The sequence below is a fragment of the Haematobia irritans genome, chromosome 1 (genome assembly GCF_050003625.1).
Source record: "Haematobia irritans isolate KBUSLIRL chromosome 1, ASM5000362v1, whole genome shotgun sequence".
Classification (NCBI taxonomy): domain Eukaryota; kingdom Metazoa; phylum Arthropoda; class Insecta; order Diptera; family Muscidae; genus Haematobia; species Haematobia irritans.
In genome coordinates this window covers 245,345,529-245,417,617 of record NC_134397.1, presented here as the reverse complement: position 1 = coordinate 245,417,617, position 72,089 = coordinate 245,345,529, and the positions used below count along the sequence as shown (strand labels likewise).

Here is a 72,089-nt window from a genome sequence, read left to right as displayed (position 1 = left end):
ATAAGCAATTTCAATTGATTATTAAAAAATTTCCACATTTTTGTATTTCTTCCACGAACTTTGTTGTCCAAAGTAGTATTGAAAACCATCCCAATAAACACAGGATGAGCGTTTTTCAAATGCAACACCTCTTCAGTTTGAGGGTAAATATCATTTTCAACATAAATTCAACTTGACTTGAAAAAGCTCATCTTCAATTCATCTTCAAATTGTTTACGAATTACAACCAATTTGGCAAAATGTTGACGAAAACTTTGAAAATGTGTTGAAGATAATTGGAGAAAACTTTGACAAAACACTACCCTGAAATGCAACGAAAAAACCACATGGTTTTCAATACTACTTTGGACAACAAAGTTCGTGGAAGAAATACAAAAATGTGGAAATTTTTTAATAATCAATTGAAATTGCTTATAATAATTGGTAAGTAAAACTAAAACACGAAATGAAAACTTTAAGGAAGTCACTAAACTCAAATCTCTTTGCAGACAACTAAAATATTTGGATGCTGATTCTTGGACACATTAAGAGGCTGGCCGATGAAAAATGGTAGTGGCTTATCGAGAAGAGAAAGTTTCCATAAATCAAAGTGCAACCAAAAAACTTGGTATTTATGCTTTTCCTTATCAACAACTACTGGATGATAATTCGCATCACATCGATAGTTTAATTTATATCGCATCATCGGTTTAATTTGTTATTTTGTGAATTGAAATTGCTGGAAATTTATTCCAATTATCTGGCCATCAAGTTCCTGAAAATTGCCAGTATTTTAATAACAACAATTTTGTAATACCAACGTTCTTGAGGAAATCACGAAGTACCTGGTCAGTTGGAAGAAATACAAATTGGTAAGTCAAAATAAAAAGTGAAATGAAAACATAATGGAAATCACAAAACTCGATTGTTTTGCAGAAAACTAAAATCATTGAATGGTATATTCTTGGAAGATGTTGGCCGATGAAAAACCGATGAAGGAAACAACAAAGACAAGTTTTCAGAAAACTTACAAAGTGCAACCAACTAAAACAAAGTGCAACAATTCCTATATCAAGAACTTCTGGATGAAAATGTGCATCATCGGTTTAATTTGTTATTTTGTGAATTGAAATTGCTGGAAATTTATTCCAATTATCTGGTCATCAAGTTCCTGAAAATTGCCAGTATTTTAATAACAACAATTTTGTAACACCAACGTTCTTGAGGAAATCACGAAGTACGTGGTCAGTTGGAAGAAATACAAATTGGTAAGTCAAAATAAAAAGTGAAATGAAAACATAATGGAAATCACAAAACTCGATTGTTTTGCAGAAAACTAAAATCATTGAATGGTATATTCTTGGAAGATGTTGGCCGATGAAAAACCGATGAAGGAAACAACAAAGAAAAGTTTTCAGAAAACTTACAAAGTGCAACCAATTAAAACAAAGTGCAACAATTCCTATATCAAGAACTTCTGGATGAAAATGTGCATTACATCAATTTACATCCCGTCATCAGTTTGATATTTTGTGATTTCCTCTTGCTGGAATCTATTCTAACACACAAGCCAGCAAGTTCCTCGATAGTAATTATTTCAAATTGCCAGCATATTAATGACACCAACATTATGGAGGAAATGGAATTCATAGTTTTATTTATTAATACGTTTAATAAGATAATTACATTTTGATTGGTATAATATTATTATTTTCATATATTATTAATGTTATTTTTAAGATTATTATATTTGTTAACGAAAAAATAATAAAATTTACAAAATCCCTAGAAATTTAGTATTGACTTTCAGTTAGAACTAGGATTGACTTTCATACAAATTGTGGTTTGAAAGTATTCGCAACAATGCTAGTTTTTTATTTTTCTCACATTGAAAACTGTTTGAGAAATTATTGAGTAGCGATGCATTTCAATTTGAGGATTACAATTGAGAAATTATTGCTATTGTGTTGAATTTTACTGTTGAGGGTAATGTCTGTTTTTTGTTGAGAACGCGATTTTCTCAACAATATCTCAACTTGAATATTACCCTAATCCTTTGAAAAAATGTTTGAAAAATTATTGAATTTTAGTATTTTTCAAACGTTTGTGTTTATTGGGATGTGGTTTTTTCGTTGCATTTCAGGGTAGTGTTTTGTCAAAGTTTTCTCCAATTATCTTCAACACATTTTCAAAGTTTTCGTCAACATTTTGCCAAATTGGTTGTAATTCGTAAACAATTTGAAGATGAATTGAAGATGAGCTTTTTCAAGTCAAGTTGAATTTATGTTGAAAATGATATTTACCCTCAAACTGAAGAGGTGTTGCATTTGAAAAACGCTCATCCTGTGTTTATTGGGCAATGATACCCGTTTTTTATGAAATCCCCTAGGTCTAAACGTACCATGACATTTTTTTGAGAAGTGGCAACTCTTAATGCTACTTGTTTCTCAGTGATGCCAATTTTGTGCTTTTAGCACTAAATGTAGTGCTTTTTGATTTCTAAAAAGCACCAAATTGCCTTTTTGGTGCCTTTTTAAAAAAATCTCCAAATAATTTCTGGCATTTTCATTTAGTGCTTTTGGGGCTTTTTCGTTTTGAATTGTATAACGTTTAATTAGTACAAAAATTAGGATTAGACTTTCAGGAGCTTAAGAAACTGAACTTTATTGTCAAATATAGAATTTGATTGTTATGAAGGTGGTATGGATTATTTTTAATTAATATTGTTATTGAGAGTATTCTGTAGAAATGAATTTTGGAACTTGATAAAGATGTCATTAAAAACCTTTGTATTAAATCCACAAAAGCACAAACAACTGAAATAAGCAATAGACTCCTTCCATATATTAATATTTTGAAAGACATTACTGATCAAACTGAATTGGATGAAAGCGTTAAAACTGATCATGGGGTATACTTGAATAGCGGTTCATAACTTCATAAAATTACAACTTCAATACACAAACGTTCTATAATACATCTTCGGAAGTTTTGTTTGTTTTGTTTTGTTTTTTTTTTTTTTTTTGAGTAGAGCATTTAATTTTCGATTTTGGTTGGAGGTGGTATGTTAGAATATATACAATATATTTATGGTGTGTTTCGGCCTTGGGGAGTTGGCAACACTGTTGTTTCTGGTGATTTACAAGAATTTACCGTTCGTTCTATGAAGCATTTCAATAAATGCTGGCGTCGTCGTTAAAGGTGTGATTTGCAAAATTGTCTCAAATTACAATGTCTGATTGGGAAGATGATAATGACCAGCCATGTGGTTCAAAGGCACAAAGTTACAGTTCCAATTCCCGGGGAGGTGATCATGAACGCAAACATTCATCATCGTCCTCTCGTAGGTATGATTTCCAAAATACTATCGATTTACCGGACAGATATGTAGGACGCATCATTGGGAGAGGTGGAAGCAACATACAAAAACTAGAGTCAGATTACAATGTACGCGTAGAACTTGACAAGCGGAAGGGAACAGTGACTGTGTCGGGCAACAAAAATGCAGATGTCGAGGATGCCATAGATCAGATTAAAAGTAAAATGTCTGATTCTGATAATCGCGGTGGAGGTGGTAGTGAAAGAGATCGTGATGGTTATCACAGACGAAACAATGACAGTTCACGAAGGAACAACGATTACAATGATGGTTCCAGGAGAAATAATGGCTATGAAAGTTCCAGAAGAAATAATGACTATGACGGTTCAAGAAGAAATAATGACTATGACGGTTCAAGAAGAAATAATGACTACAACGGAGGATCATCGAAAAGAAATAATGATTTCCACGAAGGATCTCGTAAAGACAATGACTTCTATGGTGGAAATAGTAATAAGTACTCCAGCCCAGCAGTAAAAAATGATACCTATGATAGTGACTCTGGAGTAAATAATGACAGTGTCATTGATTGGGATATGTTAAACAAAAAAGCGGAAATTGAACGAAAAAAGAGGTGGGCCAAGTGTCCACCATTGAAGAAGGATTTTTACGACGAACCGCCAGAAATCGCAAATATGCCTGCGGATGAAGCGGAAAGAATTCGCCAAATGAATAATAACACAACTGTAAGCAGAGTATTCGCCAAGGAAGGTAACGATGACATTCCAAATCCAGTTACAAAATTTGAACATTGTTTTGCACCATATCCGGATCTATTGGCTGAAATACAAAAGCAAGATTTCCAAAAGCCATCGCCCATACAGGCCCAAGCATGGCCAGTTTTATTAAAAGGGGAAGATCTCATTGGTATAGCCCAAACGGGAACTGGTAAAACATTAGCCTTTTTATTACCCGCTATGATACATACGGAGTATCAAAGTATACCTCGGTCACAGCGTGGTGGCCCTAATGTACTTGTCATGGCACCCACGCGAGAATTGGCATTGCAAATTGAAAAAGAAGTCAACAAATATTCGTTTAGGAATATGAGAGCGTGAGTATATCGTTGCCATTGCTAAATATGTATTAAATTGTTTCCATTATCTAAAATAGGGTTTGTATTTATGGAGGAGGCAATCGCCGAGAACAGATTGGATGTGTTGAAGGTGGTGTTGAAATTATTATCTGCACACCTGGTCGTTTGAATGATCTTATACAGGCGAATGTTATTGATGTAGCAACGATTACTTATCTAGTTTTAGATGAAGGTAAGCAATTATTAGGTTTAACTAAACAAAATATCTATAACCAATTCTCCTTAGCTGATCGTATGTTGGATATGGGGTTTGAACCCCAAATTCGTAAGATATTGTTGGATATACGACCCGATAGGCAAACTGTAATGACAAGTGCCACTTGGCCTCCCGGAGTTCGACGTTTGGCCGAAAGTTATATGAACAATCCCATACAGGTGTGTGTTGGATCATTGGATTTGGCGGCAACACATACGGTCGAACAAAAAATCGAAATCGTCGAAGAAGATGAGAAATTCTATTTGGTAAGCAATGAATAAGTCAATTTTTTCTTTATATGCTTAAGACGCTTTTTATGTTCAATCTCCGGCCATGATAAATCCTGTGTATAAAACACTTGAACACATTCAGGATTACAAAAAGGAATTAAAAAATTGAATTTGCCATTATTACAAAGTCAACATTTTGGAGTCGGTTCTTAACCACGGTTGCCACAGTTGGTAGATTGGCAGAATTCTTCATGCTTAGGTAGATTTTGCAAAATATTCATCTGAAAAAATTTTTAATAAAATTTTGAATTTCCTAAAGAAATAGTTTTGGCAAAATTTTCTATAGAAATAAAATTTTGGCAAAATTTTCTATAGAAATAAAATGTTGGCAAAATTTTCTATAGAAATAAAATGTTGGCAATATTTTCTATAGAAATAAATTTTGGACAAATTTTGACAAAATTTTCTATACAAATAAAATTTTGACAAAATTTTCTATAGAAATAAAATTTTGACAAAATTTTCTATAGAAATAAAATTTTGACAAAATTTTCTATAGAAATAAAATTTTTACAAAATTTTCTATAGAAATAAAATTTTGACAAAATTTTCTATAGAAATAAAATTTTCTATAGAAATAAAATTTTGACAAAATTTTCTATAGAAATAAAATTTTGACAAAATTTTCTATAGAAATAAAATTTTGACAAAATTTTCTATAGATATAAAATTTTGACAAAATTTTCTATAGAAATAAAATTTTGACAAAATTTTCTATAGAAATAAAATTTTGGCAAAATTTTCTATAGAAATAAAATTTTGGCAAAATTTTCTATAGAAATAAAATTTCTACAAATATTTCTAAATATTCAATATATTTAAACATTTTAATTTTCGTATTGATCCATTCGACAAAGTCCATCTGGAGTATGTTCTCCCTTTTTGAAGATGTATTAACTTTCTCTTGTTGGTGCAAGCTAAATCGTTAAAACATTTAATATTCAACACATTTATAATTCAAAGAATATTTATACACACAAAAAAATTATTGATAATTGGAGAAATCATATACATATGCAATATTATAGCAAATACTGAAATAAATTTCTAGAATAAAATAATAAAACATTTCATTTTTAGATGGGGAAAAAAATATTCAGTTTGATAAAAATCTTCAAAATATGTTTTTTTTTTAATTTGCTAGATTTTTGGTAAAATTTTCTTCAAATTTTGGTAGACTATATGTGTTACGAATGTCAACCGTGATACCAATCAAATTCTCTATACCATCAGCCCCTTATCTGATTCAGATTTTATATTCTCCATCGCGTTCTCCACTTTGAACTATAGAGTTTTGCGAGTAGTCGCAAGAACCCATATCGGGCGACTAATGTGGTTGTGAAACGACATTGCAACCAATGTCGTTCCACAAATTTCCCTAGTTTGGTAAACACAAGCATAGATATGAAATTTGTCCCAGAACCACGTAGAAATAAAAAGCTAGCTAAGTAATATTTAATTTTAAAATTCACTTTACATTTTACCCACAGTTGTAAGTTTGAGCCAATTTTGTAAGTTATCGAAAGTCGGAACTGAAGAGTGCAGATAATCGAATAAAAAATTCGTCTTATTTTTCAAAAAAAAAAAAAAATATTTATCAAGAAGACCCAAACAAAGTATTGAAAAATAAATGAAATGAAAAAGGCGATTTTCGTATACAGAAATGTTAATATTAGAACTTTGGGATACCAGACCTCTAAAGTATTAATTGGGTACTGGCGAGTTGTTGCAAACAGCTGACGTAACGGAGCTTCACTGAAAATAAAATAAAATTTTAAAACTAAATATGATTGTATTTTTTTTTCTGTTTATAGGTAAAGAATTTCGTTAAACATATGGAATATGATGAAAAAGTCATCATATTTTGTGGCAAGAAAGTTCGAGCTGACGATTTGTCTAGTGACTTAACATTAGATGGTTTTCGTTGCCAATGTATTCATGGATCTCGTGATCAGGTAAACTATATTAGAAATAAATAAAGTTATTCTTATCTTAATTGAATTATGTTATACTTTTTAGTCTGATCGAGAACAGGCCATTGCTGATATAATATCTGGTGAGGTAAAAATTCTTATAGCAACTGACATTGCCTCACGTGGTCTAGACATTGAAGATATAACGTAAGAAATCAATCGTATACTACCAATGGATTCAAACATTACATTATGCTTTGTTTTCTTCTAAATTCCTCTATTTAGTCATGTCATCAATTTCGATTTTCCCAGAAATATCGAAGAATATGTTCATCGAGTTGGTCGTACAGGACGCGCTGGTCGCACAGGCACATCAATTAGTTATATAACTCGATCCGATTGGGCCATGGCATCGGAATTGATTCCCATCCTTGAAGAGGCTGGCCAGAAGATACCTTCTGAACTCCGGACCATGGCTGAACGTTTTGCCAAAGCCAAAGAACGGCGTGCTGACGAAGCACATAAATTTAATCGAATGAAAGGTGGTAGAGGCGGTGATAGTTATGGCGGACGTGGAGGTGGGGGTCGCCGTGATCGTTACTGATAATCGTAGATAGTATAAAATACTATGAAAACATTTATTTAAAAAACATGGAAAATTCAATTCCAAACGACTTTATGAATTGACTCAAATATTTTTATTAATTTGTTTTTTGTTGGATTTCATAATAGAAAAAATCTATTCCATATTCATTAGTCACACTGAAAGTGATTTTTATTAAAAAAAATATGTATGTAATAACACATTTCGCTGTTGATAGTTTTAGATTTGTATAAACAAATTTAAAGAAAATCATCTTCCATGCGATTTTATGAATTAAAACTAAACAACATTTTTATTTTACTTTTGTTTTAAAATTGCATTTAATTGGATTAAATAAAACAATATTCCATATTCATTAATTTCATCAAAAAAACAGATTCTGTTTTTTTATTTTAAATATGAGATAGATGTCTTTCAATGGTAAAGTTTAATACATCAGTGCATGGTGTGCAATTTTCACCTATAAGGCACACAGTTGCCACAGTTGGAAGATATCTAACAAAAATGGTAGATTTTTTACTGTTTGTTCGATTGGTAGAATTCTTAAGGTTTTGGTAGATTTTGCAAAATATTCCTCTCCAACTAACGCCCATTTTCATGAAACCCCGTTAGTGCTCCGTCAGCTAACGAACTTTTAAACCGTACTACGGACATATCTGACATCTTGCTTATATATTCCATATGTCAGTTAGGATCTTAACCGCTGAAAAATTCTCAGTTAAAGTTAACCGGAGAGAAGATATTTCGATTTTACTTTCTGTTAACTGGGAGTTAAAACCTAACAGAGCTACATGAAATTGGCCGTAAGAGGTACTTCAATTTTGTATAGAAATAACATTTTGAGAAAGTTTTCTATATAAATTTTTTTTATATCTACAATTTTGAAAAATTTTCTATAAAAATAAAAGTTACTCAAAATTTTCTATAAAAATAAAAGTTACTCAAAATTGTCTGTAAAAATAATATGTTTGCAAAATTTTGTATAGAAATACAATTTTTGCAAAATTTGCAAAAATTTTTTTATAGAAATAAAATTTTGGCAATTTTTTATAGAAATAGATTTGGGCAAAATTTTCTATAGAAATAAAATTTTGGCAAAATTGTCTATAGAAGTAAAATTTTTGCAATATTTTCTATAGAAATAAAATTTTGACAAACTTTTCTAGATAAATAAAGTTTTGGATAAATTTTCTAGAGGTCTAAAATTGTGGCAAAATTGTCTTTTGAAATAAAATTTGGACTAAATTTCGCTGTTGATAGTTTTAGATTTGTATAAACAAATTTAAAGAAAATCATTTTCCATGCGATTTTATGAATTTAAACTAAACAACATTTTTATTTTACTTTTGTTTTAAAATTGCATTTAATTGGATTAAATAAAACAATAAGCTACTCAAAATTTTCTGTAAAAATAAAATGTTTGCAAAATTTTGTATAGAAATACAATTTTTGCAAAATTTGCAAAAATTTTTTTATAGAAATACAATTTTGGCAATTTTTTATAGAAATAGATTTTGCCAAAATTTTCTATAGAAATAAAATTTTGGCAAAATTGTCTATAGAAGTAAAATTTTGGCAATATTTTCTATAGAAATAAAATTTTGACAAAATTTTCTAGATAAATAAAGTTTTGGATAAATTTTCTAGAGGTCTAAAATTGTGGCAAAATTGTCTTTTGAAATAAAATTTGGACTAAACTTTCTAGAGAACACATTGTAATTCGTTAAATTTGTCTCTTAAAGGCTTAGAATTGTTTAAATAAATGGAGATCAAATAAAATCTGGACAAAATTTTCTGGAGAAATAAAATTTTACCAAATTTTATAGAAAATCGAATTTTGATAAAGAAATAAGATTTTTTTAATTTGGTAGATTCATCTTCAATTTTGTATAGAAAAAATTTGAGAAAGTTTTCTGTAGATATGAAATTTTGAAAATTTTTTATATTTCTACAACTTTGGAAAATTTTCAATAAAAATTAATGTTTTCAAATTTTTCTATAAAAATAAACGTTTTGCAAAATTTTCTGTAAAAATACAATTTTTGCAAAATTTTGTATAAAAATACAATTTTTGCAAAATTTGCAAATTTTTTTATAGAAGTAAAATTTTGGCAAAATTGACTATAGAAGTAAAATTTAGGCAACATTTTGTATAGAAATAAAATTTTGCCAAATGTTGGAAAAATTTGGCAAAATTGTCTATAGAAATAAAATTTTGACTAAATTTTCTAGAGAAGTATTTACATTGTAATTCGTTAAATTGGTCTTTTTAAAGGCTTTGAATTGCTTAAAAAAATGGAGATACAATAAAATAAATAAAATCTGGACAAAATTTTCTAGAGAAATAAAATTTTGCCAAATTTTATAGAAAGTCGAATTTTGATAAAAAAAATAAGATTTTTTTAATTTGGTGGATTCATCTTCAATTTTGTATAGAAAAAATGTTGAGAAAGTTTTCTATAGATATGAAATTTTGAAAATTTTTTATATTTCTACAATTTTGGAAAATTTTCAATAAAAATTAATGTTTTGCAAATTTTTCTATAAAAATAAACTTTTTGCAAAATTTTCTGTAAAAATAAAATTTTTACAAAATTGTATAGAAATACAATTTTTGCAAAATGTGCAATTTTTTTAGAAATAAAATTTAGGCAAAATTGTCTATAGAAGTAAAATTTTGGCAACATTTTCTATAGAAATAAAATTTTGACAAAATTTTCTAGATAAATAAAATTTTGGAAAAATTTTCTAGAGTTCTAAAATTGTGGCAAAATTTTCTATAGAAATAAAATTTGGACTAAATTTTCTAGAGAAGTATTTACATTGTAATTCGTTAAATTGGTCTTTTAAAGGCTTTGAATTGCTTAAATAAATGGAGATAAAATAAAATAAATAAAATCTGGACAAAATTTTCTAGAGAAATAAAATTTTGCCAAATTTTATAGAAAATCGAATTTTGATAAAAAAATAAGATTTTTTTAATTTGGTAGATTCATCTTCAATTTTGTATAGAAAAAATGTTGAGAAGGTTTTCTATAGATATGAAATTTTGAAAATTGTTTATATTTCTACAATTTTGGAAAATTTTCAATAAAAATTAATGTTTTGCAAAATTTTCTGTAAAAATAAAATTTTTGCAAAATTTTGTATAGAATAATTATCACAATGGACTGAATAGTCTAAGTGAGCCTGAATCTTAATCGGGCTGCCACTTTAACCTAACATTTTGGCAACATTTTCTATAGAAATAAAATTTTGACAAAATTTTCTAGATAAATAAAATTTTGGAAAAATTTTCTAGAGTTCTAAAATTGTGGCAAAATTGTCTATAGAAATAAAATTTGGACAAAATTTTCTAGAGAAGTATTTACATTGTAATTCGTTAAATTGGTCTTTTAAAGGCTTTGAATTGCTTAAATAAATGGAGATAAAATAAAATAAATAAAATCTGGACAAAATTTTCTAGAGAAATTTGCCAAATTTTATAGAAAATCGAATTTTGATAAAAAAATAAGATAAGAAGAAAAATTTTCTAGAGATCTAAAATTATGGCAAATTTTATAGACAATCAAATTTTGATGAAAAATAAATAAGATTTTTTTATAATTTGGTAGATTCATCTACCAAATTAAATAAAAATTAATGTTTTGCAAATTTTTCTATAAAAATAAAAGTTCTGCAAAATTTTCTGTAAAAATAAAATGTAAAATGTTAAAAATTTCTCTATTACTCCTTTTACATTTAAAAGGAATTTGTTAAATTATTTATCTACTCTATAATGCAAATATTTATCATCTCACTGACAATTTCAAACTCAATGCGTTTTAATTTCTTGTTTGCTATGTATAAAGGGTTGTGCGTTAGGATTTTAATTTTAAGTTTTTTTTTAGTTTCGTTTTAATTATAAGGTTAAGTTTTTATTTGGAATACTAGAGCTCTATTGATTGAAATTCTATCAACATGTTGCCCAGAAGGGCGTTGGTTGATTAAATAAATAAATAAAATGTTTGCAAAATATTCTATAAAAATACAATTTTTGTAAAATTTTGCATAAAAATAAAATTTTGGCAAATTTTTTTATAGAAATAAAAATTAGCCAAAATTTTTTATAGAAATAAAATTTTGGCAAATTTGTTTATAGAAATAGATTTGGACAAAATTTTCTATAGAAATAAAATTTTGGCAAAATTGTCTATAGAAGAATTTTCTAGAGAAGTACATCGTAATTCGTTAAATTGGTCTTTTAAAGGCTTTGAATTGCTTAAATAAATGGAGATAAAATAAAATAAATAAAAGAAATTTGGACAAAATTTTCTAGAGAAATAAAATTTTGCCAAATTTTGTAGAAAATCAAATTTTGATAAAAAAATAAGATTTTGTTAAATTTGATTGATATTTATTTGGTAGAATTTTCTTCAAATTTTGGCTATTTATCAATTTTTTGGCACGAGTGCAAACCGTGATAAGGAAGAAAACATTGTCCTGCCAAATCGAAGAATTAACAACAAAATACAAAAGTTTATGATTGGTTGATAGTTAAAGGCCAGTATTAAGTTGGAATTATGGCCTGAATTGTCAATTTTCAGGTTACTTTTCTTTAATAATTCATTTCACCAAAATTAACATTTTCAATTTTATGTATTGGATCATTCCCCATCAAGTTATAATAAAATTTGCAACAAGAAGATATAATTTTATAGTGTTTTTGCAGATTTAATTTTAGCGGATATAAACTCGAACTTAGTACCCACCTTAAACGTTCTATTTGTTGCGTTGAGTTTTTTAAAGAACAGATTTATATTAATAATTTATTGTAATACACAATTCTTATAATTAAAAAGAGCCTATTGGAAATATTAACAATCAATGGCGGTTAAATCAAGATCATCTTCCCATCCAACATCAGTTTTCGATGACGACGCTTTTTGTGTATTATCGAACGACTTTTGTGTGGCCTCGGCTATATTCCACAATTCATCATCATCGTCAGCATTCATATATATTGTATTATCTTGGGTCGGCTGGCTACTCTTCACATGTTTACGCTGCACGGCAGTAGATTTCTTCTCCGTGCGATTACCCATAACCTCTTGACTTTGTAGGTAATAGTGATTGGGATGATTTATAGCAACCTCCTGTGAAGAATCATGGGTAACTTGAAAATATTTCGCACAAGCCAATTGGTAGTGATGTTTTCCTGCCAAACCAGCAATTTCTTGTATATGAGCCGTTCCTAGGCCGCATGCGGCAAGCTTTTGCTTTAAGGTCGATTGATCGTAATATTTGTAGGGACAACCATTTGAGCTACCCTGAACCACATTCTCTTGTATGATTTTGGCACAAGAAAAAGGAGCATAATCTTTTAAGGACCCCTTTTTACCATAGTTATGTTCAATGTTGTATTGATAACTTTTAACGAATTTTTCTGGGTCCATTTTTTTGGTGAACTCCTCACGCCAAAATCGTATAGCATCCTCCAGTGTGACTCCAATACCCTTAAGAAAAAGCCCATATTGCATACGACCATCGTATTTGAGATGGTGTTGGCTACGCAAATGTTCATGACACATGCGCATACAAAGCGGAAATGATTTCTTGGATAATTGATCTATAGACTCAATTGGTACTTTAACATCTTTACCAACCGTGTAATCCTTGCCCGTGTATGAAGTATGCAAGGACTTGAGAAGTGCAAAGAGTCTTTCATCAGTTTCAACTTCACGAATCAGACGTTGGGCAGATTTAAGGCCATGTTCAATCTCCTCCAACTGTTTGGTTCCAACAATTGAAATGAAATCATGAGTGTTAACATATGCCTGACCATGTTTCATGTAACAACGACGAGATTTTACCAAGTCCAAGACCTGGGTAAATGGAACTTTGTAGAAATCCAACATTTCGATTTTCGCCACACTTTGACCCACAGTACTTTCGATTAGGCCATCCTTAACGGCATTCTTCTGTTCGGGCGTTAACGGTACATAATTTAAATTGTGTAGATCCAGAAAATGTTTTATTTCCGAAGGAGTCATGGCGGAGAATTTGTATTTGAACAGTTCCATTTCCCTTGCTATAAACCAACTATAATAGAAGACAAAAAAATTGAACACAAGTCTAACGGAGAACATTCAAATTACCTCACCTCTTTAATTCCTGTGTCCGACAATAGGCCAGTCGCAATATAAAATGAGATATATAATCGCGTCGACGAGCTTGCAATTCAAATTCATGCTTACTAATGTTGTTGGTGGCCGTGTTGCCTCCACTCGTACATAGACGTAAATAGCCTTTGAGTCCTTCCCGAGACAATTCATCGTGTACGTATTCCTTCCAATCGTCAGACAGAAATCGCAAACCCTTAGTTTGTGCCTGTTCCATTATCCTTAATACTTTCAAGCGCTCCAATGCAAGATCTTCAAATTCCTGAATTTTTATATCTTCCGTCGGTGGGAGACGATATAATAGTACATTGTGTTTATAATTGTGTTCCAAATTTTCATATTCTGGTTTGCGTTCTACGCGTGCTTTAGATTTTCTTCTAAAATCCATGATGAATTTATTGAACAATCTCTTAAAAATTTGCAAATACAGCGTTTTGTTTACTGGCGGGAAAGTATACGGATGAGTTGCCAATCCAAATAAATATCAGCTGTAAATGTTTTTTTTTTGTTAGGTGGTTACTCATATAACGTAGAGTAATTGATGTACTCATATAACGTATAGTAATTAACGTTACCAACTGTGATAATATGCTGCATAAACAGAGAGAATAAAAATATAAGAGGTCGAAAAGTTCTCTTCTGCGAAGAAAACAACCCAATAAACACAAACGTTTGAAAAATGCTAAATATCAACAATTTTTCAAACATTTTTTCAAACGATTAGGGTAATATTCAAGTTGAGAAATTGTTGAGAAAATCGCGTTCTCAACAAAAAACAGACATTACCATCAACCCTGCCAACATTTTTTGAATTTGGGGACTCTTTTGAGAATCCCCACTACGTCGAAAACAATCATATACGACATCAAAAACACGTCGGAAAAGCGCCGTCACTATTGAGAAGTTGTACCACGCCAAGTTACTACAAAAATGTTTCGCATGAGTGCAATTATTAGGTGCCTTTATAGATCAATTTAGAACGACGCCAATAAGGGACCCTCCAAACAATCAGAAAAAGTGCATTTTAAGATAGTTATAAAAGAATCATTGTGGTCGAGTAAAACACGTTTGTTTAGATATTTATTAATTTGATTAAACATTTACAAATTCTTAAAAATATAACATTTATACCACTATCACATTACATTTAACATAATTTTTGGCATTAATGATGATGTTGAGTTACAAGTAGCGAGTTACATGTTGCTGCGTCTATCAACCAGTGTTTTTATTCCATGGAGGCAGCGTGTCTGTAAAATATCTGAAAAACAATCACTTTATTCCATTTGGAAAATCACCAAATTGTTCACCAATATACCTTTCACAATTTTAAGCGTATAATCTATGTTTTCAGAACTTTATTTTCGTTTTTATTTAATTAAAATATAACAAGCTGGTTGCGCTTGGCGTTTCACAAAAAAAAAATGGCTTTTTTTACAGTAGGGATGGCAAATTACTTGCATGTACTTTTTGATGTACCTTTTCATGATGATTGAAGTGACATTTACGAGTCTGTGGTAACGATGAGGTTGAAATGAAACTTTGAAATGCTGGCAGGGAAGAGTGAAATTCAACACATTAGCAATAATATCTCAAGTGTTATCCTCAAATTGAAATGCATCGCTGTTCAATAATTTGTCAAACAATTTTCGATGCGAGTCAAATTCAAAATTAAAATTTTTGCAAATACTTTTCAACCTAAATTTGTATGAATGATATCCCCACTTCAAAGCCAAAATTCTATGAATTTTATATAATTTATTCATTTTCATCAAAATAAAATATATAATAATACACTACACTACATAATACACTACAATACCAATTGATAAATAATAATCTTATTAAACATATCAACAAATAAGAACAAAAAAAATTAAAATATCTTAAACATTATTAGTAAACACTGTTGCATTGATAATTCGATTTCCTTCCTTTTGGTGTCATAAAACAGCATTGAAATTTATTAACCTGCGGGCAATTTGAAATTAGGAACGTACTGGACCGCGTGTTAGAATTGATTTCCAGCAGAAGGAATTCACAAAATATCAATTTTAAACTGCTAATAGCATATGAATTAAACTGACGATGTGATGCACATTTTCATCCAGAAGTTGTTGATTTCAACAATTTGTTGTTTTTAACAATTTTAATTGGTTGCACTTGTAATGTTTCTGGAAATTTAGTGACTTCTCTAAAGTGTTGATTTAATTTTTCATATTGACGTACCAATTATTATAAACTATTTGAAGCAGTTCCAGTTAACTGTCCACAATTTTTTCATTGGTCAGCTTTTTAATGTTTTCAAGAACGTAGAATCCATAATGTTAGTTTTCTGCAAAGAGATATACATTTAGTGACTTCCTTAAAGTTTTATTTCATTTTTTTTTTTCACTTACCTATTTTTATAAACTATTTGGTTATTTGTCTAAAATTTTCCATTTTTTTAATTTCTTGCAATTGACCACGAACTTCGTTGCAAAAATAAGTATTGAAAACCACATGGTTTTTTCGTTGCATTTTAGGGTAGTGTTTTGTCAAAGTTTTCTCATATTATATCCAACACCTTTTCAAAGATTTCGTCAACATTTTGGCAAATTGGAAGTAATTCGCAAACAATTTGAAGATGTATTGAAGATGAGCTATTTCAAGTCAAGTTGAATTTATGTTGAAAATTATATTTACTCTCAAACTGAAAAGTTGTTGCATTTGAAAAACGCTCATCCTGTGTTTATTGGGAAGTGTCAACTGCAGCTTTGATATTACCCATAGACCTTATAATACATAGATGATCCACTTCTCTTTAAAAAAATGTGTCAGTTCCAAAAATTAATTTACTGACATTTCGTTTTGATTTTTTCGTAAAGAGTCAGTCCCAAACATTAATTTTCGCGCATTTGTTTTTTACATAAAGAGCAATGCTGCTCAAAATTAAATTTCGTATTTCGCGGTTTTGGTCACAATTTTTTGTTCAAATATGAACTTTTAATATATTAATTTATTTATGAAAGTTTATAAATCATCATAAACGTTCTAATTTTGTGTAAAATTGGCAAACTACAAAAATGAAAACGAATGAGATTGTAAGCGTGCTCTTATTTTTCTCGTTTATTCTTAATCTTCGGAACTGTCAAACATAGTTTGACACCCATGGCTCATCTATGTATTATAAGGTCTATGATATTACCGATATCGCCACTAATTTGCTGGTTTTGGGTAAAGAACTGGCGAACATTACGAGAAATTGCTGCATCTGAGTTGAAATGCCCTGTTCGGAATTTTCACCGGCGCTATTTCCAGTAACTGTTCTACAGGTGGACTTGAAAGACAAAATATATTTACACATTGAAATGTTTTTCAATCATTATACGAACCGCTGACGCTTCTAAAATATTGATTATAACCAATATCGTAGTAAGTTTTCAAATGTTGGTACATTTCATTGTGGAAGTTGGGTGACCTACTACTAACCCAGTGGGAAATCTGTCTACGAAGAATTTGTCTTCAAAGAAAATATTGTAAATAATATACCTTCTGTATATATATCGACATGGTCTTAATGTTGTCTAGAATACATTTGTTTGTCGACATTAGGGGTGTTTTCTTTCTCATCAGTGCAAGTCGCGCCGATCTTGCCAGATTGTGTTTTGATAAAGTGACGCTTCATCGAATCACAATAGCACTTTATTGTGACTAATTTATGGAAAAACATGTAATTCAAAGTGGCATAGTGTCATAAATAATCGCATCAGTAAATATTTATTACTAATTGGAGCATTTCATACATTAAAAATGCAAGATTTCACTTCTTTTCTGTGATTGTTTTTAAACAGCTGATGACAGTGTTGCATATTTTTGGAGATGTCCTGGATAAACGAGTACTCTGTTTTCTTTTAGTCCTTCACGGCTTAGGGTATCCAGTGCTAAAAGAAAACAGCGAAAATGTCGCTATCGACATGTTCACTGCCAATGTCTTGCGTAGTTTCCTACACAACAGAATTTAAGGTGGCTATATATTTCAGATGCAGAATGGAAACACGGAAAGAATTTGACCTTGTAAACATCTGGTGTAAAGTTTCATTGTTGTAACGAAAATATTTATATTGATTTCTATTAAAATAAAAACAATATGTATAAAAAGTAAAAACTATATTCATTGATCTTAAAATACTTTATTTTGTGTAATTAAGTCAACTACATCATCAAAAAACTAAAGCGGGAAAAAATGCCTTATGTAGTCGTCAAGGACGAAATGCTAGAAATTGTCGTTACTATTGTCATCGACGAGAATTTCTGTCTCCTACTAAGTCATCAACGAAAATGTCTATGACCGTGTCTTCGACGAAATCGTGGAATACTGTGTCTCACAGCTTATCATTAACGACAAAGTAGACGAAACTGTAAGCGATATTGTCGTCATTGACATGATCGTTCACATTGTCGCTTAGAATTTCATGCTGGAATTTTGCAACATTTGTGTGAAAATGTCGTCAACGATTTGTGTGAAGTGTCCACAATATGTCTTCAAGGATTTAAAACGGTCGTTCACGATTCGTTGAGGATATCTTGTAGACAAACACCTCTGGGTAAATGATCATGGTGATTGCGGTGGTACGAATTGTAATTGTGTTGACCAAAATAGCTATTAATTTCTATAGGAAATTTTGTCAACATTTAATTTCTATAGAAAATTTTAACAAAATTTTATATAGAAAATTTTATCAAATTTTTATTTCTATAGAAAATTTTAACAAAATTTTTAATCGAAAATTCTGTCAAAATGTTATTTCCACAGAAAATTTTGTTAAAAATTTATTTCTATGAGGAATTTTGTCAAAATATTATTTCTATGGAAAATTTTGTCAAAATTGTATTTCTATGGAAAATTTTGTCAAAATTTTATTTCTATAGAAAATTTTGTAAATATTTTATTTCTATAGAAAATGTTGTAAAAATTTTATTTCTATAGAAAATTTTGTAAAAATTGTATTTCTACAGGAAGTTTTGTCAAAATTTTATTTCTATAGGAAGTTTTGTTAAAATTTTATTTCTATAGGAAGTTTTGTTAAAATTTTATTTCTATAGAAAATTTTGTCAAAATTTTATTTCTATAGAAAATTTTGTCAAAATTTTATTTCTATAGAAAATTTTGTCAGAATTTTATTTCTATAGAAAATTTTGTCAAAATTTTATTTCTATAGAAAATTTTGTCAAAATTTTATTTCTATAGAAAATTTTGTCAAAATTTTATTTCTATTTCGATTTTGTCAAAATTTTATTTCTATGGGAAATTTTGTCAAATTTTTTTTTATGGAAAATTTTGTCGAAATTGTATTTCTATAGAAAATTTTGTCAAAATTTTATTTCTATCAAACAATTTTGTCAACATTTTATTTCTATAGAAAATTTTTGTCAAAATGTTATTTCTATAGAAAATTTTGTCGCAATGTTGTTATTTCTATAGAAAATTTTGTCAAAATTTTATTTATATCAAAAAATTTGGCAAAATTTTATTTGTATAGAAAATTTTGTCAAAATGTTATTTCTATCAAAATTTTATTTATATGTAAACATTTTGTCAAAATTTTATTTCTATCAAAAAATTTTGTCAAAATTTTATTTGTATAGAAAATTTTGTCAAAATGTTATTTCTATCAAAATTTTATTTATATGTAAACATTTTGTCAAAATTTTATTTATATCAAAAAATTTTGTCAAAATTTTATTTCTATCAAAAAATTTTTGTCAAAATTTTATTTCTATAGAAGATTTTTTCCAAATTTTATTTCTATAGACACCTTTTTTCCAAATTTTATTTCTATAGACATTTTTTTCCACTTTTTATTTCAATAGAAAATTTTGTCAAAATTTTATTTCTATAGAAAATTTGGTCAAAATGTTATTTCTATAGAAAATTTTGTCAAAATGTTATTTCTATAGAAAATTTTGTCAAAATTTTATTTATATCAAAAAATTTTGTCAAAATTTAATTTCTATCAAAAAATTTTGTCAAAATTTTATTTGTAGTTTAGTCTATGTATGGTTTTAAGCTGAAATAAAAAACAACAACAAAATTTTATTTGTATAGAAAATTTTTTCAAAATTTTATTTCTATAGAAAATTTTGTAAAAATTTTATTTCTATAGAAAATTTTGTCAAAATTTTATTTCTATAGAAAATTTTGTCAAAATTTTATTTCTATAGAAAATTTTGTCAACATTTTATTTCTATCAAACAATTTTGTCAACATTTTATTTCTATAGAAAATTTTTGTCAAAATGTTATTTCTATAGAAAATTTTGTCACAATGTTATTTCTATAGAAAATTTTGTCAAAATTTTATTTATATCAAAAAATTTTGTCAAAATTTTATTTGTATAGAAAATTTTGTCAAAATGTTATTTCTACAGAAAATTTTGTCAAAAATTTATTTCTATCAAAAACTTTTGTCAAAATTTTATTTCTATCAAAAAAGTTTGTCAAAACTTTATTTATATCAAAAAATTTTGTCAAAGTTTTATTTCTATCAAAAAATTTTGTCAAAATTTTATTTGTATAGAAAATTTTGTCAAAATGTTATTTCTATAGAAGATTTTTTCCAAATTTTATTTCTATAGATATTTTTTTCCACTTTTTATTTCAATAGAAAATTTTGTCAAAATTTTATTTCTATAGAAATTTTTTATCCAAATTTTATTTCTATAGAATTTTTTTTTCCAAATTTTATTTCTATAGAAAATTTAGTCAAAATTTTATTTCTATAGAAAATTTAACAAAATTTTATTTCTATAGAAAATATTCTCAAAATTTTATTTCTATAGCAAGTTTTGTCAAAATTTTATTTCTATAGCAAATTTTGTCAAAATTTTATTTCTATAGAAAATATTCTCAAAATTTTATTTCTATAGAAAATTTTGTCAAAATTCTATTTCTTTAGACGGTGTCAAAATTTTATTTCTCTAGAAAATTTGTGAAAATTTTATTTCAATAGAAAATTTTATCAAAATATTATTTCTATAGAAAATTTTGTCAAAATTTTATTTCTATAAAATTTTTTTTCTATATATTATTTCTATAGAAAATTTTGTCAACATTTTTATTCTATAGAAAATCTTATCAAAATTTCATGGGCCTTGAGGGTTTCATTAGTATTGGTTAAAAAAAAAACAATTTTCCATAAATGTAAACAAAACAAAATTTTGTCAAAATTTTATTTGTATAGAAAATTTTGTCAAAATGTTATTTCTATAGAAGATTTTTTCCAAATTTTATTTCTATAGATATTTTTTTCCACTTTTTATTTCAATAGAAAATTTTGTCAAAATTTTATTTCTATAGAAATTTTTTATCCAAATTTTATTTCTATAGAATTTTTTTTTTCCAAATTTTATTTCTATAGAAAATTTAGTCAAAATTTTATTTCTATAGAAAATTTAACAAAATTTTATTTCTATAGAAAATATTCTCAAAATTTTATTTCTATAGCAAGTTTTGTCAAAATTTTATTTCTATAGCAAATTTTGTCAAAATTTTATTTCTATAGAAAATATTCTCAAAATTTTATTTCTATAGAAAATTTTGTCAAAATTCTATTTCTTTAGACGGTGTCAAAATTTTATTTCTCTAGAAAATTTGTGAAAGTTTTATTTCAATAGAAAATTTTATCAAAATATTATTTCTATAGAAAATTTTGTCAAAATTTTATTTCTATAAAATTTTTTTTCTATATATTATTTCTATAGAAAATTTTGTCAAAATTTTTATTCTATAGAAAATCTTATCAAAATTTCATGGGCCTTGAGGGTTTCATTAGTATTGGTTAAAAAAAAAAACAATTTTCCATAAATGTAAACAAAACACAGTAACAATTTTTTTGGGTGTATTATATAGTTTGTATTTCAAGTCAATTTCTTATTTTTTTCTCATTTTATATTCATTCCAATATATATATATATGTACACATACATATGTACATGCATATATATATATATACACAAAGGTGTCACTCAATATTTATGTAAATAAATGACTTAAGGACTAAAAAATTGATTTGAATTTCTTTACATTTCAATTAAAATAACTACATTCTAATATAAATTGTTTCACAAATATCGCTGCTTCTCGAATATGTGTTGTTAAAATTGGTTTGTTGTTATTGTTTTGTTTATTTGTATTGTTTTGCAAAGTATTTATTAATAAATATATACTAATTATATATATCCACACATATTTCTATTTACATACAGAATTATTGACCTTACAGTTCAATATATACACATAAAATATCTATATAAAAGATATGTGGAGCTGGTAATTGATCCATCTATATTTTTTTTTTTTTTAAGATTTTGTGATGGAGGATTCTTTGTGGTTCTTAAATATTTTTTTTTGGTACGCCACACATAATATTTAGATAGATGTAAGTATATTCTATGTATGTTTATGTAAAGGTCATAGGGAGGGAGGGGGAGTTTGTAGGGGAGTAGGGTCTGATAAATTAGTCATAGCTATAAACTAACAATTAAAATAAATAAAACGAATTCGGTTTCTCCGGTTTGTTTAGATTTGTTGGAATCCATACCTTTTCTTTTCTGTTATTTTTTTCTCTGAAATTTTCTATCTCAACTTTACCAAAACTATTTAGGGTATTAACAAATTTTCGTCGGTGCTAGTGATGTGTGTTGATTTCTAAATGAAATTCACATGTACCAGTTACGTTATTTTTTTATTTAGTTTAGGGGTACATGGTCTTTGTTTTGATTGTTGTTATTGTACATATTTAAATCAGTTTAAAACTTAAAACAGTTTTGTCTATAAAATGACATACACAATGGATAGCATAATTGAATCTTCCCTCCCATTTGATATAATTGGGTGTGCTGCTTCTCATTAGTCCGCTTCTGTGATCTAACATTTCAAAGGTTCAATTTGGGGGGGGGGGGGGGGGGCTTATATACAATTTTCTTTTCAAATTGACAACGTAAGCGATTTCAATTTAAGGAAGTAATAGCCAAAAGTGTTTTTATGCTTAACGAACATATCTCAAAATTCTGAATACGAAAGTTGATAACACTTTTTGAAAAAAAAAAGCAAAAAACAATAAAAACCAAAACAATTTGATACGCTTGGGGTTTTGTGTTGTCTTATCACCTAAACCCATATGTAGTTTCATATGCATATGTGGTCGGTTGATTTGTGGTGGTGTTGACGGCGGCGGTGTGTGTGTGTCTGTTAATTGTATCCCTTGTTTTCAATTCAGCAAAATGTCATTGCAGTAATTTCTAATTCTTGTTGTTGTTGCGTTGCGTTGCGTTTATAAAAACAGGAACTGCTGCTTGGTAATTACAATGATAGCTGTAATAAAAAGCTTGTCATTTCAATCAGAGCGAGTGTTGCCATTACTACTACTGGTGCTGCTACTGGTATATTGGCTCATATTGGCCACTTCACATGATGGCGTTGCAGGTGCATCCTTACATATGGGACTAATACCTGCACTGTGTATTGACATACATGATAGAGATTTGGGTATGGGAGCATAGGTTGATTGTAAATTAAGCCTCAATTTCGCCGGTGAATTACGTTTGAAACGTGCTGGGCGGGTTGCAGATAGTAACGATGATGATGATGATGATGTTGTTGACGACAATGATGATGATGGTGGTGGTGACAACAACATCGATGATGATGCCGATGTAGAAGCGGCTGATGCGGAGGTGGATGGTGTTTCATCTTCGGGCGTTATGGGAGGCGATGTTAGCCTGGATGAACAGTTACTACTGCCACCACTACTATGACCACTATCACATTCATCCATTTCTATGCATTGACTATCATCGTCACATTTCGCCACTACTGTTGTTGTTGTTGAGGATGATGATGAAGATGATGCATCACATACTTCACTTTGACTAGAAGTTAGTGTTGTTGTTGGTGGTAGTGGAGGTGCCAATGAGCCTACACAAGCCGGCGATGAGATGGGCTCCAAAACACCACTCATCCTTAAACTTTGTTCCAATTCCAAAAGTTGCCCCATAAAATTTAAATTGGGCGAAATTATGGGTCTGGCTACTTTGACCAGTTTGTAGGCTTCCAATAATGATAGGGATTTGTAACGCATAACATAAGCAATGGCAATTGTGGCACTGCGAGATATACCCGCATGACAATGTAGTAAAACTCTTGAACCAGTTTTACGGGCATCTTCTGCAAGAGACAAAAAGACAACAAACATTTTATTAGAAAATTATGAATAAAAAATAAATGAAAATATTATTTTTTTTTATATTTATAAATGGGATTTAAACCATTAAAATGTTGATTAAAAAAATTGGTAATATTTTTTCTGTGTACTAATTTCCTTAGAAAATATGTAGATTTTTGCTATGGAAATGAAGTGATGAAAAAATCGAATCAATAGTAAATTATGCATATTTTTTGGAATGCGGCTCACATATTAGCCTTTGGAATGGACCATATATCGACTCAATCTCCAGCGAGTCTGGAACTAAAGAGTTAAAGTTTTGAGTAGACCTCGGTTTCTATTTCCATTCCATGATGGCTTGGTCAGACCATATATTTCCAGTTGGAAGATAATTGGAGGTTTCATATCACAAAATCGACAATATATCGACTCTCCAGCGGGTCCGAACGTTTGTGTTTTTGAGTAGATCTCAGTTTCTACTGGTGGTTTAGTCAGAATTTTATTTCTATAGAAAATTTGGTTAAAATTGTATTTCCATAGAAAATTTTGTCAAAATTTTATTTCTATAACATTTTTTCTCAAATTTTATTTAAATAGAAAATTTTGTCAAATTTTTATTTCTATAGAAAATTTTGTTAAAATTTTATTTCCATAGAAAATTTTGTCAAAATTTTATTTCTAAAGAAACTTTTGTCAAATTTATTTTTTCTATTTTATTTCTATAGAAATTTTATTTCTATAGAAAATTTTGTCAAAATTTTATTTCTATTGAAAATTTTGTTAAAATTTTATTTCTATTGAAAATTTTGTCAAAATTTTATTTCTACTGAAAATTTTGTAAAAATTTTATTCTATAGAAAATTTTGTAAAAATTTCATTTCTATTGAAAATTTTGTAAAAATTGTATTCTATAGAAAATTTTGTCAAAATTTCATTTCTATAGAAAATTTTGTAAAAATTTTATTTTCATAGACAATTTTGTCTACATTTTATTTCTATAGAAAATTTTGTAAAAATTTTATTTCTTAGAAAATTTTGTCAAAATTTTTGTTTCGATAGAAAATTTTGTCAAAATTGTGTTTCTTAGAAAATTTTGTTAAAATTGTATTTCTATAGAAAATTTTGTCAAAATTTTATTTCTATAGAAAATTTTGTCAAAATTTTATTTCTATTGAAAATTTTGTCCAAATTTTATTTCTAAAGAAAATTTTGTTAAAATTTTATTTATATTGAAAATTTTGTCAAAATTTTATTTCTACTGAAAATTTTGTAAAAATTTTATTCTATAGAAAATTTTGTAAAAATTTCAGTTCTATTGAAAATTTTGTAAAAATTGTATTCTATAGAAAATTTTGTCAAAATTTCATTTCTATAGAAAATTTTGTTAAAATTTTATTTTCATAGACAATTTTGTCTACATTTTATTTCTATAGAAAATTTTGTAAAAATTTTAGTTCTATAGAAAATTTTGTTAAAATTTTATTTTCATAGAAAATTTTGTCTACATATTATTTCTATAGAAAATTTTGTCAAAATTTTATTTCTATAACATTTTCTTCTTCAAAATTTTATTTAAATAGAAAATTTTGTCAAATTTTTATTTCAATAGATTTTGTTTTTGAAATTTTATTTCTATAGACAGTTTTGTCAAAATTTTTGTTTCGATAGAAAATTTTGTCACAATTTTATTTATATAGAAAATTTTGTCAAAATTTTATTTTTGACAAAATTTGCGTCCATCCAACCATCTTGCAGTCTATAGGGCTTTGCCCAAATAAATTTGACAAACATTCTTTTCCTCTGTTGGTTAAGCTACTCTTGTAGTTTAGTCAATGTATGGTTTTAAGCTGAAATAAAAAAACAACAACAATGCTTAAAGAACAAAACCAACAATAACAAAACAAAACAAATTTTATTTTTATTGAAAATTTTGTCAAAATTTTATCAAAATTTTATTTCTATAACATTTTTTCTCAAAATTTTATTTAAATAGAAAATTTTGTCAAATTTTTATTTCTATAGAAAATTTTGTTAAAATTTTATTTCCATAGAAAATTTTCTTAAAAATTTATTTCCATAGAAAATTTTGTCAAAATTTTATTTCTAAAGAAACTTTTGTCAAAATTTTATTTCTATAACATTTTTTTTTAATTTTATTTAAATAGAAAATTTTGTCAAAATTTTTATTTCAATAGATTTTGTTTTTGATATTTTATTTCTATAGGCATTTTTGTCAAAATTTTATTTCTATCGAAAATTTTGTCAAAATTATATTTCTATAGAAAATTTTGTCAAAATTTTATTTTTTAGAAAATTTTGTTAAAATTTTATTTCTATAGAAAATTTTGTCAAAATTTTTGTTTCGATAGAAAATTTTGTCAAAATTTTTGTTTCGATAGAAAATTTTGTCAAAATTTTATTTATATAGAAAATTTTGTTAAAATTTTATTTCTATAGAAAATTTTGTCAAAATTTTTGTTTCGATAGAAAATTTTGTCAAAATTTTATTTTTATAGAAAATTTTGTTAAAATTTTATTTCTATAACATTTTGTTAAAATTTTATTTCCATAGAAAATATTGTCAAAACTTTATTTCTATAGAATATTTTGTCAAAATTTTATTTCTATTGAAAAAAAATTGAGTTGGTGAGAATATTTTGCAAAATCTACCAAAACATCAAGGATTCTAACAAACAGTAAAAAAACGACCACTTTTTGGTAGAATTCTACCAACTGTGGCAACCGTGATTAAAAACGGAATAGGTCCCGATATATTCTATTGGGGTGGGTATAAAAACTCTTTTGTAAATAATGCGCCACATCATTTGACACGCAATTTGAACGATGCTATATAGAAAGATATCGCTTTAGATATCAAGAATATTTGTTTTTAGAAAAAAAAAAAATTGCCGTGTTTTTGCCATCTTTAAATGGATGATTAAACGAAGGAAGGAAAGATATACAGACACCTTGTCAAATTATATGAAGCCACCACACCACCACCACAAATACGAATACACTGAAATACATTACAATAGTATAGTGTGCGTATTCGTAAGTACTTTTGTAATTAAAATGCTTTAATAAAAAATGTTATTTAAACGCCATACAAAAAAAAAAAAAACAGTCATAGAAAAATATGTACTAGCGATATTAGATAAGGTTTTTTGTTTGTCATTCATTCAATTTGTCAGTAGTACTCTTATCAGTTTAGAACCTACATAAATATATAAAGGCCACCACATACAAACACTACATAGACGATATTGGCTCTCCTCTCTCTCTACAGCTATGGTCGAACAACCCCACATTAACCAACCAACAATAAAAAAGAGACAATATGCCAATTTGAAAAAAAAAAATCCCGTTTTAATCACTATCCTCACCGAAAATCACATACTCCGCATGCAGCAGCAGCAGCAGCAGCAGACGCAGCAACATAAATATACAGCAGAATCAAAGATCTAAAGTGAAATCGTAAGCGAATGGACGAAGAACTTTTGCTTCTTAGACTATGATGAATCATTACACATTTTACACGGACCCAGCCAGACAAATGGACAGCAAATACAATGTGATGACGAAGAATACGACGATGATGACTCGAGACTATGAGGTCGTCGTGATGTGAAGCAAAGATATGCTTTATTCGTTTGGTGCTACTGTTTATCATTGTCTGTCTGCCTGTCGGTTGGACGATTTGTTGGTTGGCCCAAAATACAATGTCCCTCTCGAGTATGAGAACTTCGCACGCATGCACATAAAAAGAATTCAAATTCAACGCAGAAGAAAGAAGCAGGTGCCAGAAATGTATGATCTTAATAATGATGAAGATGTGTGTGATGTGGCCTTTTTGTTTAGGGGGAGGGGGACGGCGGTGGTGGTGTCATTGTGACGAAAAAGCCATTATACTCAAATATGTTTTTATAAATAGCCTGACTTGGTCACAGGATGGTGATGGTAATGGCTATGATGATGATGATGAGACAAGAAATTGCCATTCGAATGTATGACTCATCTATAATAAACAATACCCAGCCAGAGCCTGCACAAACCATACAAACAAAATTCAATAACCAAACGACGAATGGCCAAAATGAAACAACCAACCAAGCAACCAACGAATAAACTGACAGACGTTCGAACGGACAAAATACAATAAATTGCGCTTGTTTCATACTCTTGTTGTGTTATTGTTGCTTTTATTTCATTTTTACTTTTTTCGAATGTACGTAAAAATAGCAACAACAGAAGAGGGGGCAACAAAGCAAAAAAAAAAAAGGCTGTAAACAAAAATAATATTTATGTATGTGAACGAGCAAATATTTTACTTCTATATTAACGACCTTCAACTTGCGAGCACTGAAATCTTTTAGGAAGCATCTTACGAGTATATAATCATCATCAATTGTAACATATTTATAGGAAAATTAATCATAACGGGTCATGCCATCATACACAAGGACATAGAAATATAATTTTCTATAGAAACAAAAATTTTGACAAAATTTTCTATATAAATAAAATTTTGACAAAATTTTCTATAGAAATAAAATTTTGGCAAAATTTTCTATAGAAATAAACTTTTGACAAAATTTTCTATAGAAACCAAAATTTTGACAAAATTTTCTATAGAAATAAAATTTGGAGAAACATTTCTATAAAAATACAATTTTGACAAAATTTTTTATTGAATCAAAAATTTTGACAAAATTTTCCATAGAAATAAAATTTTGAAAAAATTTCCTATAGAAACAAAAATTTTAACAAAATTTTCTATAGAAACAAAATTTTTTATAGCAAAAAAATTTTTGATAAAATTTTCTACAAAAATACGATTTCAACAGAATTTTCTATAGAAACAAAAATGTTGACAAAATTTTCTATAGAAACAAACATTTTGACAAAATTTTTTATAGAAATAAAATTTACCACTCCAAATAAGAGGTATATAGAAATACAATTTTGACCGACTTTTTTATAAAATCAAAAAAAAAAAAAAAAATTGCAAAATGTTCAATAGATATAAATTTTTGACAAAATTTTCATTTTATTCATAAATGTTAACAAATTTTAGAAATAATATTTTCACAGAATTTTCTATAGAAATAAAAATTTAGACAAAATTTTCTATAGAAACAAAAATGTTGACAAAATTTTCTATAGAAATAAAAATTTAGACAAAATTTTCTATATAAATAAAATTTTGGCAAAATTTTCTATAGAAATAAAAATTTTGACAAAATTTTCTGTAGAAACAAATTTGGCAAAAATTTCTATATAATTAAAATTTTGACAAAATTTTCTGTAGAAACAAATTTGGCAAAATTTTCTATAGAAATAAAAATTTAGACAAAATTTTCTATAGAAATAAAAATTGTGACAAAATTTTCTATAGAAATAAAAATTTTGACAAAATTTTCTATATAAATAAAATTTTGACAAAATTTTCTGTAGAAACAAATTTGGCAAAATTTTCTATAGAAATAAAAATTTAGACAAAATTTTCTATAGAAATAAAAATTGTGACAACATTTTTTATAGAAATAAAATTTTGACAAAATTTTCTATAGAAACCAAAATTTTGACAAAATTTTCTATAAAAATAACATTTGGAGAAACATTTCTATAAAAATACAATTTTGACAAAATTTTCTATAGAATCAAAAATTTTGACAAAATTTTCTATAGAATCAAAAATTTTAACAAAATTTCCTATAGAAACAAAAATTTTGACAAATTTTCTATAGAAAAAAAATTTTGACAAAATTTTTTATAGCAAAAAAAAATTTGATAAAATTTTCTACAAAAAATACAATTTCAACAAAATTTTCTATAGAAACAAAAATGTTGACAAAATTTTCTATAGAAATAAAATGTTGACAAAATTTTCTTTAGAAACAAAAATGTTGACAAAATTTTTATAGAAATAAAATTTACCACTCCAAATAAGAGGTAAAAAAAGAAATTGCAAAATGTTCAATAGAAATAAAATTTTGACAAAATTTTCTATAGGAATAAAATGTTAACAAATTTTAGAAATAAAATTTTCACAGAATTTTCTATAGAAATAAAAATTTAGACAAAATTTTCTATAGAAACAAAAATGTTGACAAAATTTTCTATAGAAATAAAAATTTTGACAAAATTTTCTACAAAAATGTTGACAAAATTTTCTCTAGAAATAAAATTTGGAGAAACATTTCTATAAAAATACAATTTTGACAAAATTTTCTATAGAATTTTGACAAAATTTTCCATAGAAATAAAATTTTGATAAAATATTCTATGGAAACAAAAATTTTGAAAATATTTTCTATAGAAAAAAAATTTTTTTTTGACAAAATTTGTTATAGAAAAAATTTTTTTTTGACAAAATTTCTTATAGAAATAAAATTTTTATAACATACAAACAAAAATACAATTTTAACAAAATTTTCTATAGAAACAAAAATGTTGACAAAATTTTCTATAGAAATAAAATGTTGACAAAATTTTCTATAGAAACAAAACTTTTTTATAGAAATAAAATTTCCTATATAAATAATATTTTGACAAAATTTTCGATAGAAATAAAATGTTAACAAAATTTTCTATAGAAAGAAAAAATTGACAAAATTTTCTATAGAAATAAAATTTTGGCAAAATTTTCTTTAGAAATAAAAATTTAGACAAAATTTTCTATAGAAACAAAAATTTTGACAAAATTTTCTCTAGAAATAAAAATTTTGACAAAATTTTCTATAGAAATAAAAATTTTGACAAAATTTTCTATAGAAACAAAAATGTTAACAAAATTTTCTCTAGAATTAAAATTTGGAGAAACATTTCTATAAAAACACAATTTTGACAAAATTTTCTATAGAATCGAAAATTTTGACAAAATTTTCTATAGAAACAAGATTTTGACAAATTTTCTATAGAAAAAAATTTGTTTGACAAAATTTTTTACACTGAAACACTGTTTTTTCAGTGAAAACTTTTGATTAATTTTAGAAAATTTTGAATATTTTTAGAAATTTTTAACTAAACATTATTACAAGCGCTGGCATCACGCCGATATCACAAAAATAAGTAAATATTTTTCGGCAAATTCAAGAAAATTTATTAGACATCAATAATTTTTTTCACTTTTTAAAGAAAATTTTGTAGTTTGAAGGAAAAAATTGGAGTTCAAAATTGCAAGAATGTCTTTAGTGACATACGAAGTTCATGATGGACGCTGTTGTAGTAAAATTTACAAATTTTAAGAAATAATGAACTATTTTGTGAGAAGTACTAATTTAGTAAAACTTTTTACTTCATTTGAGTATAATTTTTTCCCGTCTTTTAGTTCATTTAACTAACGTACGCAAAAAATTATTAGAGTAAATTAAACTTTCTCCAAATATAATAATTTCATGAACTAAAATATAGTTAAATTGGCTTTAGTGAAATAGTGAGTTCACTTTTTTTTGAGTGTATAGAAATAATTTCTTCATTAAATTTTCTACAAAAATAAAAAATTTTCTATAGAAACAAAAATTTTGACAAAATTTTCTATAGAAACAAAAATTATGACAAAATTTTCTATAGAAACAAAAATTTTGACATAATTTTCTATGGAAACAAAAATTTTGACAAAATTTTCTATAGAAACAAAAATTTTAACAAAATTTTCTATAAAAACAAAAATTTTGACAAAATTTTCTATAGAAACAAAAATTTTGATAAACATTTCTATAGAAACAAAAATTTTGACATTTTTTTATAGAAAAACAAATGTGACAAAATTTTCTATAAAACAAAAATGTTGACAATTTTTTCTGTAGAAACAAAAATTTTGCCATTTTCCATAGAATTTTCTATTGAAATAAAAGTTTGATAAACATTTTTTAGAAACAAAAATTTTTTCTAGAAATAAAATTTGGAGAAACATTTCTATAAAAATACAATTTTGACAAAATTTTCTATAGAATCAAAAATTTTGACAAAATTTTCTATAGAAACAAAAATTTTGACAAAATTTTCTATAGAAATAAAATTTTGACAAAATTTTCTATAGAAACAAAAATTTTGTCAACATTTTCTATAGAAATAAAAGTTTGACCAAATTTTCTATAGAAATACAATTTTAACAAAATTTTCTATAGAATCAAAAATTTTGACAAAATTTTCCTAATGTCCATTAGGTTTATAGGAATATTTTTGCTGAATATTCATTTTATCGTAGCCCTTTTTGGGGGCATATTGCTCTTCTATTTTTCACACAAATTCCAAAAAAAATGTCCATGACCAAACCCCACCGGTTCCCCACCCCTTATCTACGTTCCTGCCATAGACACTAGAAATATTTTATGTACCTCTAGGACTTATGAGTGAGTAGATGATTGCTGATAAATATACATTTTGTATAGGAAAATAAAATGCTCAAACGAAAATATAAAGAAATAATACATACACTCGTCGAAATGGCTAAAATCGAAAATATGAATCATCCATTCACCAGTGATGTTGTTAAATTTGTGGTCGCGTTTGGTTTGACGGTTGGTTTGTTGGTTGGTTCATTCGTTGGTCGTAGAAAAGTCGTTCGCATCGCTTGAATAGACGTAGCGTAAGTACGTCGTTCGTTATTATTTCTTCTGTTAATTTGTTGTTGTTGTTGTTGATGTTGTTTTTGTTATTGTTTTGCCTATGAATGGCACATAAAATAGGGTAAAGTAGGATGAGGTGGAAGTTTGAAGGGGTTGAGAGCCATATGAAAATATATAAGTGTTTGTGTATGTGCGATTGTAGAGGGTGGTAGGGGGGTAGGTAATACAATTCTAAAACATACATACAACACTTGAAAAATATTTGTAGAGCTCATCACCGTATAGGGTTACCAGGTATTTTTTTTAAATGAAAAACGCAAAAAGAAACAACTTTTTTTATTACTCACAGAAAAAAATATATATTATTGGTTTTAATCATGTCGTTAATTGAATCAATTTCCAAAATGTCATTAATTTCTTTAATCATAAAAAAAAACAGAATTGTTCCATTTGAACATTTTCATTAATACAATTAATTTTTCAATCACGTAATTAATTGATCCAATTCATTTTTAATTGAAATGTCTTCAATCACAGAAATGATAGTATCAATTAAAAATTAATTGATCCAATTAAAATGTTAATTAAAATACTATTAATTTTTATTTCAATTAAAAAAATTGTTGAATCAATTAATTAAATTTTTTTTAACTCAACTAAGACTTTAATTGGAAAAATTTTCGTGAACATTTTTTCTGTGTATAATCCTTAAATTAGATGTTTTTCCTCCAGAGAGAATAAATTAATTAAATTTTCATAGCAAACATTTCAATATCTATTTAGACGATTGAACGTACTTGTATACTTTTTCTTTAAGAAAAATCCACAATTTCAAATTTTATTGTCTCATTGCATATGAGACATTCCACATTCTACCCATTTGTTAGAGCAATTAGATATAGCCTTTTGTGCATTTCTCAACCCTAATTTATGTACTTCAATATATTTTATTTATCTATAGTAACAACATGCGTAATCTATATTCTTGCCACTTAAACCTGCCTGAATGATAAGCAACCAGCAGGAGCAGCAACAGCAAAACTATGCAAATGACTCACAAACTAAATGAAACGTGACAACAGTTTTTGTTGAAATAATTTCGTTCATTACAACAACAAAACAAAAAGGACCATGAAAATCCACCCTTATCGAAAGAATGACCTTTGTTTGATCACTTATCATTTAGTCGAGTGTCAGTACCCTCAAATTTTTTGGTTGTAACTGCAATTATCGACATATCGAAATGACTCAACTGTTGTGTTAATACAATGCGTATATATGCCAGAAAATTTCAAGATGCGTCATAAATACCAACATCAAACGCATAATCACCTACAACAAATTTTCCCATGCTTTTTATAGTACATAGATATATAGTGATTACAAGTAAATGCTTATATTGCCTTTATCTTTCAATATTAGATTGTTTATACTTAGGGAGCTATCCAGTATTTTTTTCTTTTTTTATGGAAGAAGGTCATACGTCAATACTTCTACATGCCTATGGGTGCACAAGGCCTATGGTAAAGGATTTTAATTTCCAAAATATTTCGAAAAAAGAATAAAACCCAAGACTGGGATAGAACCCATGACCGCCAATAGCAAAATATACCACTCCAAATAAGAGGTATATAGAAATATAATTTTGACCAACTTTTTTATAAAATCAAAAAAAAAAAAAATGACACAATGTTTAATAGAAATAAATTTTTGACAAAATTTTTTTATAGAAATAAAATTTTCACAGAATTTTCTATAGAAATAAAATTGTGACCAAATTTCCTATAAAAATAAAACTTTGACAAAATTTTCTATAGAGATAAAATTTTGACAATATTTTCTATAGAAATAAAACATTGACAAAATTTTTCTATAGATATAAAATTTGAAGAAACATTTCTATAAAAATACAAATTTGACAAAATTTTGTATAGAAACAACATTTTGATAAAATCTTGTATAGAAAAACAAAATTGATAAAAATTTCTTTAGAAACGAAAATTTTGACAAAATTTTCTATAGAAATAAAATTTGGAGAAACATTTCTATAAAAATACAATTTTGGCAAAATTTCCTATAGAAATAAAACTTTGACAAAATTTTCTATAAGGATAAAATTTTGAATTTTTTTTTATAGAAATAAAACATTGACAAAATTTTCTATGCAAATAAAATTTTGACAAAATTTTCCATAGAAATAAAATTTTCACAGAATTTTCTGTAGAAATAAAATTGTGACAACATTTCTATACAAATAAAATTTTGACAAAAGTTTCTATAGGTATACAATTTTAACAATATTTTCTATAGAAATAAAACAGTGACAAAATGTCCATAGAAATTTTCCACGAAATTTTCCATAGAAATAAACTTTTTTAAAAAATGTTCTCTAGAAATAAAATTTAAAAAATAAAATTTGGAGAAAATTTGCTCTAGAAATAATATTTTGAGAAAATTTTCTATAGAAATAAAACATTGACAACATTTTCGATAGAAATAAAATTTTCTATAGAAATAAAATTTGACAAAATTTTCTATAGAAATAAATTTTTGACAAAATTTTCCATAGAAATAAATTTTTGCCAAAATGTTCTATAGAAATAAAATTTTGACAAAATTTTCTATAGAAATAAATTTTTGACAAAATTTTCCATAGAAATAAATTTTGACAAAATTTACATAGAAATGAAATTTTGAAAAAATTTTCTATAGAAATAAAAATTTGACAAACTTTTCTATAGAAATAAAATTTTCACAGAATTTTCTATAGAAATAAAATTGTGACAACATTTTTCATAGAAATAAAATTTTCACAGAATTTTCTATAGAAATAAATTTTTGACAAAATTTTCCATAGAAATAAATTTGGACAAAATTTTCCATAGAAATGAAATTTTGACAAAAATTTCTATAGAAATAAAACTTTCACAAAATTTTCTATAGAAATAAAATTTTCACAGAATTTTCTATAGAAATAAAATTTTCACAGAATTTTCTATAGAAATAAAATTTTGACAAAATTTTCCATAGAAATAAAATTTTGCCAAAATTTTCTATAGAAATAAAACTTTCACAAAATTTCCTATAGAAAACAAATTTTGACAAAATTTTCCATAGAATTAAAATTTGACAAAATTTTCCATAGAAATGAAATTTTGACAAAATTTTCTATAGAAATAAAATTTTTTAAAGGGATAAATTTTGACAAAATTTTCTATAGAAATAAAAAATTGATAAAATTTTCTATAGAAATAAAATTTTGACAAACTCTCTATAGAAATAAAAATTTGAAAAAAAAATTTCTGTTTTTCGATCTCAAGTTCGAAAAAACAGAAGACTTTTATTTGAAAATAAAGATCGAAAAACAACAAAAACATAAAAAAAATATAAAAAAAAATTTTTACAACATTTTCTATAGAAATAAAATTTTGACAAACTTTTCTTTAGAAATAAAATTTTAACAAAATTTTCTATAGAAATAAAATGTTGACAAAATATTCCATAGAAATAAATTTTTCACAGAATTTTCTATAGAAATACAATTTTGACAAAATTTTCTATGGAAATAAAATTTTTTAAAAAATTTTCTCTAGAAATAAAATTTAAAAAATAAAATTGTGACAACATTTTCCATAGAAATAAAATTTTGAGAAAATTTGCTGTAGAAATAATATCTTGAGAAAATTTTCTATAGAAATAAAATTTTGACAAAATTTTGTATAGAAATAAAATTTTGACAAAATTTTCTATAGAAATAAAATTTTGACAAAATTTTCTATAGAAATAAAATTTTGACAAAATTTTCTATAGAAATAAAATTTTGACAAAATTTTCTATAGAAATAAAATTTTGACAAAATTTTCCATAGAAATGAAATTTTGACAAAATTTTCTATAGAAATAAAATTTTGAAAAAATTTTCCATAGAAATAATATTTTGAAATTGGTAGATTTTTGTTAAATTTTTCTTCAAATTTTGGTAGATTATTTTTGGCACGAGTGGCAACCGTGATTGCACCACGATAGCTTCCTGTTTACATGGCACAATTTCAACTAAAAAATTTGATGCTATTACAAATGGAAATTAAATGGAATGGAAAATGGAAATTAGATGGAATGAAATAGAAATTCGATTAAAATATACACCTTTTGAGAAAAAATTATAATTTGGAGTATAAATTTTAAAGAGTAATATTATGTCATGCATTAATTAATAAATTACTGAATTTGCATTATTTTATAATCAAATAATTAATTTTATCTCTCAGGAAAAAACTTACAATAGTGATTACTTCAAATGCCAAAAATTTCAAGATAATTTTCAATTTAATAATAAAAATACTTATGTGTGTGCTCATTTACTTGTTTTCGCATAACAATTCTTGGCTAAAATCTTAGTTTTGGCCTTATCTTATTAAAAAAAACTGTTGCAATATCACTAAACTATCATAAAAACTTATTACTACCAAATAACAATTTTCCCAATTTCCTTCGAATTTAGTACAGCGGTCTATAATTACCAAAAAAAAAAAACTCTCTTAATATTTCGTTATCTGATTTGTGTATACATGGCAATCCTATTTAAAGAAAATGACGCGAATCATCATTTCATTATTATTCACATACTTGTTTCACAAAAAAATATCTAACGAATGTTTTATTTGTGCCGTGTGCGATTTATTCTTAAAATTTTCAAAAACCAAATCTATTCGAATGTAGAAATATTTGTACTTTTCGCATGTATACTATGTATGTATTTAAAGACTAGAAAAAAATGTATGTATATATTCATGTACATTCATATATTACATTATCTAAGTGTTATTCGAATAAAATTTGATTGATTACGTTTTACGGGGAAGGGAGTTAAATTTGCTATTTGACAGAAAAAAAGTTTAGAATACTTATAGCGGAAATTTGTTAAATATATTTCTTAAAAAATTACAAGCACTTGAAGTGTCTTTTTCGAATTCAATTTAAGTGCTTCCTATCTGTAGTTTAAATATCTGTTATTAGATCACACACTGTGATATCCGATTCTGTTCAATATCTCAACAGTTATTATGGATCAAACAGAAAAATATACCAAAGGAAGTAATAGAATATGGACAATATGAATATGAAGTCGGAGTTAGATAATCAGAACCAAAAGGTCGATATTTCAAACTTTCGATTTTTTAAATTTAGAAAAGTCGATTTTTTTGAACTTACAAGTCGATTTTTTTTTAAACTTACAAAAGTCCAACTTTTAACTTTTGAGAAGTCGAAAAGCTATTAGCACCATCTACCAAAATTTGAAGAAAGTTTTACACAAAAAACCACCAAATAAAAAATATTATTTTGTAGTGTTTGATCAAATGTTTGTGGTTATTATTTTATTTTTATTTATTTATTTAATCATTCAGAGCATGTAATGTTATTATAAAAAAAAAATGTTTATCCAAAAGAAATGTTTTATTATACTAGTTTAGAAGTTTATTTATTATTTTATGACCACTCCTAATAGTGACGATTTATTGGGAGTGTATAATTTTTCCTTTAATTGTAAAAGTGTCGTAGATTTAAACATTTTGAAAAAGTCTTTGATACTATGACCTAAAAGAAAAATTAAAATTTTGGAAGATATTGACTTTTTATTTCTACAGAAAATTTTGCATTAATTTCATTTCTATAGAATTTATTCCAAAATTTTATTTCTATAGACATTTTTCTCAAAATTTTATTTCTATAGAAATTTTTCTCAAAATTTTATTTCTATAGAAATTTTTCTCAAAATTTTATTTCTATGGAAAATTTTGCCAAAATTTTATTTCTATAGAAAATTTTGTCAAAAGTATAAGTGAGCATTAAATTTTCCTGGTTTCAATAACGCTTTGTGGACATCTCAAATATGTGGAGTACAATTTAGTTAAATTTTCGCAGTACATTCTTCCTATAGAACAGTTTACATTTTTTTCGGTGTTCCTGAAAGTATCATTCTGCTTTCTGGAATTTCTAATTTCTCAGGTTCCCCATTTTACATTGTGTCTAAATTCCTGTTCTCCCATTTCCATACAAAAGTATTGTTCTATCAGCTAATCTACATTGTGGGTTACACTACTAGTTTTATATCGAAACTTTTCCAAGCATTTTTTGTTACAATTCATTCCGATAAATTTCTAGACAAAAATAGTAACAAACAAAATCAATATAAATTTTGTGGAGGAATATATATACATAGGCAGTGCAAGCAGACTGCCATTACTTACTACAATGGTCGTTCACACTTTCATACTTCTATTGAAGCCCACATGTTGCCAACAAATGAAAAGTAGTATGGAGCGGTTAATTGCAAAGACCAAGAGAAGCAGACGAAGAAGTGAATAAAAACAAACATTGAAAAGGCAATGAGAATCACGGAAGGAATATGTTTTTTTTTTTGTTTTCTTTTGTAAGTACACTGAGTTGGCGATGACTCATCATCAACAGCACCACCATGTACCTTCATCATCATCACCGTTCGGTAGCACAAGCAGTGTATTCCTCCTCCTGAGCAACATCAATAACGTCACGGCGACCCATAAAAAAACACCGGCAAGGCAAATTATGAGGGTGGGTGGGTTGGTTGTGGAGGTGGTAAATGGTATGGAGAATGCCTTTCTTCTGTTATTCATCATCATCATTATCATTACATTGAGTATATACACCGCCATCGCCGTCTCATTGGGAACGAGGTCGAAAGTGCACGTGACGTAAGTTTACATGCTGCATGCGTAATGATGAGTGTGTGTGAGTGTGAGTTAGAGTTTTGAAAAATCTGTCTCTTCGTCTAGTTCTCAATGATAGTGGTTGTGTGTGTTGGGCAATCAAAAAACTACTCATTCGAGTTTTTATGTATGTTTTTGTTTTTGTACAGTGTAGAGAAAGGCTTGTTCTTTTTTCTTCTTCTTGTGCAAGATTGGCAAAAGCCAAAGAATCTTTTCCTACAACACCATAAAATACAAAAAACAAAAAAAAAAAAACGAATGGCATATTTTTACTATCAAGACTTGTGGATTGTTTGAGTTCAGTTGTATGTTTTGTTTTCTGGGTCCTGATATCTTCAATGGCGTCTCTGCTACAAGAAGGAAGTTTGCGGTGTGGTATATAATTGAACATACACACACGCGTTCTCCAAGTAAATTTGCCTTCAAGGGTTGGTGTTGTTTTCATGGTTTATTTTTGCTGGACTGCCAGTTTTAGTGACTGTATTGAAAACAAAAAAAAAATGTCGTCATGCTGTCTACTGGGTAAATATTTTGAAATACACTTTAGACCATTTCTAGAACACCACCACCACCACCACCACCCACCCACCTTGCCCATCTCCGGCTATTGATAGGTGGCAAAAAAAAAAAACATACCTAACCTAAAGACGCACATCTATCAATTAGCAATGAAAAGATAATGTGTATTGTATAAATTTACGTCGTAGTGGCGGTTTTCCATTTTTCTCATAAGACCTTGGTCGTTGTTGTAATTATTATTATTATTTGTGTAATTTGTGGTGAGTGTACACTTACCTATAAAATCGTAGGCTTCCTGAAAATATTGTTTGATATTTTGATGAGGTGTATCACTGGCAGGTATTTGCATATATTTGAGTCCGGGCATTTGACTTGTGTTGCTCGGTGCTTGGCAGGTAACATTTAAAACACAGTTGGCGCCTACACTACTGGGATCACCAGCATCGCGGCCATTGCCCAGTAATAGATGTGGGAAAACTGGTGAGGCGGGATGTGTTTCGATATCTGGAATGGAAAAGAAAGAAAAACAAAGCAAATGAAAAAAACCTTATGAAACTGCAAATGTACTGTAGGGATTTAAGAATTCGAGAAACGAATCTTGTAACTTTTCCAAAAAATGAACAAATTTTGCAGATATTTTCGAATGCGATAATTCAAGCTTTATTATTTTTCGCATATGGGAGCAGGGAACTTGGTAATTTGGTGGGTAATTTCCAGAAATTTGGGGGATTTTATGGGAATTTTTCCATATCTGTATGAATTGTTTCCCAAACATTGTTTAAAAAAGGCTTAAAAAAGTTCATCGTATCCTCAAAAACTTTGTTCCTTTTTTTTGGAGATTCTTAGATTAATTCTCAAAAGGGGTATCCATATATGCAAATAAAAAGTCTTTATTTCATATTTTTACTCGACGTTTCATTGGTAATTTCTAACTTATTTTCGGATGAATTTTCTTGATGTAGTTAGTCTTTCCTCATATTTCCGATATTATTAAATAGTAAAAAGAGACGGCACAGGAATACCATAACATTAAATACAAATTTAAAATAATTTAAAAAATAAATAAAGAACTAAATTAAAATATCACAGAGCTTTTGTCTTATGGCTACGATCACAAATGATTGATCATAAAGAATATGACTGCTAATGTATAAGAAGCATTATTCCACGACATTTATATGGTACGAATGGGGCATTTGGACTAAAAACGAATGTAGAATTTTTTAAAAGTTATTTTCCACTATTGTGAATTCATTTCGTAAGGATTCGTGTCGAAATTTTGCCCACTAATCTGTGTACATCACTGATTTGGACAATATATCGTATAGATATTGACACGATGAATATGGTCCATTTTGAACAGTAAATTTTGGTTTATAAATACACACTGAAGGAACATCAATTTGTTATTTTTCGAGCTTTTAGAAGTCGATTATAAAGAATCAATCAAAAAAAAAAAAAAAAATGATGATTCTTTATACCCATAATTAATTTTGATGGCTGATGGGATGATATTTCGAACTGGCTTAACAAACATTTTATATTTTTAAATTATCACGGATTTTTCACAGTTTTGCCTGTGAAAAATCCGTGTTTTCATAAAAAATTTGCAAACATTTTTTGGGGATGTTTGTGAATACATTTTATTTAAATTGGTGATTTTTAGGGTTAATTAATAAAAAATACTGGCAACACTGATTATTTGTTGATACAAAGATAAATGAGAAGAAGATGCAGTCTTGTCATAGCAAAACTGAAGCACCAGAGGACTCTGCCAACAAAATATCATAAAGTTTGCGTCGACGTGTCCCTCAAATGTACTGCCGTTTGCGTCGGAAAATATCATAACATTTGTGTTTTTCATAAATTTCTGAATAAAAACCCACAAAAGCAATACCAAAACGATTGTAGAAAATTAAAATAAAACTTATGTGTATTTTAAAGCGAATATTCATTATGGTTTTATGTGAATATTGCCGTTTTAATTTTTTCCTGGGCAGAGCTGCTTTTAAAAAAATTGGCAAATAAAACAATTTTTTTTCTCATAACCCTCTACACCTTGACATTTGTTTTCTCTTTATAAGAGCACAATGCTTAATCTTGTTATACTCAATTATCTTTGGTTGATATCAGTTTTGCCAGTATTGGGGATTTTTTCCCCAAATCGGGGATATTTTTTCGTGGATGGGGACGAAATTTTTGAGTTGAGGACTTGGGGATTTAGTGGGAAAATTCCACAAATTTGGTTTATATGAAATTTTTTTATATGAAATTCTTTTCAAAGAGAATCTCCAAACTATAAAAACAAAAAATCGTCCTCTTTATTCCAAGGCATTGGTTTGGGGGCCCAAGAGATACTTTACAAGTTACTCTGGTTTTTTTTTTAACGAACCGTTCCATCGCCCACTTTCCCGCCACTTCCGACCGTGAGGGCCTCGTCCCCATGACGTACACACAAAAAATTTTTTTTCTGATTCAATCACGAAATTAATTGATACAATTAATTTTTAAATGAAATGTCTTCAATCACAGAAATGATAGTATCAATTAAAAAATTAATTGATGGTCAATTAAAAAGTTAATTGATCCAATTAAAAAATTAATTGATACTATTATTTTTGTGATTGATTTTTGTTTCAATTAAAAAATTTGTTGAATCAATTAAATTTTTAATTGAATATTTTTTAAAACTCAATTAAAATTTTAATTGGAAAAATTTTCGTGAAATTTTTTTGTGTGTATGGACAGCTTACACAACATGATCCGGACCATGGCGGGATGGAGGCAGAGGGATTTGACCAGCTACAGAGAAGGACTCATCAGCCGGATATATTAAAACACAAGATCAAATATTAGGTTATTCAATAAAACTAATGTATTAGTTATCCAAATATCCTAAAATTCTAGACTTCATCATATCAATACTAAGGTTAGTGTCAACTAGATGATATATTGAATTAAAAATAATGCACATCCTACGAATAGGCTCCACAGAAGCATAATTCAAAGGTTGAAAATCAATGTAAAGAAACTGGTAATTCCTAGATGCCCTAAAAGGAACATTTATCCTAATCCTAGATATTAATTCCGAGCATGGAATATCCCCACTAACTAACCTATACATCACATCATGGAGCTCAACATCGTCCGTCGGCTCCTAAGAGTAGACAAATTAATCAGCCTCAATCTAGAAGTGTATGAAGGGAGAACAAAATCACTGTTCCAATGAAGATGTCTCAAAGCGAACAACAAGAACTGCTTCTGAACCGATTCTATACTATCAATGTAAACTTCATACTGAGGATCCCACACGATAGAACCATACTCTAGAATGGGTCTAACAAGGGCAGTAAAAAGCTCCTTTGTAACATAATGGTCCGAAAACTCGTTCGCCCAACGCTTTATGAATCCATATACACCTTACTCACCATCGAATCAATATGACCATTAAAATTAAGCCTACGATCCATAACAATGCCAAGATCAACTAAAGAATCAACCTATTCTAATAACGAGCCCCGTATACTATACCGAACACCAATAGGCCGCATAAACTTGCATTTCCTCAAGTTCAAATCCATCAGATTTACCCTACACCAATCATCAAAGCTATCCAAATCACCTTGGTTTCCTAAGAAATTTTTTACTATTGTGAATTTATTTCGTTAGGCTTGGGTCGATCTGTCATGTTGACCGAACTCCAATTTTTATTTCTCGAGCATTTAGATGACGATTTGCATAAGGTGCAAAAATTCGATGACCCTTTATACCAATAATTATGATGGCTTGAAGTGAAGAGAATCGATGTTGTACTTTTTGTCAAGTACTTACATTTTTATTGTTCCTTTTTTTCGGAACACATATTGTTTCGGATAAGAACTTGGTGGTATTTGACAAGCAAGTGTTCTCTTCACTTCACTACTTGCGCTCTGAGAGAAAGACAGTGTATGTACTATATTCGACAGCGAATTGCACACATGTAGTGAAAAGTTATTCGATGCAGACCTCTAGTATTGATTAAAAAAATCCGAATCAATGGCAACACTATCACATTTTCCGCCAATGAATGTAGGTGGGCCTAGCACCTTTCGCTATGGTTGTGTTTACACTCTATATCAGATTATTGAAATATTTGTAAGGACTAAAAGACTATTTATTTAATAGGTTCTTCTATCAACTTGAAATCTCTTTTCGGCTGGATTTTTTTTTCATTTGTTCCCTTTCCTTAAGCTATTCCTAATGATGTTCCATTGACTCTTTATGCGGTTGGCCTTTCGAAACAAAAAATTATTAGCCAATTTCATTTCACATTAGAAATCTCTAATAATATCTCTGACCATAACTACTAAAATAAAAAATAGACAAAAAAACAGAAACAAACCATAATTATAATAACTCTCTCCTCTAAACACTCGTGCTCTTCATTCATGAAAGTTCATTCATTTTTAGACATCTACGTTTTAGTTTATGACGGTGATGACGACGACCACGTTACATGGACAAGACAAAAAAAAAAAAGCAAAAATATTCGTACATTGGTTTTTATGAATAATGTTTCTCGATTTACATACATATTCCGCATATACACATGCTAGTATATCTCCAAATATAATAAGGCTGGCAGCAAACGACCATTAAAAAAAAATACTGTTACGTGGTAACACATACCCTCCTCTAGACTAGACTACTCCACCAATGAGGTTGACTATGATGATGACGACAATGATGATGAAGTGGAGTGCCGTAGTGTGGTGTGGTGGTGGTGGTGGTAGTGTTTATATTTACTTTCGCATCATAATTAAATATTGTGTATGCTTGAGCGTTTCTTTTTTTTTTGGTTTTGGTTTTCTTACCCCCAGAGTATATTTTGATTCTCAAGATATTAAGAGTGAGTCATGTCTTAATGCCGCTAGCTTCATCGAACTTATAGAAGAAAAAAAAAAAATAAACAGAAGATGGAGCAATCAACTATTTCCTCATACATGATTCTAGCCAGTTTAGGTGCTTTTGTTTTTATTTCTGTTTCTGTTTTTGTTTTTTTTTATTCTGTTTCATTGTTTTATAAACATTCTTGAAGGAAATATCAAAAAATAGGAGCCGTCGTCCCATAGCTCGAGAAGTAGTTTTTCTTAGTCAATGGCTATAATGGCATAGGGGGGTATGTCATAAATGTATATGAAAATTATTTTTGTTTCCTATGACTCTGTTTTTTTTTATTTAGCAGAATTCTTAATAATATTTACATGACTATGGATCGTAAATAAAATCTTCAATATATCATTGAATGAATAGGTTCCAGCTATTTCTAGGAATGAAATATACTATTTTCATTATGTATGTATGTATGTATGTGTGTATATATAGAAACACGCCTTTATGAGGAAATCTTATGATAATCAATGGTGAAACTGTATGTTGTCATGGTTTTCTAAGGAACAAATATGGCGATCCTAATTCACATTTCAATATTTCAAAAATATTGCTGGAATGCATGTCATATACATACTTAATAGTTGGAAAGAAGCTACTAATATGACCTTTAGAAAAGTCAGTTCTAGTTCGTGGTCTAGCGGACAAAAATACTAAAAAAAAGAAACAAAAATAGTTTTTAGTATAATCCTGTCCCATAATATCCTTAAAAGCATCTAAATGTGATCAGAAAACATTTGCGTTGGGTCATTGAGCAAAACATAGAATCGGTCCTTTGTGTGGCATGACAATGGACTGAATTGTTTAGTTGAGCCCGTAATATCGGCATACTTAACCTAACTTAACCAAATCTAGGTTAGGTTAGGTTAGGTTAGGTGGCAGCCCGATGTATCAGGCTCACTTAGACTATTCAGTCCATTGTGATACCACATTGGTGAACTTCTCTCTTATCACTGAGTGCTGCCCGATTCCTTGTTAAGCTCAATGACAAGGGACCTTCTTTTTATAGCCGAGTCTGAACGGCGTTCCACATTGCAGTGAAACCACTTAGAGAAGTTTTTGAAACCCTCAGAAATGTCACCAGCATTACTGAGGTGGGATAATCCACCGCTGAAAAACTTTTTGGTGTTCGGTCGAAGCAGGAATCGAACCCACGACCTTGTGTATGCAAGGCGGGCATGCTAACCATTGCACCACGGTGGCTCCCTAACCAAATCTAGGGACATTTGTTTGTGAATGAAATATTGAAAAAAATACAGACCTCGAGCTCATCTTTATTAATATTTTTTTGTTTGGAAAAAAGGTTTTTTTTTTTGAAAAGTAGAAGACGATTCTTTAAGTAATCTTCAAATTGTATTAAATCGACATTTGCATTTTTTTTTTTTCAAAAACAAATTTTACAACTTTTAACAAAAGATTCCATTTTGCATTAAAAAGGTCAATAATAATCAGTCTAAAGGGTGATACGGTCAAAATTTGGTCAAGGGAAAACGCGTGTAAATCGGTGAAATCGTTTATTTAAAAAATCAAATTAAATTTCTTTTTCAAGTTCAATTAGTATAAAATTCAGAAAAAATATTCAGTTAGGCTTTCGCTTTTCCAAATCCGAATTGCCGGGCCTCACGCTTGACACCTGCCTTCAGATTTTGTACAGCCACCTTGTCCACCTTCTTCGCCGCAGAAAGCCAGTTTGCCTTGAACTACTGCTCGTCCTTAGCAGTTTTTTTGGTCTTCTTTAGGTTCCGCTTGACAATAGCCCAGTATTTCTCAATTGGGCGGAGCTCTGGCGTGTTGGGAGGGTTCTTGTCCTTGGGAACCACCTGCACGTTGTTGGCGGCGTACCACTCCATGGCCTTTTTACCGTAATGGCAAGATGCCAAATCCGGCCAAAACAGTACGGAACAACCGTGTTTCTTCAGGAAAGGCAGCAGACGTTTATTCAAACACTCTTTCACGTAAATTTCTTGGTTGACAGTCCGGGAAGCTATGAAAATGCTGCTTTTCAAGTCACAGGTACAGATGGCTTGCCAAACCAGATATTTCTTTGAGAACTTTGACAGTTTTATGTGCTTGAAAATATCTGCTACCTTTCCCCTTCCTTTTGTCGTATAAATCTCCTGTCCCGGAAGCTGCTTGTAGTCGACTTTGACGTAGGTTTCGTCGTCCATTACCACGCAGTCAAACTTCGTCAGCATCGTCGTATACAGCCTCCGGGATCGCGCTTTGGCCGTCGTTTTTTGTTTATCATCGCGATTTGGAGTCACTACCTTTTTGTAAGTCGATAGTCCGGCTCGTTTTTTGGCTCGATGCACGGTTGTAGACGACACACACACAGCTTATTTGCGGCATCTCGGAGAGAGAGGTTAGGGTTTCGCTTGAAACTACCTGCAACTCTCTTTGTCGTCTCAGCGGCTTCCGGTTTTCGATTTCCCCCCGATCCAGACTTCCTGGCTGTCGACAAACGTTCCCCAAACACTTTAATTACATTTGTAACGGTTGATTTGGCAACTTTTAGCTATTTTGCCAGCTTTGCGTGCGAGTAGCTCGGATTTTCGCGATGCGCGAGCAAAATTTTGACACGCTGCTCTTCTTGCTTGGACGGCATTTTGACAACTGAAGAGTGAATTCCAAAATCAAAATAGGAGCAACATTCTACACACACACCTTCAAAATGAGGGGTGTTCAGGTTTTTTTAAATGCAAAATTGAAAGAAATACGTCAAGTTTATATTGACCAAATTTTGACCATATCACCCTTTATATAGTGCTAGAGGAAAATATTTCATTGCATATTCAGAGCAAGATTTGGATTAGACAGACAGAAATAGAAAAAAATCTTCCCTTAAGACTAGTACTAAGATCACGTTTTCGCACGAAAAACTGTTATATTCCATATAAAAAACGTTAACGCGGAATTTAAGTGATCCAATTAAAAAATTAATTGTTTCAATTCAAAAATTCGTTGAATCAATTAAATTTTTAATTCAATATTTTTTTAATCTCATTTAAGACTTTAATTGAAAAAATTTTCGTGAAAATTTGTTCTGTGTAGGTACTAGCCAAAAACAGAAATGATAAAAATTTTGAATGGAGCTGTTGAAGAAACTTGTTCAAATTTTTGGAGGCAACTGTTTAAACTTCAAACCATTGTCACTATTTTTTACCTTAATTTATTTTATTAAGTACATAGCTTCATATGAACATTGATCGAAACGTTATCTCGTAAAATAAAGAAAAAATATACACACAGAACAAATATTCACGAAAATTTTTCCAAAAGTCATAATTGAGTTTTAAAATATATTCAATCAAAAACTTAATTTATTCAAAACTTTTTTTAATTAACTTTCTATTAATTTTTTAATTGTGATTGATGACATTTCAATTAAAAAATTAATTGGATAAATTAAATTCGTGATTGAAAAAAAAATTGTGTGCTGTGAAAGGTTGTGACGTTGATGCACGTTGCTATCGACCTCAATGCTTTCTTATGGCTTTTGGTATATATTAATATTTTGTTAGTGTAACTAACTAGATTCGATTTTGCAAAATATTAATCTCCTTACACTTTTGTATTTTTAGACAAAAAAAAAAAAATATTGATAGATGATCAAATGAATTTATATGAGAAAACTGAGTTTAAAGTTTATTTCATTTTTTTTTTGTATATAGTGGTCATATCATATATAATAATGTACTTTTTGTAAACTTAATCACTCGACTTTGTTTTATTATTAATTAATTATGTGGCTAAACTTGTAGAAATAAAACCAACTGACCTATCCATTATTAAATCATGATTGCAGTGATTCAGCTTCGTACTTTTTATTGTTAATTATAATTTTTGTTTTATTCAAAATCAAGTAAGTTTTTTATATGAATCATTGTGATTTTTCGCCATGAATGACGCCATCAGGCGAGTCCGTTAAATGATTAGCTAAAATCCTGTAAACCATAAAAGTGAATGAATGCGAACAAAACATGCGTCATATATTTTGATCTTGAAATGTTTATTTGATCTTTGAGCGTTAATTGTTCTTTTGAGAAATGTTGACAAATTGCTTTCAGGTAAATAACATATTTGTAAGGGTATTACAGAGTGCGTCATTTAAGGAAAAACAAAAAAATAAAACGAATAAAAACAGATAAATCGGAAGTGATATGGGAGAAAAGGAATTAAAAAAAAATCTACCAAACTTAAAAAATCAAAATCATTTTTTCTATAGAAAATTTTTGTCAAAATCTTATTTCTTTAGAAAAATTTGGTCAAAACCTTATATCTATACAAAAATTTTGTCAATTTTTTTTTCTATAGAAAATTTGTCAAAATGTTCTCAAAATTTTATTCTATACAAAAATTGGTCAAATATTTATTTCTATAGAAAATTTTTGTCAACATTTTATTTGAATAGAAAATTTTGTCAAAATTTTATTTCTATAGAAAATTTTGTCAAAATTTTATTTCTATAGAAAATTTTGTCAAAATTTTATTTCTATAGAATATTTTGTCAACATTTTATTTCTGATGAAAATTTTGTTTCTAAGGAATATTTTGCCAAGAATTTATTTCTATAGAACACGTTGTCAACATTTTATTTCTATAGAAAATTTTTTTCTAAAGAAAATTTTGTCACAGTTTTATTCCTATAGAAAATTTTGTCAAAATTTGTTTTATGACCTTGAAATATGTTTATTGGTCTTGATGGCTTTATATTACAATAAAGGAATAAATAAATAAAATAAATAAATTTGATTTCTATAGAAAATCTAGTTAAAATTTTATTTCTATAGAAAATTTTGTCAAGAAGTTTATTTGTATAGAAAATTTTGTTTTTATAAAAAATTGTATCAACATTTTATTTATATAGAAAATTGTATCAACATTTTATTTATATAGAAAATTTTGTCAAAATTTTATTTATATAGAAAATGTTGTCAAAATTTTATTTCTATTGAAAATTTTTGTCAAAATTTTATTTCTATAGAAAATTTTGTCAAAAGTTTATTTCAATAGAAAATTTTGTCAAAATTTTATTTCTATGGGAATTTTTGTCAACATTTCATTTCTATAGGAAATTTTGTCAAAATTTTATTTTTAGAAAATTTTGTCAATTTTTTTATTATAGAAAATTTGTCAAAATCTTATTTCTATAAAAAATTTTGTCACAATTTTATTTGTATAGAAAATTTTGTTTCTATAAAAAATTGTATCAACATTTTATTTATATAGAAAATTTTATCAATATTTTATTTATATAGAAAATTTTGTGAAAATTTTGCCAAAATTTTATTTCTATGGAAAATTTTGTCAAAATGTTATTTCTATGGAAAATTTTGTCAAAATGATATTTCTATGGACAATTTTGTCAAAACTTTATTTCTATAGAAAATTTTGTCGAAATTTTATTTTTATAGAAAAATTTTGTCACAATAATATTTCTATAGAAAATTTAGTCAAAATTTTATTTCTAAAGAAAATTTTGACAAAATTTTATTTCTATAGAAAATTTTGTCAAATTTTTTGTTTCTATAGAAAATTTTGTCAAATTTTTTGTTTCTATAGAAAATTTTGTCAATTTTTTTTTCTATAGAAAATTTGCCAAATTTTATTTCTATAGAAAATTTTGTCAAAATGTTATTTCTATAGAAAAGATTTGCCAAAATCTTATTTCTATAGACAAGTTTTGTCAAAATTTTATTTCTATAGAAAATTTGCCAAATTTTATTTCTATAGAAAATTTTGTACAAATTTTATTTCTATAGAAAATTTTGTCAAAATTTTATTCTATAGAAAATTTTGTCAACATGTTAATTCTATAGAAACATTTTGTCAAAATCTTTTTTCTATAGAAGATTTGTCAAAATCTTATTTCTATAGACAATTTTTGTCAAAATTTTATTTCTATAGACAATTTTTGTCAAAATTTTATTTCTATAGAAAATTTTGTCAAAATTTTTGTTTCTATATAAAATTTTGTCAAATTTTTTGTTTCTATAGAAAATTTTGTCAATTTTTTTCCTATAGAAAATTTGCCAAATTTTATTTCTATAGAAAATTTTTTCAAAGTTTTATTTCTATAGAAAAGATTTGTCAAAATCTTATTTCTATAGAAAATTTTGTCAAAATTTTAATTATATAGAAAATTTTGACAAAATTTTATTTCTATAGAAAATTTTGTCAAAATTTTATTTCTATAGAAAATTTTGTCAAAATTTTATTTCTATAGAAAATTTTGTCAAAATTTTATTTCTATAGAAAAGATTTGTCAAAATCTTATTTCTATAGAAAAATTATGTCAAAATCTTATTTCGATAGATTTGTCAAAATCTTATTTCTATAGAAAAATTATGTCAAAATCTTATTTCTATAGATTTGTCAAAATCTTATTTCTATAGACAATTTTTGTCAAATTTTATTTCTATAGAAAATTTTGTCAAAATTTTATTTCTATAGAAAATTTAGTCAAAATTTTATTTCTAAAGAAAATTTTGACAAAATTTTATTTCTATAGAAAATTTTGTCAAATTTTTTGTTTCTATAGAAAATTTTGTCAAATTTTTTGTTTCTATAGAAAATTTTGTCAATTTTTTTTCCATAGAAAATTTGCCAAATTTTATTTCTATAGAAAATTTTGTCAACATTTTATTTCTATAGAAAACTTTGTCAAAATTTTATTTCTATAGAAAATTTTGTCAAAATTTTATTTCTTTAGAAAATTTAGTCAAAATTTTATTTCTATAGAAAATTTAGTCAAAATTTTATTTCTATAGAAAATTTTGTCAAATTTTTATTTCTATAGAAAATTTTGTCAACATTTTATTTCTATGGAAAGTTTTTTCAAAATTTTATTTATTTTGCAAAATCTACTATCTAAAACATCAAGAATTCTACCAATCTACCAGACAGTTGAAAATCTACAATTATTGGTCGAATTCTACCAACTGTGGCAACGGTGTTAGTGGCCCAATTTTGTTTTTTTGTTTTGACCAAGATTGAACCTTAAGCCAAATTCTCGATCGATGTGACAAAGCTTTATCTAACTAAATTTGTCCTACTACTATATTATGTAGAGTGTAAAAGACTGTAACTGATATTAAAAAAGAAAAAACTTACCATAAACAGCGGGACTACTACAACTCCTCGTCAGCGATGGCCGACTTGACGAGGAGTTTGTTTCCTCCTCAACGCAGGGGGTATCCAGGTTATCTTTCGATCTTTTGTTACCGTATTCTGTAAATAACAAACAATATTAAATATGTTAATATGGAATTTTTCAAATATTTTGCACTTTTGTAAAAATAAACATAATTAATTGACACTGTGTGTTTTGTGAGCTAAGGAAATAAAACAGGTTTCTCTTGGTAAATGAACTTGTTTAAATTGTGCACTACCTTGGCTTGGAATGTCATTGGAGAAAATTGTCCATAAATATGTATATTTTCGTATCTATACATTATTATCGTAAACAGGAAAAAGTTTGAGTTAATATCAACACTTTAGTTTTATATGATTGAAATTGACAGTTTATCTTTGTTTACTAAAGTTGTTACAATTCTAAAGCTGATACTTTTAATTATACAATCCTACGAATTACGGTCACTATATTAGGAAAATATTTTTTAAGGGTCAAAATTTGTTTCTTCACAAAAAGAAAACAAATTCTACAAATTTCAAATTAGATTCGGAACACATAGTAATATGATTTTCCATTTGGCATTATGGTTTTCACACATATGTTTCATAGATTTAAAATGTTTACGCTGATTCATAAATTTGGCCCTGACTTGTCCCGGTCGTCGCCCATTCACACGATTGCTCACAACACATTAATTGATGATCTGGCGACAGCAATCCTTAAATATAAACGTGTCTTTATACAATAATCGAAGGGATTTAAAAATAATAACAAAAAAACATTGAGGGTATAGCAAGAAAGCATGTTGAAAATTATTACTTGCAATCTTGATAATTAAAAAACACAAAATATATTTATTGTATATAAATTATTGATAAGATGAAGAATAATTGATCATCGCCTCTGTTAAAACAAAACGTGATAAGATAAAGGTTCTTGAAGATAGATACCTCTCTATATGGTATGGCTATATGGTAATAATGGAGTACAAAAAAATACGTCTTTAACCCAGCAACAAATTCAACAAGAGTTCGATCAAAGACAAATTTTTGAATTGAGTTTTTAATATTTTTGGTCTAAACTGAAACATTTTGATTATTTCAAACTCATTCGATATAGGCTATATGGAAGGTAATAGATTGTGATATTACTAAGGTTTAAATTTTTATCAACGATATCTCCATAGTGACAAAAACACTCTCTATAGATCGGTATTAGGATCGCATTATCGCGGTATAATAGCATTTTTTGCTGTTACTTTTCGTTATTAATACATATGTATTTGAGAAAATAAAGTTTTAAATTGTTGTTTTAGATAATTGCCCTTCAAGTTATAATAAAATTTGCCATGAATTCAAATTTTATTATGCTTTTACAGATTTATTTTCGATTTTAGCTGCTAAACTCAAAAGTCATCATTTTTGGTATTTTTATATTCGACGAATAAACTTTTGGTAATATTGGCAACACTGCCGCTGAGAGAAAAATGACAAATTCCCATTGTCCTACGAAATGTCAAATAGCAAGAAGTTATAAGCAATACCCTGCTCAATTTAAAGAAACGATAAATTAAGGAATATCGTTAAAGATAACAAATATTAAGACATCCATAAAGTTTTAAAAAAGACGGGTTTTTCAAAACCTCAATGAGTCCAAAACTCGCTGTGCAATTGATGACAATAGAATTTGTATTAATTTAGATAATTAATCAGATAGCAATCTCTTGTAATTAATAACAACTTGTAATACCTCAAAATATGTATATTGTACCTAATTTTCTGATTGGATCGTTTTCTTCCTAGTTATAAATGAAAATTTTTATATTCCCTTTTGGATCTTTAGGTTAAAATCAGAACGTTTTACCCTTTCCTTAGCACCATTATTGTGTATTTATTCTAACAATTTATTATGATTTTAAAAAAGTTGTAATTTATTGTTTTGTATTTGTTTAAGAATTTTTCACAATATTTAAATATTTTGCTAAAGCCCCAATAATAGCTATTTTTGAAAAACGCAAAAAGCTTCAATGATATTATGTGTGTTAATATACTATTCAAATATTAGTAAATTGTATTTTGTTAAGAAATAATAAAATATTTCCAATATTTATTATTATAATAGTAATAAGTACAATGTCAAGTACGAAAAATTTGCCAACTTGGTGGTAAAACAAACACACACACATACAACTACTCTGGAATTGTTGTTGGTTTACTTCTTGTTTTCCTTTTGCCAAAACACAAATACCAGTTACAAGACTAGCAACAACAATGCAACGGTAAAACAAAAAAAAATCACCTAAACTCGAACTCATACCCGAAAGGTCGTTTCAAAGCGTTTTAACAGTGTTGCCTACTTCAATCGAAGTGCACATCTAGCATTTGGCGCGCAAAGGGGAAAACGACGTTTTTGCTTGTGACGGACGACCCCATTGCTAACAAACCAACGACGAACAGAAATACATATAACAGCAGCAACAATAATTTCACTCAGCGATGATGGGAGAATGACTCATGAAATGTTTACAATTTTCTTATAATGAGTAAACAGCACACACAACACCAACAATAACAAAAAAAGTCACAAATAATAACAACAACAACAACAACGACAATAACAGCCGCACTCAGAAGATGAATGTATTTTTTGTTTTCATTATAATTCTTCTTCTTTGAACAGTCTGAGCAAATTGACAACAACGAGAAGAGATGGTGGTGATTCTATAATAAGTTGTGAGTAATAATTGGGGAGTTTGCTGTTGGCAAACGAAACGATTGCTGGCGATGACTTATTACGATCACCTGTATGATTAAACATAGGAATTTATTTATAATTCCCATAAATGACGGCTTACACTTAGGAATTCCGCAATGACTAATATGTTGTAATGTAATTAATTTTATTAACAAATCGAATCATTGACTGTGTTGTTTACTTTAATCGACAATTTGATTAGAGGATTCCTACTATAAGGGGGTTGGAGAGGTGCAAGTGAAGTACAACGCAATAGGGCTGTTGTCGTCGCCCCTAAACATTTTTTTACAGCCCTCATAAAAATTGACAAGCAAGGAAAATTTGTGCTGACGTCTGCTTTGAATATGGGGGAAAATGACTGATGGACGGATGGAGGCGAGAGGTATTATTTGATTGACAATTTGACATAATTGTTTTGGCCGATGTTTTCGTTTGCTCATCTCACACTGCATTTTTATTTCCACCATAATATGTAATATGCACAAATCAATCAATTTTATTCTTATAAAATTTTCAAAAACGAATGTAAAATAGCAAAACTTACCGACTTTGTTGATTGGCATAAATCTTAGCAATAGACACGGCGATTCTCTCTTTATCCGCATTTTCATTTCACTTCAAATATTGGGCTATGACTCACGCTAGCACCGTCTCCCTCACACTCGCTCAGTTGATTTGGGGTCTCTTTTTTTAGTTGTTTGCTTTATTTTTGTTGCGTTGTACATACACCGTGTGTTATTTTATATATATGTGTGTATATAGATAAGTGTACGTACGTATGTGGTACTACGTAAGTCCAGCAAAAAAATAAATAACGACCAAAGAAATCACTTGAGTCAATCAAGCTCAGTTTGAAATTATATTATTTTATATTTCTTCTTTTTATTATCAACAATTTTTTTTGCAGGAAAGACAATTTTGGGGGATACGGGTAGGACAGGGGAAAGTTTTTATTAAATCACTTTTATTTTTCCACTTTGGCGTTTTTATTGGTATTTTTTGTTTTGTAATAATAAAAAAAATCAGTCACTTGTTGGACACGCGAACAATTTCAAATTTGTTGTTTTACGAAACTTAAAGCCACCACCACTTCACTTCCTGAAGTCAATGAATTTCTTGTGTAAGCGGATTGGGGCCGTTGGCGGGGGTATTTGAAATGCGTGGCCAATTTTGTTATCTCTTGTAAAATGTTTATTTTTTGCACTTGTTACAGCGTTGTTAATTTGTATTTCTATTACAATCTATTAAAAGGCACTTTTGCAATTTTATAAAATTTTTTCTCACTCAATAGTCCATCTCTATTTGTGTTATTATTTATTTTTTTTTGCTAAGTTTACTTATTAGCTTATGCTTTCATTTATTCATTCGCGTTCTCACGTTCTTCGCGTCCGAAACAGAATTGATAGATGTTCGTCACCGAACAGCAAATGCTAATAGCAAGCAAAATAGTGTTGGAAAAGTAATGAGTATTTGATTACAAGTACTCGTTACCGACTAATTTTTGAGTACTTGTTACAATTAAATGAGTACTCAGTATCTTCAATACAATCCCAATAAACACAAACATTTGAAAAATGCTTAAATTCAACTATTTTTCAACCAATTACGGAAATTGTCCAGGAGAAATTGTTGTTTATGTTGTTGAGAATAGTTTCTCGTATGTAATTCTCAAATTGAAATTCATCGCCATTCAAAAATTTATCAAACAGTTTTCAATGTGAGACAAACAAAATTTTCTATAGAAATAAAATTTTGACTAAAATTTTCTATAGAAATAAAATGTTGGCTAAATTTTCTTTAGAAATAAAATTTTGACAAGTTTGACAAACTTTCCTATAGAAATAAATGCAATTTTGACAAAATTTTCTATAGAAATAAAATTTTGACAAAATTTTCTATAGAAATAAATGCAATTTTGACAAAATTTCCTATAGAAATAAATGCAATTTTAACAAAATTTTCTATCGAGGTAGAATTTTGGAAAAATTTTAACTTTTAAATGATATTAATGTAATTTAAAAAATGGTCCGCTGGTACGAATTTTGGTCCAATCTTTGTTTTCTGCCAATAAATATGTCTTTACCCCGCCAACATTTTTTGAATTTGAGGGCGCTTCTGAGAATCCCCACTGCATCGAAAACAGTCGTATACGATATCCAAAACTCATCGGAAAAGCGCCGTCACTATTGAGAAGTTGTACCACGCCAAGTTACTACAAAAAAGTATCGCATGAGAGCAATTATTAGGTGCCCTTCTGGATACATTTAGAAGGACGCCAATAAGAGCCCCTTCAAACAATCAGATAAAGTGCATTTTAAGATAGTTGTAAAAGAATCATTGTGGTCAAGTAAAACACGATTGTTTAGATGTTTATTAATTTTATTAAACATTTATAAATATATTCTCATAAATATAACATTTATACGTGATAGTCGTATATCATATTTAACATATTTTTATGTATTAATAAAAGATTGATGTTGAGTTACAAGTTGCAAGTTACATGTTGTAGCGTCTATCAGCCAGTGCTTATTCCCAATGGAGGCAGCGTGTCTGGAAAAATATTTTAAAAACTATCACTTTATTCCATTCGGAAAGTCAAAAATTGTTCACCAATATACCTTTCATAATTTTAAGCGAAATAACTATGTTTTCAGCACTTCATTATCGTTTTTATTTAAATAAATTATGAGAAGGTAGTTGTGCTTGGTGTTTCACAAAATATAAAATGGCTCTTGTAGCAATAGTGATGGCAAAATACTTTCATGCGAATAGTGATGGCAAAATACTATCACAGTTGGCGATTGTTGCAGTGTCCCTTACGAGCCTGTGGTAGCGATGAGGATGAAATGGAACTTTGAAATGCTGGCAGGGTATGCAGGTAATTTGAAATAAATACTCTGAGATAGAATAAAATTTCAGCAATAGGATTTATTTTACTAATCCATATAAAATAGATACACATACATAATAAATGTAAGTAAACAAAACAAATACTAACAAATAATTGTTTGTTACACTGCCAGCATTTCAAAGCTCGACTTCATTCCCATCGCTACCACAGACTCGTAAGTGGCACTACAACAAACGCCAACTGTGATGGGGAAATGTATCAAAAAGTACGAAATGGTCTTATACTAGCGAATTTGTCGCCACAACGTGTTGTGTCGCAGGGTTTATCTGACCGTGTAAGGTCCCCTTAAGATTCTTTACAAACACAGATATTCCGTCCGGAATAACTTATAGTCTGGACGACGCATTAGGGGAGCAAAATGTAAACAATTGATAACAGCGACTTGTTAGCAAATATAGCGAAAATGTCGTTAGAGGTGCAAACATTTCTTTATTTGGTAGCGAAAATTCCGTGTGCCGTTGTTATCGATTGTTTAAATTTTGCTCCCATATGAAATACATGGCAAAACTGTGCTATTAGCATGTAAACGAAATTTCCGCTAGAGGTGCATGTTGGGTATATGTTCGACACGAGCACTGTCGTCCTGATAAACTCAAAGATAATTGAGAAGAAGATGCAGTCTTGTCATAGAAAAATGAAGCACCAGAGGACTCTGCCAACAAAATATCATAAAGTTTGCGTCGACGTGTCTCTCAAATGTACTGCCGTTTGCGTCGGAAAATATCATAACATTTGTGTTTTTCATAAATTTTTGAATAAAACCCAACAAAAGTAATACCAAAACGATTGTAGAAAATTAAAATAAAACGTATGTGTATTTTAAAGCGAATATTCAGTATGGTTTTATGTGAATATTGCCGTTTTAAATTTATTCCTGGGCAGAGCTGCTTTGGAAAAAATTGACAAATAAAACAATTTTTTTCTCATAGCCCTCTACACCTTGACATTTGTTTTCTCTTTATAAGAGCACAATGCTTAATCATGTTATACTCAATTATCTTTGTAAACTTACAGCCCAGTGTTGCCAGGTTGGGGGTTTAGGGGTTTTTTACACGTTTAGGGGGATTTTTAGGGGTAACATTTATTTGGGGGGATTTTTGGGGGGATTTAGACCCTATAAAGTGGAGCAATTCTCAACAAAATTTGGAACAATTCTGGCATGAATTTTGAAAAAATAAATGAGGGAAGTCAACCCATGTTCTTAAATACAAGCAAGTAAGCAATGACATTCTGTTTTAAACGCATCCGTTGAAGGGGCATTTTAATATTTGATACAATTAAAAACAAATTAAGAAATGGTATTGTAACATTAAATTATTGGTCTCCTAATTTCACGCCTACAATTTTGGCGAATAATGTATATATTTACTAAACTTTAATTTTTTTCTAATTTTTATTTCTATTATTTGTACTTCATAAGCCGTTGTTTTAATTAATTTGATTTGAAAGATTTATACATTGAATTATATTGTTTTGCCTGCTCTTTATATTGATATACATTTTGTATTATTATACCCATAGAAAAATTACTTTCCTCAGGAACGAAATTTTAGACAAATAAACCCGAATTTGTGGAAAGCGGTATAATGATGATATCTACTGATTTTTATTTACTTCAAAAGAACTTTTGTTCTTCAGAAAAAACATGTTCAGTATATATATTTGTGTTAAATTTAATTTGTAAAGTGTATCACTGCAGGATTTTTTTAAGGAAATTTGGGACACCTTTTTGACTTATTAACATTCTTAAATTTTTTGGAGGTTTTTGAAAAAAGTCCAATTTATGGGTTTTTTCTTAATATTTGGGGGGAAGAATCAAAATTCACCTGGCAATACTGTTACAGCCTATTTCCAAAGATAATTGAGAAGAAGATGCAGTCTTGTCATAGCAAAACTGAAGCACCAGAGGACTCTGCCTACAAAATATCATAAAGTTTGCGTCGACGTGTCTCAAATGTACTGCCGTTTGCGTCGGAAAATATCATAACATTTGTGTTTTTCATAAATTTCTGAATAATAACTCGCAAAAGCAATACCAAAACGATTGTAGAAAATTCAATTAAAACGTATGTGTATTTTAAAACGAATATTCATTATGGTTTTATGAGAATATTGCCGTTTTAAATTTATTCCTGAGCAGAGCTGCTTTGGAAAAAATTGACAAATAAAACAATTTTTTTCTCATAGCCCTCTACACCTTGACATTTGTTTTCTCTTTATAAGAGCATAATGCTTAATCTTGTTGTACTCAATTATCTTTGCTATTTCTGATATCCGAACGAAATCAATTGCGAACGAACGGAATAGAGAAACCCAATTTTAGTGGTAACGTTACGTTTTTGTTCGCATTGGTTTTCGTCCCACTTGTCGTTTAGATAGAGCTTAGTGAAACCGAAATCAGCTGATTTTCGTTTTGTATGTGAACGAACAGCAGAATTCGGATATCAGAATTAGGCTGTTATAGTCTGCACGGCGCATAAGCCGGCCTAAATATGCACGTCAATTTCTCTTATATATTATCAAAATCCGGATGGATGCCCTAAATATTTATTTAATTATATATTGAGCATATTGCAAATAACTTTTTTTTTATAATTTATAAGAAAAATGATTAGTTCATATCTTTAACATCTAAACTTAAATTAAATAAATATTATTCATATTTTACAATCAGTTCAATTGTTGGAATTTTATAAAAGTATACATATTTTTTTTTAAACTATAGAGATTTTTTTGGAATGTCGACAATACTGTCTTCGTATGCTTTTCGTGTGAGTGGAAAATGCAAGGAATTTACTTTTTTATCGACATATTCATTGGGACGATGTTGTCGATGACAAAACCGCCTTATTGGAAATCAGCAGCTATTTTCGCTAGATGGGTCCCACACCGGTCCCAAATTTAGGAAAGGTAGAGTTAACATTATGGGGTATTTTTAAGAATGCTTTGGTTCGACCCAACCATCAAATGCTGCCTCCAACTGTGCAGCGACTTGCAGGCAGAGTTTATCCATATAAGGGGCAGCCACCACTTGAAAACCTACAGGCAAACCATTTCGATCAAGGCCCATGGGAACGTGTGTTGCTGGAAAACCCAAAACATTAAAGAGCAACATAAAAGCGACTCCACTAATATTGAGAATGGAACTGCCGTAAAATAAATTTGCACTTTTGTGATAAGTAGGTAGAAAAAGTACTCCATTTGTACCAAGTAGACGCTGGAAATACAATATATGTATGTATAAGTCCATTGAATTTATTTGTATTATAATCGGAAAAATGGCAATAATTTACTTACTGTCAATTCAGAACGTAAGGTCTTAATTTCGTTTCTTAATTTTTGACCTTGTTTTGTAGGAATAAATGCATTCACCAGAATCATAAATTCCACTAGCAGTGGCAAACAAGTATGCGGAGATAATCCAAACAGACTTCGAACGATTTCTTGAATGAGTTGTAATTTATTGGGTTTATTTTGCACGGATTGCGTAATTATGCTAGGAAGTCCTTTAATGTTGGTCAATGATGAAAGGCACATTTCTATGGCATTTTGAAAAGCGGGAATTTTAACCTGAAACATAAGAGAAATTGAGTTTTGCATAAATCGGTTTATTGTTTAAACTTAGCCACTAACATCAACATCATTTATGTTACTGAAAATTTGGTCAAAATTTTATTTCTATATAAAAATTTGTCAAAACTTTATTTCTATAGAAAAATTTGTCAAAACTTTATTTCTATAGAAAAATTTGTCAAAATTAGATTTTTATAGAAAATTTTTCAAAATTATTTGTCTATAGAAAATTTTTTCAAAATTTTATTTTTATAGAAAATATTGTCAAAATTTTATTTCTATAGAAAATTTTGTCAAAATTTTATTTCTATAGAAAATTTTGTCAAAATTTTATTTCTATAGAAAATTTTGTCAAAATTTTATTTCTATAGAAAATTTGGTCAAAATTTTATTTCTATAGAAAATTTTGTCAAAATTTTATTTCTATAGAAAAGTTTTGTCAAAATTTTATTTCTACAGAAAATTTTGTAAAAAATTTCATTTCTATAGAAAATTTTGTCAAAATTTCATTTCTATAGAAAATTTAGTCAAAATTTCATTTCTAAAGAAAATTTTGTGAAACTTTTATTTTTATAGATAATTTTGTGAAACTTTTATTTTTATAGAAAATTTTGACAAACTTTTATTGCCAAAGAAAATTTTGTCAAATTTTTATTTCTATAGAAAATTTTGTCAAATTTTTATTTCTATAGAACATTTCTGTCAAAATTTTATTTCTATAGAAAATTTTGTCAAAATTTTATTTCTATAGAAATTTTTTCAAAATTATTTGCCTATAGAAAATTTTGTCAAAATTTTATTTCTATAGAAAATTTTGACAAAATTTTATTTCTGTAAAAAAATTTGTCAAAATTTTATTTCTATAGAAAATTTTGATAAAATTTTATCTCTATAGAACATTTCTGTAAAAAATTTATATCTATAGAAAATTTTGTGAAACTTTTATTTTTATAGAAAATTTTGACAAACTTTTATTTCCAAAGAAAATGTTGTCAAATTTTTATTTCTATAGAAAATTTTGTCAAATTTTTATTTCTATAGAACATTTCAGTCAAAATTTTATTTCTATAGAAAATTTTGTCAAATTTTAATTTCTATACAAAATTTTGTCAAAATTTTATTTCTATAGAAATTTTTTCAAAATTATTTGCCTATAGAAAATTTTGTCAAAATTTTATTTCTATAGAAAATTTTGATAAAATTGTATTTCTATAGAACATTTCTGTAAAAATTTTATATCTATAGAAAATTTTGTGAAACTTTTATTTTTATAGAAAATTTTGACAAACTTTTATTTCCAAAGAAAATTTTATCAAATTTTTATTTCTATAGAACATTTCTGTCAAATTTTTATTTCTATAGAACATTTCTGTCAAAATTTTATTTCTATAGACATTTCTGTCAAAATTTTATTTCTATAGAAAATTTTGTCAAAATTTTATTTCTATAGAAAATTTTGTCAAAATTTTATTTCTATAGAAATTTTTTGAAAATTATTTGCTTAAAGAAAATTTTGTCAAAATTTTATTTCTATAGTAAATTTTGATAAAATTTTATTTCTATAGAACATTTCTGTAAAAATTTTATATCTATAGCAAATTTTGTGAAACTTTTATTTTTATAGAAAATTTTGACAAACTTTTATTTCCAAAAAAAATTTTGTCAAATTTTTATTTCTATAGAACATTTCTGTCAAAATTTTATTTCTATAGAACATTTCTGTCAAAATTTTATTTCTATAGAAAATTTTGTCAACTTTTTCTTTCTATAGAACATTTCTGTCAATATTTTATTTCTCTCGAAAATTTTGTCAAAATTTTAATTCTATAGAAAATTTTGTCAAAATTTTATTTCTATAGAAAATTTTGATAAAATTTTATTTCTATAGAACATTTCTGTAAAAATTTTATATCTATAGAAAATTTTGTTAAACTTTTATTTTTATAGAAAATTTTGACAAACTTTTATTTCCAAAGAAAATTTTGTCAAATTTTTATTTCTATAGAAAAATTTGTTAAATTTTTATTTCTATAGAACATTTCTGTCAAAATTTTATTTTTATAGACAATTTTGTCAAAATTTTATTCCTTTAGAAAATTTTGTCAAAATTTTATTTCTATAGAGATTTTTGTCAAAATTTTGTCCATAGAAAATTGTGTCAAAATTTTATTTAAATAGAAAATTTTGTCAAAATTTTATTTCTATGGAACATTTTTGTCAAAAGTTTATTTCTAAAGAACATTTTTGTAAAATTTTTATTTATTTTGTGAAACTTTTATTTTTATAGAAAATTTTGTCAAAATTTTATTTCTATAGAAATAATTGACAAAATTTTATTTCTATAGAACATTTTTGTAAAAATCTTATTTTTATAGGAAATTTTGACAAAATTTTGTTTCTATAGAATAATTCTGTAAAAATTTTATATCTATAGAAAATTTTGTGAAACTTTTAGTTTTATAGAAAATTTCGTCAAACTTTTATTTTTATATATTTAAATTTTATGCCTACAGATTATTTTGTCAAACTTTTATTTCTATAGAAAATGTTGTCAAATTTTTATTTCTATAGAACATTTCTGTCAAAATTTTATTTCTATAGAAAATTTTGTCAAAATTTTATTTCTGTAGAAATTTTTCTCAATTTTTTTCTATAGAAAATTTTGTCAACATTTTATTTCTATCAAAAATTTGGTCAAATTTTTTGTTTCTATAGAAAATTTTGTCAAAATTTTATTTATATAGAAAATTTTATTTCTATAAAACATTTTGCCAAAATTTTTGTTTCTATAGACAATTTTGTCAACATTTTATTTCTATAGAAAATTTTGTCAACATTTTTGTTTCTATAGAAAATTTTGTTAAAATTGTATTTTTGTAGAAGATTTTATCAAAATTTTATTTCTTTTGTTGTTTTTTTTTTGATTTCAGCTTAAAACCATGCATTGACTACTTCTATAGAAAATTTTGTTTTTTTTTTTCTATAGAAAATTTTGTCAAAATTGTATTTGTATAGAAACGTTTCTCCAAGTTTTATTTCTAGAGAAAAGTTTGTCAAAACTTTACTTCTATAGAAAATTTTGTCAAAATTTTATTTATATAGAAAATTTTGTCAAAATTTTATTTCTGTAGAAAATTTTCTCAACATTTTTTTTATTGTCAAAATTTTATTTCTATAGAGATTTTTGTCAAAATTTTTGTTTATAGAAAATTTTGTCAAAATTTTATTTCTACAGAATACTTTCAAACTTTTATTTTTATAGAATATTTTATCAAAATTTTATTTCTGTAAAAATTTTGTTCAAATTTTATTTCTATAGAAAACTTTGTCTAAATTTTATGTAAATAGAAAATTGTGTCAAAATTTTATTTAAATAGAAAATTTTGTCAAAATTTTAATTCTATAGAACATTTTTGTCAAAATTTTATTTCTATAGAACATTTTTGTAAACATTTTATTTCTATAGAAAATTTTGTGAAACTTTTATTTTTATAGAAAATTTTGTCAAATTTTATTTCTATAGAAAATATTTTTATTTCTATAGAAAATTTTGTCAAAATTTGATTTCTATAGAAAATTTTGTCAAAATTTGATTTCTATAGAAAATGTTGACATATTTTATTTCTATAGAACATTTCTGTAAAAATTTTATTTCTATAGAAAATTTTGTCAAACTTTTATTTTTATAGAAAATTTTTACAAAATTTTATGTCTACAGAAAATTGTGTCAAAATTTTTTGTTGCTATAGAAAATTTTGGAAAGTTTTTATTTCTATAGAACATTTCTGTCAGAATTTTATTTCTATAGAAAATTTTGTCAAAATTTTATCTCTATAGAAAATTGTGTCAAAATTTTATTTCTTTAGAAAATTTTGTCAAAATTTTCTGTCTATTAAAAATTTTGTCAAAATTTTATTTATACAGAATACTTTCAAACTTTTATTTTTATAGAATATTTTGTCAAAATTTTATTTCTGTAGAACATTTTGTCAAAATTTTATTTCTATAGAAAATTTTGTCAAAATTTTATTTCTATAGAAAATTTTGTCAAAATTTTATTTCTATAGAAAATTTTGTCAAAATTTTATTTCTATAGAAAATTTTGTCAAAATTTTATTTCTATAGAAAATTTTGTCAAAACTTTATTTCTATAGAACATATTTGTCAAAATGTTATTTCTTTAGAACATTTTTATAAAAATGTTATTTCTTTAGAACATTTTTATAAAAATTTTATTTCTGTAGAAAATTTAGTGAAACTTTTATTTTTATAGTAAAATTTGTGAAACTTTTATTTCTATAGAACATTTTTGTGAAATTTTTATTTCTATAGAAAAATTTGTCAAAATGTTATTTCTTTAGAAAAGTTTGTCAAAATTTTAATTCTATAGAACATTTTTGTCAAAATTTGATTTGTAAAAATTTTATTTCTATAAAAAATTTTGTCAAAATTTTATTTCTATTGAAAATTTTGTTAAAATTTTATTTTTATCTTAGCTGGAGAGGAATAACTTGCAAAATCTACTAAAAAATCAAGAATTCTACCAATCTACCAAACAGTAAAAAATCTATCATTGTTGGTAGCATTGTACCAACTGTGGCAACCGTGATAGCAATACATTTCTTCTGGGTAGCGGAAATTTCCGCTAGAGGTCCAACGTATTTCTTATGCGAGTAAAATGTCTAGCGGAATTTGCGTTAGCAAATATATAGCAATACATTTCAGCTGGAAGTGTACATCGGCTTTATGTCCTGTATGAATTCCTAGCGGAATTTTCTTTCAAAACGGTTTTGTCATGTATTTCTCATGGAAGCATGTGGGATACCAAATTGCAGTATGTCCAACAGATTCTGGAAAAATTTCTTCTACACTCGGCGTTTCCAGATACATGTGGTTATAGGTATTAATTATAGGTATTAATGCCGTCTATCTAGTTCCGTTGTCAGTTTTGTGTATGAAGTCCATTTCTGGCCTTAGCGCTAGAAATCCTCTCCTGACCACTTGTGTGTCCATTAGATTCTGAAAAATTTTGTTCTACACTTGACGTTTTCCAGATACATGTGGTATACCAAATTATAGGTATTAATGCTCTCTATCAACATCCGCCTCATATTAATTCATGTCACTATTTTCACATAGATTTCCAACAATGAAATATCAGCTAGCTCGTTGAAGATTTCAACAAAATCTCTTTCAAAATCCACTATATTGCCATGTAAAGGGTGATTTGTTAAGAGCTTGATAACTTTTTTTTTTTAAAAAACGCATAAAATTTGCAAAATCTCATCGGTTCTTTATTTGAAACGTTAGATTGGTCCATGACATTTACTTTTTGAAGATAATTTCATTTAAATGTTGACCGCGGCTGCGTCTTAGGTGGTCCATTCGGAAAGTCCAATTTTGGGCAACTTTTTCGAGCATTTCGGCCGGAATAGCCCGAATTTCTTCGGAAATGTTGTCTTCCAAAGCTGGAATAGTTGCTGGCTTATTTCTGTAGACTTTAGACTTGACGTAGCCCCACAAAAAATAGTCTAAAGGCGTCAAATCGCATGATCTTGGTGGCCAACTTACCGGTCCATTTCTTGAGATGAATTGTTCTCCGAAGTTTTCCCTCAAAATGGCCATAGAATCGCGAGCTGTGTGGCATGTAGCGCCATCTTGTTGAAACCACATGTCAACCAAGTTCAGTTCTTCCATTTTTGGCAACAAAAAGTTTGTTAGCATCGAACGATAGCGATCGCCATTCACCGTAACGTTGCGTCCAACAGCATCTTTGAAAAAATACGGTCCAATGATTCCACCAGCGTACAAACCACACCAAACAGTGCATTTTTCGGGATGCATGGGCAGTTCTTGAACGGCTTCTGGTTGCTCTTCACTCCAAATGCGGCAATTTTGCTTATTTACGTAGCCATTCAACCAGAAATGAACCGAACACTGATTTTGGTAATAAAATTCAATGATGAAATGAACCGAACACTGATTTTGGTAATAAAATTCAATGATTTGCAAGCGTTGCTCGTTAGTAAGTCTATTCATGATGAAATGTCAAAGCATACTGAGCATCTTTCTCTTTGACACCATGTCTGAAATACCACGTGATCTGTCACATACTAATGCATGAAAATCCTAACCTCAAAAGAATCACCCTTTACAACTGTGGTTTTAGTACTTTGCTCTTTGCAAACTTGAGGTAATTTTTATTGTTGATGTATGTGTGTATGCGTCGGCACATACGACTTTGTTTGTGTTTTCACTTATTTGACCAAAAACAATTGTTTGCTCTAATCTAACATATGTGTCTGATAGGCTTTGAAAGACTATGAGAATTCACAGCAATAGCGCCATCTGTAATTCGAAACTTGCGTAAATTCTTTGCACCTCTTGCGGAAATATCTGTTACCCCATAATAAAGGTCTGCACTAGCATATTTGAATTTTCAAATCAAACACAATAAACGTTAGGAAGACAGGAAATTGGCTACTGAGGAGATTAAACCATTTACGGTGTTAGTTTCATACTTTTCGTTTATCGAACCAAACGCGTATACGACAAGTATTGACATAGCATTAAAATGCAAATAAAGAGAAATTAAGTGCACGAAATAAATTTCCATAAAGGGGAAAATGTACTTTTTTGTTGTTGTCTAAAATTTAACATTGTTTCGTTAAGAAAATTAAGTTTTCCATTTAAAAAATAAAAATGAAAAACAAAAAAAAAAATACAAATATGTATGGAACTAACGTGGTAAATGCAACATTTGGTATGACTCAAGCCAATTTCCTATCTTCGTAAAGTTTATTGTCTTTGGGTTTGTTTAGCGAAGCGCTGATGTTCTGCATGTTCTATAAAAATCCAAGCCATTTAAAATCGCTTTCAAGCATACTTGTGCAGACCTTTACCCCATAAGAAATGTATTGATATCAGGGATGGAAAATACAATTTTTAAGAAAGTACAAAACAAAAGGTATTTTTTGAGAGAAAAAGTACTTTTCACTAAATTTCAACAAAAATTCGTTGGAAGATTATTAGATTAGAGCTCCTTTAGACTGAATTTTAAAGAATATAAAATCTAGTTTGTCAACTCCTCAATTTTAAATATTTTTTTAGTTTTATATCCGCTTACAAAGACTACCGTATTGTAATCACGGTTGTTACCGTTGTACTTCATAAATTTTCTGTAGTTAAATAAAAATAAAATTTTGACAAAATTTTTTATAGAAATAAAATTTTGACAAAATTTTTTATAGAAATAAAATTTTGACAAAATTTTCTATAGAAATAAAATTTTGACAAAATTTTCTATAGAAATAAAATTTTGACAAAAATTTCTATAAAAAATAAAAAATTGACAAAATTTTCTAACGAAATTAAATTTTGGCCAAGTTTTCTATAAAACTAAAATTTTGACATAATTTTCTATAGAAATAATTTTCGACAAAAATAAAATTTTAACAAAATTTTCTAAAAAAATAAAATTTTTTCTAAAAATAAAATTTTGACAAAATTTTCTTCCGAAATAAAATTTTGAGAGAATTGTTTTTTAGATATAAAATGTTGACAAAATTTTCTATAATATTACAATATTGGCAAAATTTTCTGTAGAAATAAAATTTTGACAAAATTTTATATGAAAAATAAAAATTTGTCAAAATTTTCTACCGAAATAAAATTTTGACACAGTTTTCTATAAAAATAAAATTTTGACATTTTGACTATAGAATAGAAATAAAATTTTGACAAAATTTTCGATAAAAATAAAATTTTTTATAGAAATAAAATTTTGACAATATTTTCTATAGAAATAACATTTTGACAAAATTTTCTAAAAAAATTAAATTTTCTATACAAATAAAATTTTGACAAAATTTTCTATAGAATAAAATTTTAACAAAATTTTCTACCGAAATAAAATTTTAACAAAGTTTTCCTCCAAAATAAAATTTTGACCAAAAATTTTTTTAAATATAAAATTGTGACAAAATTTTCTATAGAAATAAAATTTTGACAAAATTTTCTCTAGAAATAAATTTTTGACAAAATTTTGTAGAGATATTAAATTTTGACAAAATTTTCTATACAAATAAAATTTTTACAAAATTTTCTATAGAAATAAAATTTTGACAAAATTGTTTTTTTAGATATAAAATTTTGGCACAGTTTTCTATAAAAATAAAATTTTGATATAATTTTCTGTGGAAAAACATTTTGACAGAATGTTCGATAAAAATAAAATTTTGACAAATTTTTTATAGAAATAAAATTTTGACAAAATTTTCTATAGAAATAAAATTTTGACAGAATTTTCTAAAAACATAAAATTTTGACAACATTTTCTATAGAACTAAAACTTTGACAAAATTTTCTATAGAAATAAAATTTTGACAAAATTTTCTACCGAAATAAAATTTTGACAGTATTTGGTGTTTAGATATAAACTTTTGACAACATTTTCTATAGAAATAAAATTTTGGCAACATTTTCTCTAGAAATAAATTTTTGACAAAATTGTCTGTAGAAATAAATTTTTGACAAAATTTTCTACAGAAATAAAATTTTGGCAAACTTTTCTCTAGAAATAAAGTTTTGACAAAATTTTCTATAGATATACAATTTTGACAAAATTTTCTATAGAATTAAAATTGTTATAAAATTTTCTATAAAAAATTAAATTTTGACAAAATTTTCTATAGAAATAAAATTTTCTATAGAAAAGAAAAAAAGTTTTGGCAAAATTATTTACACAGACTATAGAAATGAAATTGTTATAAAATTTTCTATAAAAATTAAATTTTGACAAAATTTTCTATAAAAAATTGACAAAATTGTTTTTGTAGATATAAAATTTTGACAAAAGTTTCTATAAAAATAAAATTTTGGCAAACTTTTCTATAGAAATAAAATTTTGACAAAATTTTATATAAAAAATAAATATTTGGCAACATTTTTTACCGAAATAAAATTTTGACACAGTTTTCTATAAAAATAAAATTTTGACATTTTGACTATAGAATAGAAATAAAATTTTGACAAAATTTTCGATAAAAATAAAATTTTGACAAATTTTTTTATAGAAATAACATTTTGACAAAATTTTCTATAGAAATAAAATTTTGACAGAATTTTCTAAAAAAATAAAATTTTCTATGCAAATAAAGTTTTGGCAAAAATTTCTATAGAAATAAAATTTTAACAAAATTTTCTACCGAAATAAACTTTTAACAAAATTTTCTTCCGAAATAAAATTTTGACAAAATTGTTTTTTTAGATATAAAATTGTGACAAAATTTTCGATACAAATAAAATTTTGACAACATAAATTTTTTACAAAATTTTCTCTAGAAATAAATTTTTTACAAAATTTTGTATAGATATTAAATTTTGACAAAATTTTCTATAGAAATACAATTTTGGCACAGTTTTCTATAAAAATAAAATTTTGATATAATTTTCTATAGAAAAAAATGTTGTCAAAATTTTATTTTTATCGAACATTCTGATAAAAATAAAATTTTGACAAAATTTTTTATAGAAATAAAATTTTGACAAAATTTTCTATAGAAATAAAATTTTGTATAGAAATAAAATTTTGACAATTTTTTTTTTATAGAAATAAAATGTTGACAAAATTTTCTATACAAATAAAATTTTGACAGAATTTTCTGAAAAAAATAAAATATTGACAACATTTTTTATAGAAATAAAATTTTAACAAATTTGTTTTTTTAGATATAAAATTTTGACAAAAATTTTTTTGGAAATAAAATTTTGGCACAGTTTTCTATAAAGGTGGGTATTAATTCGAGTTTAGCCGTTAAAATCGTAATTTTTTCACGTTTACTTTTCTTTAATAATTCATTTTAAGGAATACAAAATTTGTGAAAATTTGCAACAAATATGTATAATTTTATGTTTTTTTTACTGATTTAGTTTTCACTTTAGTGAAATTTAGTGGCTAAACTCGAACTTAATACTCACCTTCAAAATAAAATTTTGACATAATTTTGTACCGAAATAAAATGTTGACAGTATTGTTTGTTTAGATATAAAATTTTCTATAGAAATAAAATTTTGGTAAAATTTTCTCTAGAAATAAATTTTTGACAAAATTTTCTATAGAAATAAAATTTTGACAAAATTTTGTACCGAAATAAAATGTTGACAGTATTGTTTGTTTAGATATAAAATTTTCTATAGAAATAAAATTTTGGTAAAATTTTCTCTAGAAATAAATTTTTGAAAAAATTTTCTATAGAAATAAAAGTTTGACAAAATTTTCTACCGAAATAAAATTTTTACATTATTGTTTGTTTAGATATAAAATTTTGACAAAAACTTTCTATAAAATAAAATTTTGACAAAAATTTCTACCGAAATAAAATTTTGACAAAATTGTTTTTTTTTTTAGGTATAAAAGTTTGACAAAATTTTCTACCGAAATAATTTTTTAACACAATTTACTATAGATATAACATTTTGACAAAATTTTCTATAGAAATAAAATTGTGGGATTGATTGTGTTTTTGACTATGGGTTTTAAAAAATCAAGATTTTCTTCCCGCATAAACTTGTCTGCCAAATTTGTAAAAGACTATTTGTAAATAAGTTTTTTAAAGACATTGTCAAAATATTAAAATATTTTGTCAAAATTATTGTACCATAAATCCGATATTCGGTCAAAAATGTCTACACAAAAGGTACTAAATCGTACGTGGGGCTACTACGGTACTGAAAAAGTATTGAAAAAAGTACTTTAGTACTGCAATTTCCATCCCTGATTAATAGATGTATTTTCTATCGAAAATTCAATGGACCGCAAGGAAACTGTGTTATCGGCAGTAAATATTTTTGGTTTTTGAAAGAGAGCAACAGAAAACATGGAGAGTAAGTTAATCATGTAGTACTTATAGAAATAAAAATTTTATTCTCTGTTGTAACTAGAAGACCTGAAGATAATATTGATGATGTCAAATATGTTTACGTACCTCTTCTGTTGCAACGCCTCCGTTTTCAAAACATTTGAGGGCTCGCTTTATGGCCAATTTTATTTCAAACTCTAACGGAAGATGTACAAAGTTACCCAATGAGTATGTATAGTAGATCTAAGAGTAAACAAAAAAATATT

At 27.2% G+C, this 72,089-nt stretch overlaps 4 protein-coding genes and 3 long non-coding RNA genes across 8 annotated transcripts in view; 2 read left to right on the top strand and 5 right to left on the bottom strand.

Annotated features, from left to right (window-relative positions):
* The window catches only part of LOC142241166 (uncharacterized), a 1,478-nt gene extending 1,361 nt beyond the window's left edge, over window positions 1-117 (bottom strand). For both annotated transcript variants that reach the window (XR_012723523.1, XR_012723536.1), the window contains exon 1: window positions 1-117. This exon is cut by the window's left edge and continues 8 nt beyond it. This is a non-coding gene — a long non-coding RNA (uncharacterized LOC142241166).
* A 9-nt stretch (window positions 118-126) lies between these two features.
* LOC142241267 (uncharacterized) lies at window positions 127-1,771 on the top strand. The gene is made up of 4 exons (XR_012723558.1): window positions 127-423; window positions 489-851; window positions 916-1,247; window positions 1,312-1,771. It is a non-coding gene; the product is annotated as an uncharacterized LOC142241267 (long non-coding RNA).
* Window positions 1,772-3,115: 1,344 nt separating this feature from the next.
* LOC142241080 (putative ATP-dependent RNA helicase DDX43) lies at window positions 3,116-7,752 on the top strand. Its single transcript, XM_075312845.1, has 6 exons — window positions 3,116-4,412; window positions 4,472-4,626; window positions 4,681-4,916; window positions 6,755-6,895; window positions 6,960-7,060; window positions 7,139-7,752. The coding sequence occupies exons 1-6, from the start codon at window positions 3,211-3,213 to the stop codon at window positions 7,455-7,457; spliced, it is 2,154 nt and encodes a 717-aa protein (XP_075168960.1). The 5' UTR covers window positions 3,116-3,210; the 3' UTR covers window positions 7,458-7,752.
* Window positions 7,753-12,235: 4,483 nt separating this feature from the next.
* Window positions 12,236-14,093, bottom strand: Prim2 (DNA primase subunit 2). Its single transcript, XM_075312753.1, has 2 exons — window positions 13,600-14,093; window positions 12,236-13,538 (listed from the first exon to the last, which is right to left on the bottom strand). Exons 1-2 carry the CDS (start codon window positions 14,004-14,006, stop codon window positions 12,314-12,316), a joined length of 1,632 nt encoding a protein of 543 aa, XP_075168868.1. The 5' UTR covers window positions 14,007-14,093; the 3' UTR covers window positions 12,236-12,313.
* Window positions 14,094-14,685: 592 nt separating this feature from the next.
* On the bottom strand, window positions 14,686-15,084 carry LOC142219599 (uncharacterized). Its single transcript, XR_012717653.1, has 2 exons — window positions 14,937-15,084; window positions 14,686-14,879 (listed from the first exon to the last, which is right to left on the bottom strand). It is a non-coding gene; the product is annotated as an uncharacterized LOC142219599 (long non-coding RNA).
* Window positions 15,085-22,324: 7,240 nt separating this feature from the next.
* On the bottom strand, window positions 22,325-55,900 carry puc (dual specificity phosphatase puckered). The gene is made up of 4 exons (XM_075312657.1): window positions 55,022-55,900; window positions 51,702-51,818; window positions 39,936-40,163; window positions 22,325-23,824 (listed from the first exon to the last, which is right to left on the bottom strand). The coding sequence occupies exons 1-4, from the start codon at window positions 55,086-55,088 to the stop codon at window positions 22,995-22,997; spliced, it is 1,242 nt and encodes a 413-aa protein (XP_075168772.1). The 5' UTR covers window positions 55,089-55,900; the 3' UTR covers window positions 22,325-22,994.
* Window positions 55,901-59,922: 4,022 nt separating this feature from the next.
* LOC142240790 (fatty-acid amide hydrolase 2-A-like) overlaps window positions 59,923-72,089 on the bottom strand; it is a 23,537-nt gene continuing 11,370 nt past the window's right edge. Inside the window, exons 5-7 of the mRNA XM_075312555.1 lie at window positions 71,950-72,066; window positions 60,689-60,961; window positions 59,923-60,608 (exon numbers count right to left, since the gene is read on the bottom strand). Coding sequence (XP_075168670.1) covers window positions 60,327-60,608; window positions 60,689-60,961; window positions 71,950-72,066 — 672 coding nt within the window. The 3' untranslated portion in view covers window positions 59,923-60,326. The remainder of the gene's footprint in view (window positions 60,609-60,688; window positions 60,962-71,949; window positions 72,067-72,089) is intronic.

Bases quoted from the DNA above. Each gene is read 5' to 3' on its own strand.
- LOC142241080 (XM_075312845.1), top strand. From the start codon at position 3,211: ATGTCTGATTGGGAAGATGATAATGACCAGCCATGTGGTTCAAAGGCA. The intron at 4,413-4,471 runs GTGAGTATATCG...TATCTAAAATAG, and splicing joins TCGTTTAGGAATATGAGAGC to GGTTTGTATTTATGGAGGAG. The intron at 4,627-4,680 runs GTAAGCAATTAT...AATTCTCCTTAG, and splicing joins TTATCTAGTTTTAGATGAAG to CTGATCGTATGTTGGATATG.
- Prim2 (XM_075312753.1), bottom strand. From the start codon at position 14,006: ATGGATTTTAGAAGAAAATCTAAAGCACGCGTAGAACGCAAACCAGAA. The intron at 13,539-13,599 runs GTGAGGTAATTT...CTTCTATTATAG, and splicing joins CGGACACAGGAATTAAAGAG to TTGGTTTATAGCAAGGGAAA.
- puc (XM_075312657.1), bottom strand. From the start codon at position 55,088: ATGAAAATGCGGATAAAGAGAGAATCGCCGTGTCTATTGCTAAGATTT. The intron at 51,819-55,021 runs GTAAGTTTTGCT...TGTTATTTACAG, and splicing joins TATGCCAATCAACAAAGTCG to AATACGGTAACAAAAGATCG. The intron at 40,164-51,701 runs GTAAGTTTTTTC...TTTCCATTCCAG, and splicing joins TAGTAGTCCCGCTGTTTATG to ATATCGAAACACATCCCGCC.